Source organism: Miscanthus floridulus, chromosome 17 (assembly GCF_019320115.1).
Source record: "Miscanthus floridulus cultivar M001 chromosome 17, ASM1932011v1, whole genome shotgun sequence".
In the NCBI taxonomy this organism is placed as follows: Eukaryota; Viridiplantae; Streptophyta; class Magnoliopsida; order Poales; family Poaceae; genus Miscanthus; species Miscanthus floridulus.
Window position 1 is genome coordinate 87,728,739 of NC_089596.1, and position 60,948 is coordinate 87,789,686.

Genomic DNA, 60,948 nt, shown 5'->3' on the forward strand with positions numbered 1-60,948 from the left:
GTGGAGTAGAACTGTTTGATCGGCTCTTCATGCCAGTTCTGTTTTATAGCCATCAATTCATGAAGACCAATGTCACGGCATGCTTTCTCAACATATGGCATCACCGGTAAACATTTGATATTTTCCCAATCAATCCATTTGTTGTCAGCACATTTCTTCTTGCTATAAATATTGTTGTATAGATCCATATGCTCATTGGACCAAAAACGCCCATCGCTTGCAGATCTGGCCTGTTCATATAAATTTACAAATTTAACCAATTTCGAAGACTTCTTCCATTTTGATTTTTTGTAGCTCATAGGCATCCTGGCTATAGCCTCAGCTAGTTGGGGCAAACCATCCAGAAGGTCAATTTGAGGACGGTCTTCTTCCTCTAGTTTAGCCGCTTCTTCATCTGTGAGTTGAGCACCTAGAGCAAACCGACTGAGACGGGCCCTCTCCCTTGATGGACTGGGCGAGAGCTGAGCAAGATGCACTTGCTCTGCATGTGCAGGCTCTACAACCTCTTCATCTGTTAGTTGTTCACTAGAGCAAACTGACTAGCAGGCTGGTCCTCAAGCAAAGAATGGATTCTCTTCCTTGAAAGACTGGGCGAGAGCTGATCAAGACGCACCTGCCATGTCTTCTCTGTAGCCCTTTCTGACTGCATGGGCACCTGCTCTGCATGTGCAGGCTCTACAACCTGTGCCTTGTTTAGTATTGTGGCACAGTTGTCACCTGTGAGTTATGCATCTGGAGCACACTGGCTTTCAATTTTCCATCGCGAAACATTGTCTGTCACCTGTGAGTTTTGCATAAGTCTAAACTGATCCATTGTTCTAGCAAGAGAATCATCATCGCGAGCTTTAAAGAAACATTCACGATCCTTTGCGTCTTTGACTAAACCAGACCATGTTGAATTACTGTCAAGGAGAGTCGTTTCATGTCCAAGGATCCACATGCAGTGCCTGTGGAAGAAATAATTATTTAGATGAGTATGTACTGGGATCTTGAATTAACTAAGTATCCAAAGGCTGATCCTTTGCCAACAAAAAAAAATAAAATTTAATTAAGCCAACAAAAAGGAACAAAAGTTAACCTACTTTGCTCTTGTCAAAGCCACATTAGTTCTCTTATCACAATCAAGAAAGCCTATATTCCCACCATTATTGTGTCTAACTATTGAAAGGATTAATATGTCCTTCTCAGCACCTTGACATGAATCAACAGTGCATACTTCAACAGAAAGAAAGTCATGCTTCTCATAACTCTAAACTCTTTCTTGCAAAGAAATTACTTGGGCTGCATATGAAGATACTATACCAACGCTGGTTTTCTTCTTCTGCTTGGTGCATGCTGTAGTGGTTATAGACCAAAGAAACATGGATGGCACTTAAACAGATCAACTTTAATGAAACTTACATGTTCTTTATCAGCTCAAATGTTAGACATACCTTCAGCAAATCTGCCAACAATATTGGCTACCACAGCAGCTTCAACAATATTTTTTGATCCCTGTTTATTGTTTTCTTCGAAACCATCTTCAACATGGATGAATGAATAAGGACCATACACATGGCCATCAAGATAAATATTGTTATAGTCCTTAACGTTGGGACCATCTATAATTTTTCCTTCATAAAACTTTTGATTTGGAAATTTGCTGATGGAAGGGTGCATTCTATATTGAATATTTAGCATGTGCTTTGGGAAATCAAGTCCACTTAATCTCTCAAAGAGGCTTCGCCCAAACCTATTCTCTTTAGCAATCTTACCAGTAAGGAGAAAGTATTAGCAGTCTAGAAATAATCATTGGTAACATAAGGAATCAAGGATACATTCAAATGATCTTATAATACCGTGCTCTTTACCACTGATTGTAGTTGCTTGTCATCCCCAACAAGCACCACATGTTTTATCCCACTAGTTGTAAGAGGGATCAATGATTCACATTCTTTTAAGTATGCTGCCTCATCAATAACTAAGATGTGGAATTTCTGATTTTCCAACCAACTAGACCTATAGGGAGTGCAAAACACAAGTCTTGCATCTTTTGTTTTTGATTTTTTTGAAGAAACAATTTTGCTCTTAAATATTTCTGACAATTTTCCATTATCAGCTTTCTTCTTCATGCGGTCCTCATTCCCAAACAATATTATGTCATCGATTGAGTTTTTGAATTCAGAGGAACTCCTAAATAGAGAAACAAGATGAGAAGCCAATTGCAAGATGGCTGTGTTGGTTGGAGCAAGTACAAGAATTCTGGCCCAGGGCTTCAAACACAGGAGCCTATATAGATTACTGAAAGTGTTTTAGTTTTACCTGTGCCAGGTGGGCCCCAAATTAGCTGTGCAGAATATCTATGAGGACATATTGCTGAAATGCAACTTTTCACTACATCAATCTATGAGCTATTTAGTCCAAAACTATCACAGGCAACATCAAAACTAATTTTGTTATCTGTGCATTGTCTACATTCTCCATCAGCCTGCAGCATAAATTCAAACACTTCAGTGCACAATAGAAGAATACAAAAAGTTATTCCAATTAGAGAGAGAGAGAGAGAGACAGGCTGGTACTCACACAAATATTATTTTTATTCAATATGAGATTGATTAATTTTGAACTGCATTTGAAGCCATTCATCATCACTTGCCAACTACATTCATAAGTACTCAGATTTTCCAAGTGCATAACCTGATAGATTCCTCGCTGACTAGGATTGCCACCATGAGGCAACTTTGATAGAGAGGCACTTATCCAGACTCTCTTTGTGCCATCATCCCACTTAGTATCCTCTGTGGAATTCTTAACCAGTAGGATGGTGCATAAGCCATCATCCTTGAGAATTTGGTCTCTAGATTTTAAATTCTGTAATGAAAGTAACAGGATATCGCTTTTTTTGGAAAATCATCCCCCTTTTTCACACAGAGCCAGATTTTGAACACATTTTCCACACTCCGACCCTCCTTTTCAACAATGAGCCAGATTTCGAGCACATCTTTACTGGAGATAGCCTCCACACATGGGCCACTGGAGATGTTATCCATGGCTCAGCAGATGTTATGCCAAATTTCCTATAGAATTAGCTTATGGAATGCTTTTAAGTAGTCCACCTAGGTTTTGAATTCCGTAGGGATCATCTCCACCTATAACAACATAATAACATTTACAATCTTTTCTCTCTTTTTTTTGCGAAGTAGCAACATTTACAATCAACCATCAATCAGGTACAAAATAGGAATCTTGACTGCTGGGTGGGAGAGGCACATTACCATAAAAGGGAGCGACTTCTGGATCAAGATATCGTGAATCGACCATGATAGCACTTCTTCCTCAAGATTTTCTATAGGTTTGTGCAGCATTTCAAGGGGGGTGGTCGACGCGGTAGGTTGCCGGCGAGCAGGACCATCCCGGTATAAACTGGGCCCTGTGTGAGGTGGCCGGCTTGGTGGAGCTATGGCAACGGGGGACGGCAAAGGGGAGGTGCCTGGCGCCGTAGAGGTTGCAGATTGCCGGTGCGGTGGAAGCTGCTACAACGAGGGAGGGCAAGGCGGAGAGGTTTGGGGCTGGTACTAGTCCGTTTTGGTTCACCGTGCAGAGCTGGTCCGTTTTAGCTCACGGAGCAGAGCTGGTCTGTTTTGGCTCATGGAGCAGAGCTGGTCCGTTTTGGCTCACGGAGCCAATTATAAAGATTAAAAAGGGGTGAATTATTAGGACAGGTTGTGTTTAGAAAATATATGTTACATTAATTACTTAAAAGATAAATTAGACCTACCACGTACATTAAAAATGTTACAATCATAAATACAAAGATCTTTTTATTATTAGTTGTAAATATAACTATCGCATCATATAAAGCACGTCTGTATGTGCGTACGTGTGTCCAACTTTTTTTTTGAGATTGTGTGTCCAACTATTGGATGCATGTGTAGCATTGTGCATGTGTAGTATTGCATCATAGGGAGGTTCGGACGTCCGGGTACGTCTTGTTATTAGGTCGGCGGCCCATAGCCCCACGCTCGCCCGAACTGGGCCGGCCCATGGCCAGTATAAAAAGAGACATGGTCAGTAGAACAGCAACAATTGTTTTAAGAAAAACACATGATAGAACAGTTGTGTATAGCTGATAGGCGTCGACAGACAATTCCATGCACTACGGTAGTAGTAGCTAGCAGCGCTCGCCACCCAGCGGACATGGCCGAGGACATCCATATATGGGCATGTCCGGGCCAGGGAGCCATGGTGGCCATCGGGGATTAGTAACTGTGCCGGCAGGAAGCAATGGGCCAACACCCAGCGCGCGGCATGAAACCCTAAACCTCGGAGAGAAGAACAGAACGGCTACGTACAATGGGTAGATCGACGAAACCCTAAACCTCCTCCACGTCGCGAGGGGAAGTTGCACGCCAAAACACTGCGCCACATGAGGGAAAAGGCGCGAAGGCGAAGGAAACCTCGGATACGCGTGATACTGCTGCGCGTAAATTAAGTTGGAGAGTCAACATTTTTTTCATCTTTCTAAAAACAAAGTAGATAATTCATCTAGCAAAATACAAGTTACAATGTCATCAATCTCTGGGTCAACTTGGAAGCTATGGTAGCGCAGCAGCTCCTTATGGGGGCGTCTTTTCTTCTTGTCTTCGTTGGAAGCTAGAGACACAGCATGATCAAAAGCATTGTTCCACATCCAGTTCCTCGTCTTCTTTTCTAGGGAGGCTGGGTAGATCATGATCTTCTTTTCCTTGTCCTCGACAAAGCACAAGTGTCCTCCCTCGATGGGAACTGGAGACTGGGAGAGGTGGAGATCAAAGCCATGCTTACTCCACGGCATGTCCCTAATCTTGTAGGATATGAAGGCGTCGGATGTTGCGTACTTGATCTGTTCCTCCGTCAACCTAGGCAGGTGCCAGTTTTTGAAACGAACAGCCGTACCTTTGAATTCAACGTCCACGTCCAGCAAGTCTCGCCTGAGCATCGCGAGGCTTGCCACCTTGCGCCACTTTCCTTGGATGATGAAGGGCGCCATGGCCTGCAGTTCCACTACCTTTGAAAGCTTGATGTTGTGCTAGAGCCGCAGCCGTTCCATGTCGCCGACGATCGCGACACCGACAAACACGTGCCCCTCGCCCGCTAGGAACCTCTTGAGGCAGTCAGGGATAGTACCAGCGATGCCCACCTAGAAGAGAAGACACTGATTGCGGACGCATATTTGTAAGAGGGCCATCTTGTCCTCCCTCTAATAACATTCCTCATCTAAACCGACGATGAGGGGCTCCTCGCCGTGGATTTCTCCGAGAAAGCAATCCACTATCCGGGCTCTAGACATGACCATAACCCAGACCTTGTTCTTGCTGACCATGATCGTCCTTTCCTGCATGGAGCCAAAATGGTAGTGGGGAAGGGGGAACGGTAGTGAGATGAACCAGTGCGCAGTGGAGCGAGATGAACCGGTGCGAATGGAGCGAGATGAATTGGTGTGAATGGAGCGGTACGGTGGTGGGTCTAGAGGTTATATAGTAGACCAAGCGGTGGTGTGGCCAAGCGGTATAGTGGTCAGGCGGTGTGAATTTGGGGATGGGATGCGAGGAGTGACAAAGTTATAAACCGTTCGGGCTGCAACGGACGAGAACACATATTTCCCAAGTGCATCGCTTAGTTTCAATCATCATCCCTGATTAACAACATGGGTAATGCTAAGGTACACCTTTTACTTACTAGGAGGTAATACCTCAAATAAATCTGAGCCGTTGATTTGTTTAGCATTTTTAATTAATTAATTGATTAAGTGACCTAGAAAAAGGAAAAAAAATTCTCAAATCCTTCTCATTACGGCATGCATAAGTGGACTTGCATGTCCTTCCTTATCTATGCTCACGGAAATATCCTTCCTTTTTCGTGTTTAGAATCGATTACGGCTATTGACAATATACTTCTTTTTATGAGTTTTTATTTATCAATCTATGTTATATATTTATATTTTAAATCCTTATGTGTATAATTATTTTAAATCCCACCCGATACATGATTAGGATAAAATAATTATATAAGGAAGGACATGCAAGTCCACTTATGCATGCCGTAATGAGAAGGATTTGAGAATTTTTTTTCCTTTTTCTAGGTCACTTAATCAATTAATTAATTAAAAATGCTAAACAAATCAACGGCTCAGATTTATTTGAGGTATTACCTCCTAGTAAGTAAAAGGTGTACCTTAGCATTACCCATGTTGTTAATCAGGGATGATGATTGAAACTAAGCGATGCACTTGGGAAATATGCGTTCTCGTCCATTGCAGCCCGGATGGTTTATAACTTTGTGACTCCTCGCATCCCGTCCCTGAATTCACACCGCCTGGCCACTATACCGCTTGGCCACACCACCGATTGGTCTACTATATAACCTCTAGACCCACCACCGTACCGCTCCATTCGCACCAATTCATCTCGCTCCATTCGCACCGGTTCATCTCGCTCCACTACGCACTGGTTCATCTCACTACTATTCCCCCTTCCCCACTACCATTTTGGCTCCATGCAGGAAAGGACGATCATGGTCGGCAAGAACAAGGTCCGAGTTATGGTCACATCTAGAGCCCGGACGGTGGAGCGCTTTCTCAAAGAAATCCATGGCAAGGAGCCCCTCATTGTCGGTTTAGATGAGGAATGTTATTAGAGGGAGGACAAGATGGCCCTCTTACAAATATACGTCCGTAATCAGTGTCTTCTCTTCCAGGTGGGCATCGCTGGTACCATCCCTGACTGCCTCAAGAGGTTCCTAGCGGGCAAGGGGCACATGTTCGTCGGTGTCGCGATCGTCGGCGACATGGAACGGCTGTGGCTCCAGCACAACATCAAGCTTTCAAAGGCAGTGGAACTGCAGGCCATGGCGCCCTTCATCATCCAAGGAAAGTGGCGCAAGGTGGCAAGCCTCGTGACGCTCGGGCGAGACTTGCTGGACGTGGACATTGAATTCAAAGGTACGGCTGTTCATTTCAAAAACTGGCACCTGCCCAGGCTGACGGAGGAACAGATCAAGTACGCAACATCCGACGCCTTCATATCCCACAAGATATGGGACAAGCTGCAGAGTAAGCATGGCTTTGATCTCCACATCTCCTAGTCTCTAGTTCCCATCGAGGGAGGACACTTGTGCTTTGTCGAGGACAAGGAAAAAAGATCACGACCTGCCCATCCTGCCCAGAAAAGAAGATGAGGAACTGGATGTGGAACAATGCTTTTGATCATGCTGTGTCTCTAGCTTCCAACGAAGACAAGAAGAAAAGACGCCCCCATAAGGAGCTGTTGCGCTACCATGGCTTCCAAGTTGACCCAGAGATTGATGACATTGTAACTTGTATTTTGCTAGATGAATTATCTACTTTGTTTTTAGAAAGATGAAAAAAATGTTGACTCTCCAACTTAATTTACGCGCAGCAGTATCGCGCGTATCCGAGGTTTCCTTCGCCTCCGCGCCTTTTCCCTCGCGTGGTGTAGTGTTTTGGCGCGCAACTTCCCCTCACGACGTGGAGGAGGTTTAGGGTTTCTTCGATCTACCCATTGTACGTAGCTGTTCTGTTCTTCTCTCTGAGGTTTAGGGTTTCATGCCGCGCGCCGGGTGTTGGCCCATTGCTTCCTGCTGGCACAGTTAATAATCACCGATGGCCACAATGGCTCCCTGGCTCGGACGTGCCCATATGTGGAAGTCCTCGGCCGTGTCCGCTGGGTGGGGAGCGCTGCTAGCTACTACTACCGTAGTGCATGGAATTGTCTGTCGACACCTATCAGCTATACACAATTGTTCTATCGTGTGTTTTTCTTAAAACAATTGTTGCTGTTCTACTGACCATGTCTCTTTTTATACTGGCCATGGGCCGGCCCAGTTCGAGCGAGCGTGGGGCTATGGGCCGCCGACCTAATAACAAGACGTACCTAGGCGTCCGAACCTCCCTATGATGCAATACTACACATGCACAATGCTACACATGCATCCAATAGTTGGACACACAATCTCAAAAAAAAAAGTTGGACACACGTACGCACATACAGACGTGTTTTATATGATGTGATAGTTATATTTACAACTAATAATAAAAAGATCTTTGTATTTATGATTGTAACATTTTTAATGTACGTGGTAGGTCTAATTTATCTTTTAAGTAATTAATGTAACATGTATTTTCTAAACACAACCTGTCCTAATAATTCACCCCTTTTTAATCTTTATAATTGGCTCCGTGAGCCAAAACGGACCAGCTCTGCTCCATGAGCCAAAACAGACCAGCTCTGCTCCGTGAGCCAAAACGGACCAGCTCTGCGTGGTGAACCAAAATGGACCAGTACCAGCCCCAAACCTCTCCGCCTTGCCCTCCCCCGTTGCAGCAGCTTCCACCGCGCCGGCAATCTGCAACCTCTACGGCGCCAGGCACCTCCCCTTTGCCGTCCCCCGTTGCCATAGCTCCACCAAGCCAGCCACCTCACACAGGGCCCAGTTTATACCGGGATGGTCCTGCTCGCCGGCAACCTACCGTGTCGACCACCCCCCCTTGAAATGCTGCACAAACCTATACAAAATCTTGAGGAAGAAGTGCTATCATGGTCGATTCACGATATCTTGATCCAAAAGTCGCTCCCTTTTATGGTAATGTGCCTCTCCCACCCAGCAGTCAAGATTCCTATTTTGTACCTGATTGATGGTTGATTGTAAATGTTGCTACTTCGCAAAAAAAAAGAAAGAGAAAAGATTGTAAATGTTGCTATGTTGTTATAGGTGGAGACGATCCCTACGGAATTCAAAACCTAGGTGGACTACTTAAAAGCATTCCATAAGCTAATTCTATAGGAAATTTGGCATAACATCTGCTCAGCCATGGATAACATCTCCAGTGGCCCATGTGTGGAGGCTATCTCCAGTAAAGATGTGCCCGAAATCTGGCTCATTGTTGAAAAGGAGGGTCGGAGTGTGGAAAATGTGTTCAAAATCTAGCTCTGTGTGAAAAAGGGGGATGATTTTCCAAAAAAAAGCAATATCCTGTTACTTTCATTACTGAATTTAAAATCTAGAGACCAAATTCTCAAGGATGATGGCTTATGCACCATCCTACTGGTTAAGAATTCCACAGAGGATACTAAGTGGGACGATGGCACAAAGAGAGTCTGGATAAGTGCCTCTCTATCAAAGTTGCCTCATGGTGGCAATCCTAGTCAGCGAGGAATCTATCAGGTTATGCACTTGGAAAATCTGAGTACTTATGAATGTAGTTGGCAAGTGATGATGAATGGCTTCAAATGCAGTTCAAAATTAATCAATCTCATATTGAATAAAAATAATATTTGTGTGAGTACCAGCCTGTCTCTCTCTCTCTCTAATTGGAATAACTTTTTGTATTCTTCTATTGTGCACTGAAGTGTTTGAATTTATGCTGCAGGCTGATGGAGAATGTAGACAATGCATAGATAACAAAATTAGTTTTGATGCTGCCTATGATAGTTTTGGACTGAATAGCACACAGATTGATGCAGTGAAAAGTTGCATTTCAGCAATATGTCCTCATAGATATTCTGCACAGCTAATTTGGGGCCCACCTGGCATAGGTAAAACTAAAACACTTTCAGTAATTCTATATAGGCTCCTGTGTTTGAAGCCCTAGGCTAGAATTCTTGTATGTGCTCCAACCAACATAGTCATCTTGCAATTGGCTTCTCATCTTGTTTCTCTCTTTGGGAGTTCCTCTGAATCCGAAAACTCAATCGATGACATAATATTGTTTGGGAATGAGGACCGCATGAAGAAGAAAGCTGATAATGGAAAATTGTCAGAAATATTTAAGAGCAAAATTGTTTCTTCAAAAAAACAAAAACAAAAGATGCAAGACTTGTGTTTTGCACTCCCTATAGGTCTAGTTGGTTGGAAAATCAGAAATTCCACATCTTAGTTATTGATGAGGCAGCATACTTAAAAGAATGTGAATCATTGATCCCTCTTGCAACTAGTGGGATAAAACATGTGGTGCTTGTTGGGGATGACAAGCAACTACAATCAGTGGTAAAGAGCATGGTATGTCTTCATTATAACTTATAAGATCATTTGAATGTATCCTTGATTCCTTGTGTTACCAATGATTATTTCTAGACTGCTAATACTTTCTCCTTACTAGTAAGATTGCTAAAGAGAACAGGTTTGGGCGAAGCCTCTTTGAGAGATTAAGTGGACTTGATTTCCCAAAGCACATGCTAAATATTCAATATAGAATGCACCCTTCCATCAGCAAGTTTCCAAATCAAAAGTTTTATGAAGGAAAAATTATAGATGGTCCCAACGTTAAGGACTATAACAATATTTATCTCGATGGCCATATGTATGGTCCTTATTCATTCATCCATGTTGAAGATGGTTTTGAAGAAAACAATAAACAGGGATCAAAAAATATTGTTGAAGCTGCTGTGGTAGCCAATATTGTTGGCAGACTTGCAGAAGGTATGTCTAACATTTGAGCTGATAAAGAACATGTAAGTTTCATTAAAGTTGATCTGTTTAAGTGCCATCCATGTTTCTTTGGTCTATAACCACTACAGCATGCACCAAGCAGAAGAAGAAAACCAGCGTTGGTATAGTATCTTCATATGCAGCCCAAGTAATTTCTTTGCAAGAAAGAGTTCAGAGTTATGAGAAGCATGACTTTCTTTCTATTGAAGTATGCACTATTGATTCATGTCAAGGTGCTGAGAAGGACATATTAATCCTTTCAACAGTTAGACACAATAATGGTGGGAATATAGGCTTTCTTGATTGTGATAAGAAAACTAATGTGGCTTTGACAAGAGCAAAGTAGGTTAACTTTTGTTCCTTTTTGTTGGCTTACTTAAATTTTGTTTTTTTGTTGGCAAAGGATCAGCCTTTGGATACTTAGTTAATTCAAGATCCCAGTACATACTCATCTAAATAATTATTTCTTCCACAGGCATTGCATGTGGATCCTTGGACATAAAACGACTCTCCTTGACAGTAATTCAACATGGTCTGGTTTAGTCAAAGACGTAAAGGATCGTGAATGTTTCTTTAAAGCTCGCGATGATGATTCTCTTGCTAGAACAATGGATCAGTTTAGACTTATGCAAAACTCACAGGTGACAGACAATGTTTCGCGATGGAAAATTGAATGCTAGTGTGCTCCAGATGCACAACTCACAGGTGACAACCATGCCACAATACCAGACAAGGCACAGGTTGTAGAGCCTGCACATGCAGAGCAGGTGCCCGTGCAGTCAGAAAGGGCTGCAGAGAAGACATGGCAGGTGTGTCGTGATCAGCTCTCGCCCAGTCTTTCAAGGAAGAGAATCCATTCTTTGCTTGAGGACCAGCCTGCTAGTCAGTTTGCTCCAGGTGAACAACTAACAGATGAAGAGGTTGTAGAGCCTGCACATGCAGAGCAAGTGCATCTTGCTCAGCTCTCGCCTAGTCCATCAAGGGAGAGGGCCTGTCTTAGTCAGTTTGCTCTAGGTGCTCAACTCACAGATGAAGAAGCGGTTGGACTAGAGGAAGAAGACCATCCTCAAATTGACCTTCTGGATGATTTGCCCCAACTAGCTGAGGCTGTAGCCAGGACGCCTGTGAGCTACAAAAAATCAAAATGGAAGAAGTCTTCGAAATTGGTTAAATTTGTAAATTTATATGAACAGGCCAGATCTGCAAGCGATGGGCATTTTTGGTCCAACGAGCATATGGATCTATACAACAGTATTTATAGCAAGAAGAAATGTGCTGACAACAAATGGATCGATTGGGAAAATATCAAACATTTACCGATGATGCCATATGTTGAGAAAGCATGCCGTGACATTGGTCTTTATGAATTGATGGCTATAAAACAGAACTGGCATGAAGAGCCGATCAAACAGTTCTACTCCACATTGTCCATAAATCAAAGTAGGACCTCACTGACTTGGATGACAGGCATAAATAAGAAGATTACTGTCACAAAGAGATTTTGTCAAAAGGTTCTACGTGTTCTGTCCGAGCACAATATTAAGATTAAGCGCCAATTGACTGATGCACAAGAAAAAGAGCTCATGAGTGCAGATGGTAACCAAGTGAATTCATTAAACCGGATTATTAGAAAGACTATCAATCCCTTGATTGTAGATAAAAGTAAGGTTCATGGATCAAGCAGGGTCCTACTGTATCATATTTTGTTCGGGAACCTTTTGACATAGTAGACATGATGTTCGAGGAGATGGAAAACAATCACAGGCACACATCTAAGAGAATGTCATATGCCCCATACATCATGTTACTAATTAACAGTGCGACTAAGGAGAAATGTGTACCCGAGAGTGGAGGAAATAAATGTGTAGAGCACGAAAAGTACAAAATGGAGTCAAATTCGAATAAAAAACGAAAGAATCGAAGAGCTTCAAAGTCTGAATCGCCTATACCACTGAAAAAGAACAAATCGATGTGTATACCATTGATGATCACTTGATCTATAGAAGCCTTGAGGATGAATGGATGTCTTCCAGAGACCAGAGTGCATATAGGTTCTATGTTCTTTCATTTGCATAAGCTATCCCTTCAGCCATTACTTTTTAAATTACTGATGCATATACCAATTGGACTTTTTCCATTGAGCAGCAATATGTAGAAGAAATGTTGGAAGAGGAAGCTGCTGAAGATGCTTGGAAAATAATTTTTTGCAAAGGATGACGTCGTTGCATAGGCTAAGATTGATAGGTCCCCGGCGCCTCTGGCCGGCCCCCCATCCAGCCCCCCGCCCGACGCCCTGCTAGCCCTCTGCTTGACGCCCCAATCATAGTATTAGGTGTTCTCTGGGCTGCTACTTTTGCTTTGTTTGTAGTGGGTGACACTGAATTACTAATCCCATGTGTAATTACTCTGAAATTTGTGAACTAATGACCTGCGATCTGCGGTTAAAAACTTATCATTTATCAAGTATTATCTATTTCTATGCAAAAATCTGTCATGTTTGTTTCCTTGGTAAGATCCTTGTTTCTCTGAGGCGATTCCCCTTTACTGTGAAACATTCTTGTGTTTCGCGATACCTGGTGCGATCCTTGTTTATTCGCTAAGATTCCCCATTTCTGTGTGGAATCCTACATTTTATCAAATGCACTTCTAAGAATTGTGATCACATTATCTGACAAATATTAAAAGAGACTAGTGTCTAATAATAGCTGTAAAGTAATTGAACCTTTGCATTTTAGCTACACAGCCATTTTCATCAATTCTTCGCAAAATTGATTTCTGCAATTTGTTTGAACATAGTGACATTGGAACATTCTTTGTTCATTTACTATTACTCCAATTAAGATCAGTGAGGCTCAATCTTCTTTTCAGTAAATTTAGTATTTATTAATACCACAGCTAATTTGGCTTTGTCTCCTTAGGTGGCATAGCAGCCCACCGTGGCCCAGCATCCAGCAGCTCACGAGGACTCAAGACAAGAGACCAGAATAACTTGGACTGATGCTACCAGAATAACTTGGACGGAGGCGAGCATGGGGGCGGAGGCCAAGAAAGGCAGCACTGCAGCTAGCCCCCAGCACGGCTGCCGGTAGCAGCATAGCAACTCATGGCAAGCGGCGGCCGGTGGGCGGGGGCAGGGGGCTCCGATTCGCAGCCGCCCAGCCGGGTGCTCGGTGCCGGCCGCAGGGGCAGGGGCAGGGGCAGGGATAGGGGTAGCCGCTAGTCATGACTCTATAGTCTACATACAGCGGGTCTCCATCCTCATTCCTCCACTCTCCATACTCCAATTTGGTCTTGGTTGCAAATATTGGTTTAGAGTTTACTGATTTGCAATGTACAGACCTGCAGCCTGCGGGATCAGGACGGCGATCTGGAGCAGTCCGCATGTCTTCAGATTTGGCAGGTTTGTTCATGTACCCAACTGCAGCTCTTCTTCGCATGAGTTGAGATCAGAAACATGAAACAACTTCAAACACTGATGGTTTCAAATCTATTTCATCAGCATTGTACGAAGTTGGGGAAGCAAATTTGCCTGAAGATGGTACCAAAGAAATTGGTTGGCTTGGGCCTTCACTCCCTACTCTCTGTATTAACCTGTCGTGGGCAAATATGGTAGTATTCTTATATCTAGTTGAAGCAATATGCCAGGTTTCCTTGATGTGTCTATTTTCTTATACAGTTCATCTGACTTGTTTGGGACCTCATGTGAGACTTTTCCGTTTGGATCGTTACCCAGGTACCATTCTTATTTAATATCAGTTAGGGTCTGTTTGGATGTAGAAATTGGAGGTAGTGGAAATGAATTGGATACTAATACCAAATCAGCCTTATATTGGAAATGGCCTACAATACCAAATCTTTTTCCAGGCTCCAATATCTACATCCAAACGGGGTGTTATATGCAATATGTCATGGACTCTGATTTCCTTGGTATCGTTATTGATTATGCAGTCAGTTTGGCTTGTTTGAGGCCTCAAGTGGGATGGACCTGTTTGATGTAAGAAGTCCAATTTTATTTTGCACAATGATATTTACTTTTAGCAAATGCTGAAAATCTTCATTACTTCATTACAGGACCTATCTATTATGCTTCTCCCTCCTGGGGATGACCTCAGTGATGCAAGGTACACGGACAGATTTGACTGTGGTGAGTCATCTGCTAGCTGGATCGGTAAACAAAGTGAGCAGGGCAGGCGACTCTAAATACTTGTCAATGAGATTGAAATGATGCAAGTGTATTTTGAGTTATGTGAGCAGGAACTCTACCAAAAGTCAAAAAAGTGGAGTTCATGTCGGCTGCACCTACAGAAAATGATAGAAAAAATTCATATTGTGCAGGCACGCAAATATTTCTCTTAATTCTATTAAATTGCTTCACTTCTTTGATTCCTATCCTAACTAACTCTTCTACTGCAATGCTTTCTCTCTTGAGCCATTCTATTGGTCATCATGGATCAACAGGTTCTCGCAGGGCTCGATGAGCCTTGCAGCCCACCTGTGCGCCAAGTGCTTTTTTAATGATGGGCTTGTATTGCTTGTGTGGACTAATTTGACATCTTAGAAGTCAGTACTTTCAAGCATCCTTAATCTGATGCTGTAATAAACAAGCATACAGCACATGGATGTTGCTTTGATAATGTGTGCAGCCCACCTGTGCGCCAAGTGCTTTTTAATGATGGGCTTGTATTGCTTGTGCGGATTAATTTGATATCTTACAAGTTAGTGCTTTTTTAATGATGGGCTTGTATTGCTTGTGCAGATTAATTTGATAATGTTCAGCTTTTTATTTCTCTCTTTTGTAGGTTGCTGAACATGGGGAGTGGCTGCATGATGCTTTAGATACTTGGGCTCAAATGTGGGAATTGGACAGACATCAGACTTTGGAGCGTCACCAAGGTGGCCAGAGTTCTGCTAGTACTGAAGTGTCATTGTTTCTGAGTACTTATGTACTGTCAGCTCCTGAAGGAGAAGCTATGGAAGAAGATCCACAAGCTTATACGTGTCATTCCCTGTGGAATGGAAAGCACATACGCTTTGAAGATTCTCAATCTCCTCCTACTTGTCATTCCTGGTGGAATGGAACTCACTTGCGCTTCCATGACGAGCCTATTGAAGAAGCTGAAGAGCCTAAGCCTATTGAAGAAGCTAAACATCCTATGGAAGTAGATCCTCATGCAGATCCTCCTCATGCTCCATACTGGAATGGAATTCACTATCAAGTTTATGGGGGCTTCTAGTAATTGCAACAATGGCGAGTAGTTGACAGTGGCTTGTGGTTGGTTGACGATGGATGGTTGATAACTATTGTCCAACTTGTGCTAGTAGTAGTGAACTTGTGGGCAGTGGCCGCTGGCCACTGGCCAGTACTATTTTATGATTGAGTTCTGCTTGAACAATGCCTTTAGTAATGTTTTCTCTAATGTTATTAGAGAATCAGTATTCTCTATGGTATAAGGTTGTCTTATTCAATCTACCTTGCTTGCATGTGATGACGGCGATATGCTATGTTCGTGTGCTTGATGATTGGCAGATCGCATTTAGTTGTAAAAACACGAATCCTGGTGTAAAAAACACGAATCCAAGTGTAAAAAACACGAATTCGATTCACCAAAAAAGTAATCCGTGTATTTCAAACACGAATATGTGTCACCAAAACAAGGGGAAAGAATAAGAAATGAGCCCAATAGACCACCCATACAGAATAAATGAGCACAACAGACCCATCACCTTCTTCCTAGACCCACTAGGTTGTTGGCCCAACCCACTTGATCACCGCGCTCTCAACTCTAGGCCTCCGCTCCCCATTCCCTATTCCCCAATCCCTAACCCTAATTGCTCAGCAGCGAGCAGCCGCCGGCAGCGCTCGGATCCACCTCACTTTGCTGTCGAGGTACGTCTAATCACCAATGCCACTCGGATACTTGCTGGTGTTAGTTCATGAGTATGTCGTGTACTTATTTTTTGTCTTAACTTGTTAGATTGTCTTGGTTTAGTGATCATTTGTGTCCATTACTTCCTTTTAAATTTTGTCTCTCTGTGTATTTCACTGTATATTACTGACCAGTAATTTGGTAGCCAGTTGTGAAAGAATAGTCCATGAGTTTCAGTTTGAGTTGAGCAAGGTTTCCCAAGCAGCATTTTAGCTACATGGGGAACCACAGCAACGGGCTAATGGGCTTGCTCAGTGTGTTTACTACTAATAAGAGACAGGTTTTAGAGCAGAAATTACTAACTTAACTTCCAGTAGATGCAAATGCCACCCTGATATGTCTTTGCTCAGGAGAAAAATGAAGATTTGTTTCCATCTAGAAGTCTTGCTTAAGCAGTCCTGAGTCTTTTATCTTTTCTTTTCTACTTCCTCTGAATATGCTCCAGCAAATAGCCAGCACCGCCATATCTACATCGCCACTATGTAATGTAGATAAAGCTTTTTCCAACAAGGTATTCCGAAGGAAGCCAACTCTCTTGGATTACCAGTACAGTCTAGTGATAGATTGCTAGTTTGCTTAGTGAGTGGTCAAATGGTTCAAGAGGTCCGCTCGTAGCTTTTTCCAACAAGGTTCTCCTGATGAGATGTTTGACATGCTGCTGTTTGTATGTTTCTATGAATGATTAATCTAGCATGTGATAGTACTTTATTTGTTAGTATATGCCTTAGCTCATGCATGGCTTGACAATTGACCGATATTCATTGTATTAGGAGATGCCCTTTACTAAACAGGTGGGTTGGCTTCACACTTTGTTCTGTAATTCGAACAAACGAGGTATTGAATAAATACTATAAAGCAATAATTTCAGCAAATTTTTAAGATCGTCATGCTTATTACGCCTATGATTTGGAAATTAAAAGTACAGTGAGTGAAAAAGATGATCCCATTGAGTCCATTGGGGACACCGAGGATGCAGATCATGCCAAAACAATCCAACTACTTAAGGAGAAGATTCGAGAGCTGCAACTTAGACTTTTGCAGCAGAACCATGCAACAAGGTTAGTGTTCCTACTATATATTATTGATCAATTTTCTGGTGCATTATGATTTTCTTAACCTATTTATATCAGTTAGTCAGGAATTTCAAATGAAGTGGAGGGCCAGTATGGTTCCATAGAGCCCATGTGGGACACCAAAAAGGAAACAACATTAGTCAACCATGCAGCGATCCTAGATCCTTGCTCCAAGATTGTACTATTCGAACATCATGAAAAGATGACTCAAGAAGCGACACAAAAGCTAAAAGGGAAAGAAGTGCAGAGCCAATATGGTTCCACCAGCAAGGAAACACCATTAGTCAAGCATGCATTGATCCAAGATACTAGCTCCCAGAATGCTGAGTCATCGGATATCCTGACTGTTAAGCAAGAAGTCAAGCATGCAGTGATCCCACATACTTGCTCCTAGAATACTGAGTCATCGGATATCCTGATTGTTAAGCAAGGCACGCTAATCCAGCATCTTGAAGAGAAGGTGAGTGAAATGAAACAGAAGTTGAGAAGGATGGACCAGGTCATACATGAGCTGGACAAAGGATTATTGTTTTCTATGACAGATCCTGTTTTCTTCTGATGATGACGATAGTAAGGCAGCCAACAAAAGCAGCAGCCCACCGAAGCAGGCCAACCGCCATTTGCCTAGGGAAACCAAGTTACCAAACTTTAACCAACAACATGAGGCAACGCCACGAGCACTCTTGAGCTAACGAGGCACGCCCAGAGGATGTGCTCGATGTAACCAACATGTAACAAAAGCAACTTCCCGTGCAATGGGTAGCAGCACGCAAGCACTTGTCAATGTAGTAGGCAGAAGGTGCCCGCACGAATGAAGGGACACTGGCGCTGGGAGTCGGCCGCACATCTGCGGGGGTCTTCCAAGCAGTCACAGGTCTATAACAACTCATGCACCAGTGTAGCCGCAACAGTTAAGCCATCCAAAGCATCTCTACGCACTAGGCACGGTGAGTCTACTTGTGAGGATGGCAACCGAAGGTCCATATAGCGTGAGAGAAAATTGAAACCTATGTGAGGATGGCACACGGCTAGCGAAGGTCCATAGAGCACTAGAGAAAACCAAAACTTATCCAAGGAGGCCACGAGTCATTCCAGCAACACGCTGGCCACCCGAGCCAGCCAGCAGCCTATAGCAGCTTGTCGAAGCAGGCCGCCCGTAGGCTACCGGGCCAGCCACGGAGGCCAGGCATCACCGAAAGTCATCGCAGCGCGGTCACGTAGCGTCCAGCCACTAAAGGCCACACGCTAGCCAGCCATGGCCAGCCAATAGCTAGCCATGGCTAGCTGAAGCTGGCCACGGCCGGCTACCGGCCAGCCACGGAGGTCGTTGGTACGTGACCGACTGTTTGATGGATCCTCATTGAAAAACTTGTGGTTTCCAACCATTTCACCTGAGGTCTCTTATAACCGAACGCCCTCCCACATTATACCTGGGGGGCATCCAGCCCCCCCAGGAGTTTTGGCAGCTTCCTGTATGGTTCCTTCAGGCATTTTGGAGGACGTCAAAAAAGGCATCTGATAAGCATTTTTGGCTGGTTTTTGCTCAAAAACGCAGGTTTTCGCACCAGAGGCGCCCGACAGCCATTGTTCTTCGTGTATGGGACTGAACCTTGGACTTTTTGTGTGGGGCCACTAAGGGTGGGTGCCTTGGGCCCTGTGGGCCACCCCGGTGGGCCTGGGACCCGCGCCCGTTCGAGGCCCATTCTAGCCCATCCATGGCCTGTTTGGGCCCGTTTTTTTGCCGTTTTCACACGTTTTTTGCTTGTTTTCATCGTGCCCTTCACTTAGGCCGACTTGGGCATTTTCATGCGTGATTAACGGATGGCCGAGGTGGGCCACCGGCCCACCTACATTGGCCATGGCCAGCCAAAGTTGGCTACGGCCAGCCTATGCTGGCCTACGCTGGTCGCCGGCCTACCACGGAGGTCGTGGGGTCGGGACCAATTTTTTGGTGTGGCCAATGCAACCAAGTGTCAAATGACTTCCTAATCAACTTAACTATGCTTAGGAGAACCATTTGGAACAATGTTCATATTGACCTACAAACCACATATGATTGACCTACAACTTAACTAAGAAGTGTTTGCATGATTGACCAACCAATTAAAAGGTGCATAGACGCTGTCTGTTGGTGCATGCTTAGCCCATGTGGTGCATAGCCCGTCGTGTGACCGCCATAAAATTCAAACCGCTGTGGTGTATGGCGAGTGAGGGAGGCCGGTAGTCATTCCGACAACACGCTGGGCACCCCAGGACAATGAAATCATTTTAACTTGAGGAAGAGCACCAATTATAAGTCGTTCTTGACTGTTGGGAGAGGCACATTACCATAAAAGGGAGCGACTCCTGGATCAAGATATCGTGAATTGGCCATGATAGCACTTCTTACATCCAGTTCTTTCTCAAAAGCATCAAGATCTTTCAACCAAAGTGATTTTGGCGATGTGTTCTTCAGTTCCTCAACACCATCCACTAATTTTTGTTTCTCAGCATTGAGCTCCTGTATCATCTCTCTAGTCAAGGTACCGATTGACATTGAGAGGAGATAGTCACTAGCCTCCGCTCCTTCAGCTTCAGGACTCTCTTCATTTTCCTCCTCTTCTAAAGCACCTACAGCAGCTGGTTCAGCCCTCTTTTTTCTTTGGGAAAAGATCAAAATTCTTCTGCCGGAGCTCCAAAAATAGATCTGCCCTTTTCCTGTTGTTAACTATAATTTCATTATCAATAACACAGCGGATAAATCTAACTTTGTTTTCAATTTTCTTTAAGTCCAGCTTGATATTTTTCAACAAAGCTTCCTGCACAAATAAATTGGTTACTATGGATTTCAGTTAATGTTGTGAAAAATAAGAAAGTCATCAGATGCACCTTTCTCTTAACATAGAATTCAAGCCTTAATTGAAAGAACTCCTCAAGTACTACAGAAATATCACACTTTTAGTAGTGATTAAATAACAAGAAAATGGGGGTCTATAGCAACACATAATACAAGACATCACTTACTTTGCACAGGAGTGTCATACTTCCGAATTTTACCATCTGAATCAAACAAATGCATGTTTGATGTTCCAATTGTTGTTGTCAGCTTAAACTTCTTCACTAGTCCTTCTTGCTTAGCTATATTCATATTTTCCTCACCTAATTGGAGCTGAATGTAAACGTCTTTGTTATCACCTTGCGCTATGACATCCTGTAAAATAGTTGCAACTGAGCAAAATATGATTGTGCAAACATTATGAATGCAAGCGAAGGTGTCTTCTGTTGTCAACTACCTCTATGAATGATACTTTGTCCTTGTTCTGCTTATCTGAACATAAACCATCAAGAAATTCTTTGTAATCATTAGTCCAACGATGGATTGGCAGTTCAGTAATACTCAGTGTGTTGTCAACAACCTCAATGATTCTAGTGATGGTGTACGTGGAACCAGCTACCTTTGTATTGACTGTCTTCTCTACAGACCCCTATAAGTTTGGGCATAGAAAGTTTGCTTTAGTGACCAATAATTCTAGAGTAGTATTTACAAAACTATGCCTTGGTGCAACTGCAAAAGCCAACTCATAATAATAACCTTGAATCCCCTGTACCATGGATGCATTGGTACAGTAGCCTCTTCATTCAGCAACCGCCTGAGGTTAGCAACGATGTCTCTTGGATTGTAGTTTGAAATATATGTGCTCCATCCAGTTCCAATTCCTTCACTTCCATTGACCAAGACCATGGGAATAATTGGCATATACCTAAGAAAAAGAGGGCCTGTCATTAGCTACACTTTGAATACGTGATTGTGATGAGGACAGATCATGTAAATATGTGATCGCCAACATTACCAGGTGGGTTCAATTGACTGCCCATCCTCATTCAGATAATTAAGTAGAATATCATCATCCTTCGAGAAAATTAAACGTGTGATATGAGACAGCTTGGTGTAGATGTACCTAGGACTCGCAGCATCCTTGCCTCCCTGAAATGATATATAAACATGTAAAATACACATGACAGTAATTGTCACAGTGTTAGGTCATAACAAGCACTGTTATCCCACCTGAGTTCTGGTGCCAAACTGACCACTAGGGTACATAAGGTTGATGTTATTGCTGCCAACAAATTCTGAGCCATTCCAATAATTGTTCTTGCTGAACTCTGCTTGCCATGGTGGTATGCTGAGTGTTAGATCAGATGCACACCCCCACCAAGCCCACCCCCGGAGCCAAGGAAGAAGAAGCACGCCGCTCGGAGTACCAGCAGAGGTGGTGGTGCACCGCCGGTACGAAGAGGAAACCCGAATCGCCACACACCACCGCGCCACCCACGCTGTCTCTCAACAAGGGCTAGGGTTTAGGGTTTGGAACGGAGGAGAAAGAAGCGACGGGTGGAAGAAGGGAGGATATAGGCCATGGATTTTGCGGTGGAAGCAAGCGCGTGGAAGTTTCACTCCTCCCACGTGAGCCCGCCATAGCCACTCGCCACCGCCGCAAAATCGCCCCCAAGAGCACCGTGCGCAGCCGTGCCCAGTTGATACGGTGAAATCTCACGTATGAGTGGAGCCGGGCGGGGGGGATCTATTTGGCCCTGGGAGGACAGGCTAAGGGGGGGTGATGACGCTAAACACCAAAATGGGCTCCAGGGAGCTCAAGGGCTGGCTTGGGCCACCCTTTCAAACACGCCCAAAATTCCTCTTGAATGAGCAAAACAGAATCTTCCTCTGGCCTGGTTTAAGGCCATCAACCATTGAAGGTATTGATCACTGCAGATCCGCCATTGAGAAGAGTATTAGCTCTTTGTTGATGAAATCGCTATACTTGACTTCTTTCTCACGTTGGTCAATGTATGTTCCAGGCTAAAAATTAGTTTGCACATTTAGTGTTGATCCAGCATAAACAAACAATGCCAAACTAGGAAAAGTTGCAAGAGCTAACCTGAAAATTTGTAAGCCATTGTTTCCTATCAGCAATCCATTTCTTGCTGAATGCTAACTCAATATGATTGTCATCTTGGTCATCTAACCAGACAAAATCTTTTTTGTGTTTTTTAATATCTTCAAAGTACTCCTGGCCCTCTTTGGCTATGCTTGTTCCCAATCTATGAACCAATAATGATCCATTTAAATGATTAACAACATAAGAATGTTGTCATCCTTAGCAAATGCCCACAGAATTGAAAAGAAACTTAGAAAAGCAAACACAAGCAACAAATCAGTAAAAGAAAAAAAGGAACTAGAAGGGACAAGCAGACCTTATAGTATTTTATAGTCCATGAACTTGCACTTGCTCCTAAAGTCATTCTCCATTCTTCATACTCTGGTATTTTGTAAAATGATTTCATAGTTTTACCTTTGGTTGCCTGGACAAGTGAATTCCCAGGTGAAAACTAGTATAGGATCAAGAATAAAAGTTGAAAATACATAAAATATGTCCATAATCCCAACTGTTATCTACCTTGATAATTGGAGTGATGAACTCAACCAAGAAAGATTTAACTTTAAGAAGAGACGGCCAGAAGGAGTGGATGAAGTTGATCAACAACCCTTTGATATGGGAACCGTCATGATCCTAAATTTTGGTTGTCAAAGCATGAGCAAACAAAACTTGAGTTTGATTAGTTGATAAACAATTAGAGATGTTGTATGCCAAACCTGATCTGTCATTATCATGAGATGGCCATATCTCAAACCTTTGGCACTTTCATACTGCTTTCCATGCTGCAAACCAAGGATTTGCTTTATGTGCTGAATTTCAGCATTGTCCATTATCTGCTTGTGGTTTGCCTCTCTGAAATTCAACAGTTTTCCCCAAAGGGGAAATACACCAAAGTAATCTCTCCCTACAACAGCTATGCCAGACATCTGCAGGGGCGGATCTCAGCATTTCAGTTCAATAGTTAAACTCATTGTGAATGATCAGATATAACCCACAATTTTTTTTTGTTTAGCTACATCACCAAAACTTCATGTTTGTAGAAAATTAATACAAAATTTTTTATATCAGGTCTGTCATAGTTAGCACTCTTCATATATAGGTTGACACCAAAGGTTGTAATCATCAATCAGGTACAAAATAGGAATCTTGACTGCTGGGAGAGGCACATTACCATAAAAGGGAGCGACTCCTGGATCAAGATATCGTGAATCGACCATGATAGCACTTCTTCCTCAAGATTTTGTTTAGGTTTGTGCAGCATTTCAAGGGTGGGTGGCCGACATGGTAGGTTGCCGGCGAGCAGGACCATCCCAGTATAAACTAGGCCCTATGTGAAGTGGATGGCTCGGTGGAGCTGCGGCAACGCAGGATGGCAAAGGGGAGGTGGCCGGCGCCGTAGAGGTTGCAGATTGCTAGGGCGGTGGAAGCTGCTGCAATGAGGGATGGCAAGGTGGAGAGGTTTGGGGCTAGTATGTGGTATTGGTCTAATTTGGCTCACGGCGTAGAGCTAGTCTGTTTTGGCTCACGGCACAGAGCTGGTCCGTTTTGGCTCACTGGTCCGTTTTGGCTCACGGTGCAGAGCTGGTCCGTAGAGAACCAAATTCGATCCATAAACATTGAATTAGATGGAAAAGAGTGAACCAGACCAACTTCCCTAATTCAAGCAATTGTTCACATACCAACTACGCCAACATTCAGACCAAGTTCAATTGTTCAACACATAACAACTATGCCAACATTCAGACCAAGTTCAACAAGTTGACACCACAGGACAAATAGTATTACAGACCAAGTTCAATTGTTCGACCAACAGGCAGGCAGATGCACCAATAGGCATCAAAAACAGCACAAGCGAAGTATCATAGCTCAACACTTCCAACAGCAACATACTACCCAGAGACTGGGATGATTCTAGTTCAAAGACAGTGCCATCAATGCTAAACGAGTCTGACCAAAGTCTGAAACAACTCAAGCTCCCATCTTGTCCCGCAACTATCGTCCCCGTGATGATTCATTCTTCTGATGAAACACGACGTACTCCAGAACTGACATCATGTAGTCAGTACACCATGACTGCAAAGAGGAATAACAAAGAGAGATTAGACAACATTTCACAGCTAGCAAAAAAAGAATCAAGCCAGAACACACTAACCGTTTCAGTAATCTCCATGGACATACTACCGTTGTAGCTCTCTAGGAAGCTCATTGTAGGTAGTATGAAGTTGGTAGGGGTTCCCGTAACTTCAACAGGTTGAGGTTCCCACTTCACAATATCTAGTTTACCTCTAGGTATGTTAGGGTTCATGCTTTCTTCAACTAATTCCACAATACTGGTTGACCACAATTTCGTGCAAACATCTAGATCAACATTGTTACTCAACACTTCCGTCCTCTCTTCATAATTGTTCACACAAAATATGATGCATTTACCATCATGAAGGATCAAAAGAAACATCTGGAAAAACAAGCATATCGAATTTTTTTATAGATAAGCAATTCAGGGGAATTCAAAATCTAATATACGCAAGTGAAAATCAAAATCTGATGTATGCAAGTGAAATTCAAACTCTTACCAAAAAATTTTGTGGGAAGGGTTTGATTGCAACTCCTCGGCATATCTCTTTAACTTCATCTTTATTCTCCACAAAGAGGGACTGATGTCAAGGCAAAATAAACATCAAATTTTGTTTTTTGAAAATGTATCTTTTAACCCTAGTGTCATTCTATTTCGTACATGTTGCTGTGTTTGACAATGTATCTTTTTACCCTGATGTCACTCTATTCCCGGATGTTATTGTATGCATCTTCTAAATGGAAGTGATAACTTCTAATGGAACTGATGTGCGATGGCTGGGCCAGTGTGCATGGACCAGGGTGCATGGGCCAAAAGGGAGAGGGGGAGGAATGGCGTGGCCTCCTTAATCCTCAAAAGCAAATAAGTTTAGACAGAACATCTGAAAAATTCTGAGCACAGCTACATTTTAGCTAGTGGCTGGCTAATCAAGCGACTGCCACATTTTAGCTCATGTATGACCTGGTCCATCCACGCGAAGATCTCACGAAGAGCTACATGGTTTTGCTCAAGAAAGCACTCAGACGATGCTTGTTCCTGCTCAACAAGACCTAAAGGAACAAGACGAGGCTTCCAGAGCTCAACCATGAAGTGCTCGGGGGCTTGTCGGTGCGAGACCCATGGGATACCCCACAAGGAAGGGAGAGGATCTAGTCTAACTAGGATTCTTCCCATGTAATCTTAGTAGTAGTATTATTCTATAATCCTACTAGGAACTCTCATTGTAAACCGACTAGGATTCTGACCTCCTGACTATATAAAGGAGGGCAAGGTTCCTAGAGACATGACTTTGATGACAACACAACACTTTACAATTAATCCAACGCGAAGGCTAACACCGACTGGACGTAGGGCTATTACTCAATCACAATCGAGGGTCCGAACCAGGATAAATCGACTGTCTCTTGCATTTACCATCGAGTTCTGCATATGCTGAAGCCTAAACAAACTACCCCAGGTACCCCTGTGGCAGGCTATCGGTGGTGAAACATCGACAACCTCCTCTTTGTATAAGCCCTGGTCCCGAACTCTATATAAGGGCAGCCAGGGCACCATTTCCTAATATTCTGAATTCTCTACCATTCCATTCATTCACCATTGTAGTACGGCTCCTAGAGCTTCTCTTCAGGTAGCCCATCGCCTAGCATAGGTCATTCCACTTCTTCCACTATTCTTGCACCCCCCATTGTAAGAACTTCAGAGCATTCAAGCAAGGAACACGCACTCAATCATCTCTGAGACTAGATGTAGGGCTCTGGCCTGAACCAGTATAAATCCTCATGTCTATTGGATGCTACCATCGTCTTTCTAGAGCAACGTGGTCATCATATAAGTTTACTAGTCCGGTTTACAAAACATCGACAGTTGGCGCGCTAGGTAGGGGATAGTCGCGCACTCTCATTTGTTGAGAAGGAAGCTATGGCTCCTCGCACTGCTGGTGGACTCGTTGGTGGAATGGACCACGGTGGCCACATCCACCACAAAAAACTACGAGTTCACGAACATCAAAGGGCTAGCACCCACGACCGCACACGGCAACGACCCTAAACCTCTACCATAGAGATCCGAAACATGTAGCCCGTAGCGGACACACCCTCAAAACTGCCTCTGGAGGCAGCATCCTGGAGTTCACCTACCCATAGGGGCCAATACCCTCGCTCACCACTGGCCACGGCCGCCATCTAGGCCTCCCATTCAAGAAGCCCAAGGTCCATGGCTCTCAACGAACTAGCCTAGGGAATGGCCTCAACTGGCCACATCCTTTTGGGGAACCATGCGGTTAATAGCACCAAAGGGTCGACAGCCGCGTCCGCCCTCAGCTACGACCTAGACCTCTGTCCCATAGGCCTAGATCCCATGGTCCACGGTGGACACAATCTTGGAACTGCCCTCAGGGGTAGCATCTCGGAGTGCACCTACTTGAGGGGCCCAGTACCTCTCTCATTACTGGCCATAGCCGAGACTTCCACCTGGGAAGCCAAATGGCCATGGCTCACAACGATCTCACCTAAGGAATGACCCACGGTGGCCACATCCTTTTTGGGACTACAAGATCGCCCTAAACCAACAGGGCAACACCCGTGATCCGTTCATACCTAGTCTAGGCTTGCCATGCTGGCAAAACTAAAACCTACGATAGAATCATGCCCCGGGTAGCGTCACCTACCAGCGAAACATGATGAACCAGGATGCGCACGAATGGTGAAACTACCCGCCACCACTGTGGCATCACCGTTAGTCGTCGAGTGGCTAACCTGCATCATGCCACGCAAGGTCAAGCCCGTGACCTAGGATCCAATCCAACATAGCAGGCAACCTGTACGACACGGCTCCATAGGCTTGCCACCCGTTGCACGAAGGCATGTGCATCCGAGGAAGCGAGTGAAAGGTCCTAATGGCTACAGGGGGTGAATAGCCTATTAACAAAATTTCTACAACAACACTTAACAAACCGGTTAAATAATTATGAGGCAAAGCAAGTATTGTGCTAGCCTACTAAAAATACAAGCCACCTACCACACTTCTAGTTTCTATAGTTTCTAACCACACAATGGCTATGTCACTACACTAAGTTAATGTGCTCTCAAAGGCTAACTAAAGAGACACACTAACCAAACTAACAAGCTCTCACAACTAGCTACACTAAAGAGCTTGATAACTAGTTTATGGTATGTAAAGAGAGAGAGCAAGATGTTTATACCGCCAAGTCGAGGAATCAACCAATCAATCACAAGAATCAATATCAATGAAGACCAATCACCTCAGAATCAAATGATGACACAATGATTTTTTTACCGATGTTCACTTGCTTACCGGCAAGCTAGTCCTCATTGTGGCGATTCACTCACTTGGAGGTTCATGCGCTAATTGGCATCACACGCCAAACCCTCAATAGGGTGCCACACAACCAACACAAGATGAGGATCACACATGCCACGAGCAATTCACTAGAGTACCTTTTGTCTCTCCGCCGGGGAAAGGTCAAGAACCCCTCACAATCACCACGATCGGAGCAGAAGACAATCACCAATCTCCGCTCGATGATCCTCATTGCTCCAAGCCATCTAGGTGGCATAACCACCAAGAGTAACAAGTGAATCTCATAGTGAAATACGAACACCAAGTGCCTCTAGATGCAAACACTCAAGCAATGCACTTGGATTCACTCTCAATCTCACAAAGATGTTGAATCTATGATGGAGATGAGTGGGAGGACTTTGGCTAAGTACAAAAGGTTGCTATGTCAATGCAAATGGCTAAGAGGGTGAGCTAGAGCCAGCCATGGGCTTAAATAGAAGCCCCATGAAATAGAGCCATTGTACCCCTTCACTGGGCATAACTTGGGGTGACCGAACGCTCCGGTCAAATCAATCAGACGCACCCTGCCAGCGTCCAGTTAACGGATGGCTACCATGTCATCCCTCTCTTCAAATACTAAGCGCCCGATCTCAATGGTCAAGTGATGATCGGACACGTTAGTTTAAACATGACCGAACATAGGACCCTAGCATCCGGTCATTTCCAGTAGGTTCCAGAGGTGGAATTTCACGACCGAACATGTTCGGTCGGTCACGATCGGACGTAGCATCAGCGTCTGATCCTTTCTCCTCTTCTCTATGCTACCACATCAGCAGGACCGAACGCACATAGCCAGTGTCCGGTCATGAAGTGACCCAGCGTCCGATTGAAGACCGACGCCAGCGTCTTCACTGCTTCTACTGACCGGACGCACCGGTCCAGTTGAGGCTAGAGTTCGGTGCACTCTGTGAAACCCTGTCTTTTCTATACAGGGCGCTGGTGGCACCGTCGAACTGTCCGCACTCTATGGGCGGACACTCCATCGGTGAAGTTTCTAACCCTTGCTCAAATGTGCCAACCACCAAGTGTATCACCTTGTGCACTTGTGTTAGCATATTTTCACAAACATTTTCAAGGGTGTTAGCACTCCACTAGATCCAAAATGCATATGCAATGAGTTAGAGCATCTAGTGGCACTTTGATAACTGCATTTCAATACGAGTTTCACCCCTCTTAATAGCATGGCTATCGATCCTAAATGTGATCACACTCTCTAAGTGTCTCGATCACTAAAACAAAATGGCTCCTACCACTTGTACCTTTGCCTTGAGCCTTTTGTTTTTCTTTTACTTCTTTTCCAAGTCCAAGCACTTGATCATCACCATGGCAACGCCATCATCATGTCATGATCTTCATTTGCTTCACCACTAATTAGTGCTACCTATCTCATAATCACTTTGATAAACTAGGTTAGCACTTAGGGTTTCATTAATTTACCAAAACCAAACTAGAGCTTTCAGTAGGCTCCCTTAGCACATCATGCGTCATGATGAGGTGACCGGACTGTGCTATGTTCGAAGCTAGTCCCCATAGCAACAGGTCATGACAGAACCATGTTGGGAATTACAACTGCACACGGAGCTAGAGACACGGCGACAGCAACATCGTCGTGCCAGGAGGACTCAGATGCTAGTATGCACGAGCCCTCCTAGTTAGAAGCTACAACAAGCCAAATGTGAAGAAGCCATCCTCAGGGGCTCATGAGCCCATCGAGGATATCGAGCTAGCAAGGAACGACCTAGGGCTGCCCAAAGGGTCGATCCTCACCAGTTGTGACTGCTCAGAGCGGTGGAGAAGCGACCTCATCGACTTACGGCCTAGGGACCATGACAGCTCTAGAGCAAACAAGCGCTCAGGGGCTTGTAGCACCTTGAGCAGCAACTCCGCCATGAATAGATGCTCGGGGTCTCAACATGCCCCGAGTTACGACAACCAGATCCGCAATAGCTTTCGACACATTGGTCAGTAACATTATCTCTGGCTCCAGCTATTCTACCCAAACACATTCACATACACATGTAGGCCCACCCCTAGCTTCAGAAAACCATGACCAACTCATGGAGCAAAGCCACGAAACAGTGTGCTCAAGCACCCCATCTAGGAGCCACTTAGATCCCTAAGTGACCCACTTCGGCTCGTGCTAGTAGCCGAACACGAATCACCCACGGAGGATGCATGCGAGGACAAATATATATGTCCCATGATGTAGCACTACTTGTCCCCATCACAATGACCCCTTTCCTAAACATCTTTTGATCGCTCCCCGCGCCACGATGAGCTGGTAACCCATGTCCTGACCTCTCGCTCGGGACACCCCGGCCGACCCAACGGACTAGCTCCCAGGCAAGGCCAAGCACCCACGCACGAGCCTGAGAGGAAACGGGAAACCCATTCACTCAGGACTAGGGGAGCGGAAGGAAGGGGCTCATGTCGCTCTCTCGCTTTCTTCTTGCATCATGCTGGATCTATGATCATCCTTCACCGTCCTGTCGTTCCAACGGATCACGCACATTTTAGCCCCACAGGCCAGCCCTTAGGCTAAGATACGCATTTGTAGGCGCAGACCCAGGGGGATGAAGCACATTCCAATTCGAACAGAAAGTAAGTAAAAGAACGGCGTAATGACAAGTGAATATGCCAATCATACTCTAGGTGCAAAGACCCCAAGCACCATCCATCGTCGAATGAGAGATCTGCTTCAAGCTTCTCCATGTGCACCCACGGTAGGATGGAACGGCGAACTATTTCCCAAACTTCTTACCGCAATGAGACGCCTCTCAGACCAAGCCTCCTGAACTAGCTCTAGGGCAAGGTTGGGCACTAACGCGGATAAGGACCAAAACAAAACAAAACACCGCTCTGCCCGGGCAGGTGGAATGGGGAAAATTGAAGCATACGCCCTCTGCTCGCTTTTTCCCTTTGCATCAAACCAGATCGGCAACCTGACCCTGATGCCTCGACCGCAACGTTGGGCCACATAATGTTCAGCTCTATGGGCCAGCCCCTAGACTAGAACATGCACTCGCGCTCACAAGGCTAACATAGAAGGAGCACATTTCAACCTAAACAATAGGAACACAGGCGACAACAGGACAAGGTGGGATCACACGCAAGCAACATTACATGCAAAAGCAGCGAGCACCGCTACGACCGAGTAGCCCTCAGCGCGCGTAACGCTCGAGTAAGTCGGCCCACCCTAAGCCAAAAGCACACAGTCACTCACGGCCGACCCCGCACATTCAAGAAAAGAAGACCGAGCAAACGACCTCGGCAAGAACAAATCCCGCATAATGAGCTCAATGAGGCCTAAGTTAGCAGATGTGACTCATTTGCAGAGCACTTGTGCTTTCCCAAATGACCATGGCAGGTGCATCATCTGGCCAAGCAAAACCATCAAAAAACTCCCCAAGGCCCCAAGAAGCACAACCCACTCGAGAATGTTGGGCGCCTCGGTGCACAATCAAACGGCCTATCAGGCCACCACTCCACCTGGTTCTGTGGTAACCGCTCCCCTAGAGGGAGACTCAGCGGGGAGCCTCAAACACATCACCCCTCTCAATTACGACAGAGCATGACGAGGCGCGTGGGCATAAATCCCCATAGCCCAATAATGGCTCAACGACGAGCCTAGCCGAACAAAATGTTTGGTGAAGGTCGACAATATGGAGATTAGATAGGTTAGGCAAAAACCCTTCATGCCAAGGATCATCGAGACAAGTCATTGAAACAATTGGCACTGGTGATGTTAAAAGAGAAATTGGAAAAAGCAACGTGTGCATCAGAGCCTCAAGGACTCATGCGTTTGCCGATTACAACACTGTCCTAAACACTAGGATCACTGGCTTCTAAAGCCATGACTAAAGACATCTAGTCCAACATGCTATGGGACTAGATGAACCCGAGGTTACAATAATCGTCGGATCCCCTTTCGCTCACGATGGACATCTCATGAAGAGGAGAAACTAGTACAAGGTGTCTCTAGCCTTCAGAGTTGCATTGCGGGCAGGAGAGGACTATCAAAAGAAGTCTCAGGGATGACCACCTCATGGAGCTCCCTCTAACATCTGAGGAAAAGGAGCCCGCCAGAAATCGCCCCGACACTGCTTCTAGTAGAGTAGAGGAGGAGCGCCTAGCGATGAACGCCGGCAAGGTGTGGCAGAACTTCCTCTAACACCCATGGAGGACGAATGCTGGCAAGGTGCAGTGGAGCCCAATCTCTGAAGGTCCTCCCGATGGCGGTGAAGCCACCAAAACAGACCGCAAACCATGACGCCCGACAAAGACAGCCATTCTCTCACTCGGATTGGACATTGGGGAAAACTCAAAAGATAGGGGAGAAGTGGGGATGAGGCGCATTGTCCTTCTCTCCCTTGACTTAAATAGGCGGCATGAAGACAAAGGCAGAGAAGACGGCGATCGATATTCAAGATGGGCGTAAACCCCAAGACGCATTCGCAATCAAGAGGCAGACGGCGCGACGGTTCAGTCCCCTAGGCGACACAAGACCCATCGACGGTCTCAGGAGGTACGCCAAACGCATGTGTTTCCTCCATCATTTACTAACCGCTTTATCGCAACACAGGGGAGGCGGCCAGGTGAAAGTCCGAGCGGCGGATGCCAACACGGTAATGTATCCCGAGTAAGCCTCGTACCTTTTGCCTTCATTATTATCTTTCATTGCATGAGCTCGCATTTTACAGTGCACAACTATTCATGAGAGGGCACCGCCAGGATGCAACATGGCTAGGGGAGGTCGACAGCCCCTAGGTGAAAACTTTAGTTTGGTTTTAGTGAATTAATGAAACCCTAAGTGCTAACCTAGTTCATCTAAGTGATCATGAGATAGGTAGCATTATTCCAAGTGGTGAAGCAACGATGAAGATCATGATGATGGTGATGCCATGGTGATGATCAAGTACTTGGACTTAGAAAAGAAGAAAGAGAAAAACAAAAAGCTCAAGACAAAGATGAAATTGATAAGAGTTTTTTGGTTTAGTGATCGAGACACTTAGCGAGTGTGATCACATTTAGGATTGATAGCCGTACTATTAAGAGGTGTGCAAACTAGATCAAGATTGGCTTCATTTTGTGAGCATTTCTCATTTGTGTCATCCATTGAACCAAAAAAGATAGATGAAGCATTGAAGGATGTTGATTGGGTGAATGTTATGCATGAATAATTAAATAACTTCACAAGAAATCAAGTATGGAAATTAGTAGAGAGACCAAAGGGACACAATGTAATTAGAACCAAATGGGTCTTTAGAAACAAGCAAGATCAAGATGGGATAGTAGTAAGGAATAAAACAAGATTGGTAGCACAAGGGTATACATAAGTTGAAGGTCTTGACTTTGGAGAAATATATGACCCGGTTGCTAGATTGGAAGCAATTAGAATCTTATTAGCCTATGCTCATGCCCACAACATCAAGCTCTACCAAATGGATGTCAAGAGTGCATTTCTCAATGGTTACATCAATGAAGAAGTATATGTTGAGCAACCTCCCGATTTTAAAGATGACAAGAAGCCCGACCATGTGTACAAGTTGAAGAAGGCATTGTATGGCTTGAAGCAAGCACCTAGAGCATGGTATGAGAGATTAAGGGACTTCCTACTCTCTAAAGGGTTCGTGATGGGCAAGGTTGACACCACTCTTTTCACCAAGAAGATTGGCAAAGACTTATTTGTGTTGCAAATATATGTTGATGATATCTGTAAGGAAAATGGACCCTTGGCCCATTTACTTTGGATTTTGGTGTTTGATGACCAACACAACCAAATTGGACTAATGAATTTATAAGTGTTTGTTTTGTAGTCCAATAAGGTGCAAGACGTGACTTGGACGAAGGTGACGTGATGATCCGATGATCAACACCTCAAGCAAGACATTAGAAGCACAAGAAAAGACCTAAGATATCAAGCAAAGTCCAAGCATGAAGATAGGAACCAAGCCGTACGCAAGATCGCGAAAAAACGAGCTCGCAGAGGCGACCGGACGCTGGACCGGACGCTGAAAGCGCGACCGGACGCTGGACCGGTGGCTCGGCAGACAGGCGACCGGACGTGAGGACCGGACGCTGGCGGCAACCGACCGGACGCAGGAACGCAGCGTCCGATCGAAGTACAGAGAGGTTCTAGGCGCGCGAAACTGCGACCGGACGCGTCCGGTGGCAGGCGACCGGACGCTGGCAGCGTCCGATCGGTAGTTCGCTGGCTGCAACGGTCGGGACGACCGGACGCGTCGGTCAGGACGATTCAGCGTCCGGTCAGTAGCAGATTTGCGGGAGTTCGACCCCAACGGCTACTTTCTCAGTGGGGCTTATAAATACAACCCCCAACCGGCCATTTGAGTAGTGTGGAGCTGAGGAAACATACCAAGGGTGTTGATACACCATTTTAGTGATCTCCACTTGCATAGTGCTTAGTGTTCCATCAGGTGATTAGCGTAGGTGCTTTGCGAAGTGCTTAGGTTGATTAGACCACCGCTTATGCGCTTGCTCTAGGTGTATGCCTAGTGTTTAGTGAGGTTTGCATACCTCTTGCCACCCCGTGCTTGCGAGCACAAGAGTTGTACATCGGAGGGGCTTGAAGTCTTGCGAGATCGCACCAACCGCGTTTGTGGTGCGGCCGCCACCGTGTACCTGAAGGGAACAAGGCCCGCGGCGTTTCGGCCGAAAGCTTGATAGTGAAGACGGCGGGGAGCATCCGGGAGAGGCTTGCCGGAAGGCACATCGGAGACCCACTTGCGCGTGGGGAAGGCCCGAGGCTATCCACGGAGTTACCCGACCGGGAGCTTGGCCCTTGCGAGGGATTCCTTGCGAGGGGCTCCAACGAGGACTAGGGGGAAGCTTGCGCGCTTCTCGATACCTCGGTAAAAATACCGGAGTCGTCGACGGGAGTTTGCATATCTCTACCTTGCTCTTTAAGCTTCCGCATTTACTATTGATCATTTTATTATCATTTGCTGGTAGAGATAGCAACACACTAGCAAAACCATAGTTGCACATCTAGATAGATTATCTTTTGCATAGGTTTTGCTAGAGGTAGAAAAAGAGGCCATAGTTTTGAGTTAGAATTTTAAGTTGCCTAATTCACCCCCCCCCCCTCTTAGGCGTCCACGTGTCCTACAAGTGGTATCAGAGCAGGTTGGCTCAATTTGGACCTTTGGCTTAACCGCCGTTGAGCCGACGCTATTTAGAGTGGTTGGGATGGATACCGCTAGGCCTCCGCAATTTGATGGCACTAACTTCCCATACTATAAAGCAAGAATGGCTTGTCATCTTGAGGCGGTTGATTTAGGTGTATGGAGAGTCACTCGTGACGGGATGAAACCCATTAAGAATCCCGAAAAAACCCACAAAGAGTGATGAAAAAGAATTGCATTTTAATGCTAGAGCAAAAAATTGCTTGTTTGAATCCTTTAGCATGAATGTTTTTAACCAAGTATTTACTTTAAATACGGCACATGAAATTTGGTTAAAACTTCCAAGAGCTCCATGACGGCACAGGTAATGTCCATGAGCAAAAACATTGTCTAGCAAAGCAAAACTATGATTCCTTTACTATGAATGATGATGAGCTTGTTCATGATATGTATTCTCGTTTGAATCTAATTATCAATGAGCTCCATTCTATAGGATTATTAAAGCTAGATGATGCGGACATCGTGAGGAAGATCATCTCCGTACTACCACAAAAGAAATATTCAAGCATCATCACCATCCTTCACAATATGGAGGACTTGAGCACCATGACCCCGGGCATTGTCATTGGCAAGATAGTGGCATTTGAAATGTCACGAAAGATGGGTCAAGAAGAAGCCTCTTCATCAAGCAAAGGCAAAGCTCTCGCATGTAGCGAGAAAAAGAAGATGAAGGGCAAGAAAGTTGAGACAAGCTCAAGCTCAAGTTCCTCAAGTGAAGATGAAGATGAGGATGATGATGATGAAGAAGAAGAATCAAGTGATGATCAATCTTCCTCCTCCACCTCCGACCTTGATGAAGAATCAATCAAACTTATCAACAAGGTGGAGAAGATGATCCAAAAGCTCAATGTCAAGGGTGTGCCCATCCAAATCCAAGACCTCGTTTTCACCAATCAAAGAAACGAGCAAAGAAAGAGAGGATGCTATGGATGTGGCGAGGTGGGGCACTTTGTGGAAGTTTGTCCAAACAAGCCCACACCCAAGACAAAGAAGAAGGCAGTGCAAGAACAAAGCCCTCACATCAATAAGGTCATGGGATGATTCTTCAAGTGAAGAAGACCATCACAAGAGGCGAGGGCGCAAGCACTCATCATCTAGCTCTTCACATATGTGCCTTATGGCACGAGGTAACGAAAGCTCTTCCTCTAGTGAGAGTGATAGTGATGATGATATGCCTTCTTATCATGAAATTGTGCAACAAAATCTTAAATATGCTAAAGTTTGCACTAGTCAACAAAAGAAGCTCAAAAATTTAAAAGAAGAGCTAGGTAGTTCACAAGAAGCATACAAGAACTTTGCTTGAACAATATGAGAACTTTGCAAATCTAAATGTTGAACTATCTACTAAAATTGAGCAACTTGAGGCTAGTGCAACAACAAATGAATGCACAATTAGTGATAAGCAACTTGCAAAGAAAAATGAAAAATTGAAAGAAAAGTTAGCTAGCTCACAAAATGATTATCAAAGTTTGCTTGCTAAAATGGAAATCATGTGCAAACATTGTGATGAGCTAACAAATAAAGTTGCTAATCTTGAGGTCGTCAAAAATACCCCCACCAAGGCATCTAAAAGAAATGACATAATTAAAAAGGATGCATCTACCTCTTGCAATGATTTATGTTTAGACTCACCTTTGTGCAACCAAGCTTGTGTTGAGAAAGTGATTGTAGATACATGCACACAAGAGGTTGCAAAGAGAAATGAGCAACTCAAGCAAGAAGTAGCTCGCCTCACCAAGGACTTGACTCAAGTGAAAGGCAAGGCAAAGCAAACCCAACTTCATCAAGATAACACCGTCAAGGGAGTGAAGAAGCTTGATGAAGGACAAATCGTGGTTTGCTACGTGTGCCACAAAGAAGGCCACAAGTCCTATGAAGTGCAAGGTGAAGAATGGGGGAGGAGCAAAGAAGAAGGAGAAAAAGGCAAACAAGCAAGCTCTCCAACACCTACACCAACAAGGTGGACAAGAAGGCCTCCACACCCTATCTCTTGAAGAAGAAGAAAAATGACAAGGTGGTGGCCATCAAGGTGAACAAGCAAGCCAACAATGGGATCAAACGCTTTTGGGTGCCAAAGGAAATCATTTCCAACATGAAGAGCACCAAGAAGGTTTGGATCCCGAAAGGGAAGTAAGAAGTCCGTCAGCAAATGGGGAATTTGGAGACTTGGCAAAGTATGAGTGCATTTCATGGGGTGCATCATGATGGACAAAATCATTGCCAAGTGGGTTAGTGAATACTATGGACCCAAATTCCCCTTCCCATGTTAGGTAACTAGATGTTATTACTTTTAATTGGTACATCTTGCAATTAGATTTTCCTACAATTAGTATCTTTAAGCATCTAGTTACTCTTCATGCCTATGTTTGCATTTACATGTTTAAATCATTTGCCATGCATACAATAGGTATATCTTATGGTAGGATTGCTCGGTTTCATTTTTAACTCTTGGAGCAAACCTACATGGTTTAAAATTGTCTAGAAGCAAGGCACATAGCTTATCTTACAATTGTTTATTAAATATGTGCCAAAGGCCAAATTGTAGATAATCTCTCCTGAATATCTTTTGAAAATGATTCTCACATTCATGAGATGTCATCTTTCAAGTGGTATTTTTTTTAATTCTAAAATCAATGTGCATGATTTCTACAATGTATTCTATATTTGTGTGCACATATTTAGGGGGAGTATTTCTACAACTTGGATGCTTTGAGACTAACACTTTTTAAATGGTATCAACTTCTCAAACCTATCACATGTGTAGTAGTCTCATTGTAAGGAAATTAGAGTCCCCAAAGTTAAGCATCATTCTTCATTTAGTATCATCATGTTAACTTTATTTTGATATATATATGCTTTCTCCATGCATTATATAGATTAAACTCCTTTGTGCAATAATTTGACAATTATGCATATGCTTTGCTTTCTATCATATGTATGCATTTATGTAGGGGGAGCTTAGTCTATATAATGTGAGAGTCAAATTTTGTGATCTATCCAATTCTACATACAAAGGATCACAAAGTTTGACCCTCTCTTGTGCTACTAATGTCTTCCTTTTCGGTGTTTGATGCCAAAGGGGGAGAATTTGGAGGACCAAAGGCATGCATTAAGTTAATGTTTACAAATGGAAATGGTCCAAGAAAGGGAGGATAGTGGATTATGGATTAGTTTAAGTAATGGGGAGAATTAATAAGAAGCAAAACTTTAATCCATAATGCCACATGGGGACATTTGCAAGGGCAAGCTAGGTCTTCAATTGGTATCATAGTCTTTCATGTAGTATCTCTTAGCAACATAAAACCTTGCCCCTTGCATTGCATCCTAGCAAGTAGATAGTTTTTAAATTAAAAATTTTGTTATTTGCTTGCTTTGGTCGTGTTGGCATCAATCACCAAAAAGGGGGAGATTGTAAGGAAAATGGACCCTTGGCCCATTTACTTTGGATTTTGGTGTTTGATGACCAACACAACCAAATTGGACTAATGAATTTATAAGTGTTTGTTTTGTAGTCCAATAAGGTGCAAGACGTGACTTGGACGAAGGCGACGTGATGATCCGATGATCAACACCTCAAGCAAGACATTAGAAGCACAAGAAAAGACCTAAGATATCAAGCAAAGTCCAAGCATGAAGATAGGAACCAAGCCGTACGCAAGATCGCGAAAAAACGAGCTCGCAGAGGCGACCGGACGCTGGACCGGACGCTGAAAGCGCGACCGAACGCTGGACCGGTGGCTCGGCAGACAGGCGACCGGACGTGAGGACCGGACGCTGGTGGCAACCGACCGGACGCAGAAACGCAGCGTCCGATCAAGTACAGAGAGGTTCCAGGCGCGCGAAACTGCGACCGGACGCGTCCGGTGGCAGGCGACCGGACGCTGGCAGCGTCCGATCGGTGGTTCATGGCTGCAACGGTCGGGACGACCGGACGCGTCCGGTCAGGACGATTTAGCGTCCGGTCAGTAGCAGATTTGCGGGAGTTCGACCCCAACGGCTACTTTCTCAGTGGGGCTTATAAATACAACCCCCAACCGGCCATTTGGAGTGTGTGGAGCTGAGGAAACATACCAAGGGTGTTGATACACCATTTTAGTGATCTCCACTTGCATAGTGCTTAGTGTTCCATCAGGTGATTAGCGTAGGTGCTTTGTGAAGTGCTTAGGTTGATTAGACCACCGCTTATGCGCTTGCTCTAGGTGTATGCCTAGTGTTTAGTGAGGTTTGCATACCTCTTGCCACCCCGTGCTTGCGAGCACAAGAGTTGTACATCGGAGGGGCTTGAAGTCTTGCGAGATCGCACCAACCGCATTTGTGGTGCGGCCGACACCGTGTACTGAAGGGAACAAGGCCCGCGGCGTTTCGGCCGAAAGCTTGATAGTGAAGACGGCGGGGAGCATCTAGGAGAGGCTTGCCGGAAGGCACATCGGAGACCCACTTGCGTGTGGGGAAGGCCCGAGGCTATCCACGGAGTTACCCGACCGGGAGCTTGGCCCTTGCAAGGGATTCCTTGCGAGGGGCTCCAACGAGGACTAGGGGGAAGCTTGCGCGCTTCTCGATACCTCGGTAAAAATACCGGAGTCGTCGACGGGAGTTTGCATATCTCTACCTTGCTCTTTAAGCTTCCGCATTTATATTGATCATTTTATTATCATTTATGGTAGAGATAGCAACACACTAGCAAAACCATAGTTGCACATCTAGATAGATTATCTTTTGCATAGGTTTTGCTAGAGGTAGAAAAAGAGGCCATAGTTTTGAGTTAGAATTTTAAGTTGCCTAATTCACCCCCCCCCTCTTAGGCGTCCACGTGTCCTACAATATCATATTTGGATCAACCAATCAAGACTTTTGTGAAGAATTTAGAAAGATGATGGATAATGAGTTTGAAATGTCCATGATTGGAGAGTTAAGTTACTTCCTTGGTCTTCAAATCAAGCAATTGAAGAATGGTACATTCGTGAGTCAAGGCAAGTACATCAAAGACATACTCAAGAAGTTTGGCATGAGTGATGGCAAAGCCATTAGCACGCCAATGGGGACAAATGGCAATTTGGATAGTGATGCAAGTGGCAATATGGTGGATCAAAAATTATATCAGTCTATGATTGGAAGCCTACTTTATGTGACCGTATCAAGGTCGGATGTCATGTTTAGTGTAGGCATATGTGCAAGATTTCAAGCCTCACCAAGAGAAAGTCATTTAAAGGCTACAAAGAGAATATTGAGGTACTTGAAGCATACACAAAATGTTAGTTTGTGATATCCCAAAGGAGTAATTTTTTAGCTAGTTGGTTACTCTAACTCGGATTATGCGGGATGCAAGGTTGAAAGGAAGAGCACCTCGAGCACATGTCAATTGTTGGGAAGATCACTAATTTCATGGTCATCAAAGAAGTAAAATAGTGTTGCATTATCAACCGCCGAAGTTGAATACATATCCGCCGGTAGTTGTTGTGCACAATACATTGGATGAAGGCCACTTTGAGTGACTTTGGAATCAAGTTCAAGAAAGTGCCATTGCTACGTGACAATGAGAGTGCAATCAAGTTAACCAACAATCCGGTTCAATATGCAAGAACAAAGCACATTGATGTCTACCACCATTTCATAAGAGATCACCAACAAAAAGGAGACATTTGTATTGAGAGTGTAGACACTGAAGATCAACTTGCCAATATATTCACCAAGCCATTGGATGAGAAAATGTTTTGCAAGCTAAGGAATAAGTTGAATATATTGGATTTCTCAAATATGTGTTGATGCACCCCTCACTTATATGAAATGCCTCTTCTTCGAGCAATCCAAGGTAAAGGTTAATTGGCATGGCATACATCCTTGCTAAGGACATGTTTAGTGCATCTAGTCATCTATCATATTTAATAGGCTCATTCATGAAAATCAAATGATTTTGATGTTTGTATGGTACCACTATTGCTTCTATGCTTAATTTGGTCTAGTGGTAGTATATGACATGTTTGTGGGCTTATAAACCTAGTGTTTGATCTAGAAAATGAGCTATAAGTGTTTAACTCAACATGCTACAAGATAACCCTTATTTGGAGGTGTGAAGAAGCTTGTCCTTGGATCAAACTAAGTTAAATATCTTTAGCAAATGTTCTAGATTGAACCAAATTTGGAAAAATGGTCCTCACCCCATTGATTGACATTGATAATCTCAACCTATCTACATTTTGAACATTTGTGGTCATTGATGACAAAGGGGGAGAAATAGTGTACAAAGATAGTGAAAAGACAACAAAGGGAGAGAGAAACAAAGACATAAGTGATAGGGGGAGAATTTGACATGGGGGGAGAGATATGACAAAGGAAGGGGATCAATTAAAATTTTAAGCACACAAGTAGGGGGAGCAAGCTCATGAACTTGTATGGTGCATTTGAATGTGCATTTCATATATTTGCTTGTATGACACAAGTTTTAAATTTCAATATCCACGCTTGTGTGGTGTATGCTAGTTATAGGGTTGAATGATGAAATGAAAAACTAGCATGCATAGGTTAAAAAACTAGACTTATGTTCATTTTATGGAAACTAGACCCTTGCTTCTAATATTGATCTCATGGGGTATTCTAGTTTTTGTGTATGTCTAGTTACTAATGGTGCTAAGGATGATATATTGGTGCACTCAGATTGGTATCACGCTTCAAAGGTCTGTCTTTTATACCTTAGCATTATTTGGTAGACATTGTCCCCTATATTTCCTATCTAAGCATATGTGCAAGCTACAATCCAAACTCTTAGCACATATGTAGGGGGAGCAATCGCTACCATATGGGGTTCATGAAACTTGTCCATATCCTTTTACACATGGTAATATGCTTGGGCAAGCAACATGGATTCAATTAAATTTCAATTCATATCTTTGTGTAAGGGTTATCATCAATTACCAAAAAGGGGAAGATTGATGGTGTCATCAATTACACATGGAAAATATGTTTGGTTTTGGTGAATTAATGAAACCCTAAGTGCTAACCTAGTTCATCTAAGTGATCATGAGATAGGTAGCATTATTCCAAGTGGTGAAGCAACGGTGAAGATCATGATGATGGTGATGTCATGGTGATGATCAAGTGCTTGGACTTGGAAAAGAAGAAAGAGAAAAACAAAAAGCTCAAGGCAGATGTGAAATTGATAGGAGTTTTTTTGGTTTAGTGATCGAGACACTTAGCGAGTGTGATCACATTTAGGATCGATAGCCGTACTATTAAGAGGGGTGAAACTCATATCAAAATGCAGTTATCAAAGTGCCACTAGATGCTCTAACTTATTGCATATGCATTTAGGATCTAGTGGAGTGCTAACACCCTTGAAAACATTTGTGAAAATATGCTAACACATGTGCACAAGGTGGTACACTTGATGGTTGGCACATTTGAGCAAGGGTAGTGAAGTTGGTGAAGTGAAGGAGGTGATAGTCCCTGAAAAACAGTGATCGGACGCCGGTCACATGGTGACCGGACTCAGGGGAGCAGCGTTCGGTCATTTATAAAATCAGTGGTGTGATTGGGCTACTCTCGGCCTAAGACCGAATGCAGGTGCCCATACTCTGGCTAAACACTATTCAACGTATGGTCCTGCTGACGTGGCAGCGCACAGAGAAGAGGAGGAGCAGACGCACCAGCATGTCTAGTCATGGTGGACCAGACACATCCGGTCATGATTTTGCCTCTCTAGAACCTTAATGGAAATGACAGGACTCCAGTGATGGAGCGTTCGATCACTTTAAGTAGTACGTCCGATCGCAACTTAACACGTGGCACGAAGCAGAGTAGTCGTTAAGATTGGGCGCTCAGCATTTGAGGCTAATGACATGTGGCGAGCATCGGGCGACCGGACATTGGGGTCCTACGTCCGGTCAACCTGACCGGCGTGTTCGGTCCACCCGTGTTTCACTGGACAGAGGAGCCAATGTCTCTATTCATGGGGGCTCTCTAATTAAGCCCCATGGCCAGCGCAAGCTCACTCTCTTGGCCATTTGCATTGACATAGCAACCTTGTGAGATCAGTCAAAGCCCTCCCACTCATCTCCATCATTGATTCATTAGTGAATCCAAGTGCATTGCTTGAGTATTTGCATCTAGAGGCACTTGGTGTTTGTGTTTTGCTGTAGGATTCGCTTGTTACTCTTGGTGGTTGCCGCCATCTAGATGGCTTGGAGCAGCGAGGATCATCGAGTGGAGGTTGGTGATTGTCTCTGGCTCCGATCGTGGTGATTGTGAGGGGTTCTTGACCTTTCCCCGGTGGAGAGCCAAAAGGTACTCTAGTGGATTGCTCGTGGCTTGTGTGATCCTAATCTTATGTTGTTTGTGTGGCACCCTATTGAGGGTTTGGCATGTGATGCCAATTAGCGCATGAACCTCCAAGTGAGTGAATCGTCACAATGAAGACTAGCTTGCCGGCAAGCAAGTGAACCTCGATAAAAATCATTGTGTCATTATTTTATTTCGAGGTGATTGGTCTTTATTGGTATTCATTCTTATGATTGATTGGTTCATTCCTCAACTCGGCGATATAACCATCTTGCTCTCTCTCTTTACATTCCCACAAACTAGTTGTCAAGCTCTTTAGTGTAGCTAGTCGTGAGAGCTTGTTAGTTTGGTTAGTGTGGCTCTTTAGTTAGCCTTTGAGAGCACACTAACTTAGTGTAGTGACATAGCCATTATGTGGATAGAGACTATAGAAACTAGAATTGTGGCAGGTGCCTTGCATTTTTAGTAGGCTAGCGCAACACTCGCTTTGCCTCATATTTGTCTAACCGGTTTGCTAAGTATTGTTGTAGAAATTTTTAATAGGCTATTCACCCCCCTCTAGCCATTAGGACCTTTCACCAGCTTCACGCGCCGAGCAGGCCTCCACAACCATGACTCTGTGTCATGCTTCGGAAACTCTCTATCAGGTCGGTCCTTAGAAGGGATCAAGGCCACAAAAGGGATAGGGGTAGGGAGGAGATGGGCCCCCATGGCTCTAGTCGGTGGTGCGGAGCCACATGACCAACTCTCCCTATGTCTGAGTTGTCCACTTCAAAGTCTCCTGGGTTGACCCCTCTAGGGGGAGGCATCTTGCCCTCTGGTCACTATGGAGGCAGCTAGGGACCACCAGGATTGACTCCCGATGATTTATGGGACGTCTCGCGTGAGGCACAGTCGAACTCCATGTTGATTGGGGAGGATATTGGGTACCACTCGGATTACCCATAGACCCCGACGATGTGCACCGCTTTGATCATGTGGTTACGGTGGACATGACTCTCCCCACGTGGGGTGAAACCGAACCCACCTGTAACAAGGCAACATGACCTCTCGGGGTCGGCAAGGGCACCAGGGAAAAATGGAGTCAGGTCCCCATGACCCCAAAAAGGGTCAGGGACAAGCCCCGACCAACTCCGCCCTATGACCAAGGTCTCTGACCTAAGGCCGTCTCTAGAGACTCATAAACCATCAGGGGTCCGTGACCTCTCTGGGAGAGATCGACGAAGCAAGAGGCTGGGGTGATGCACAATGTGGAACCCAAAGTAAGATCATGGCTTGGTCACACGGAAGAGACAGAAGGTCCAAGACCTATGAGCCAACGCACAATCGCAAAAAATCCTCACGATCGAGCTAAAGAGAGGTCGGGGAAATGACTCCTCGAAAAAATCCAAAAAGAACACCCTTGCTATTCGGTGACCTCGCGCCAATAGCGCAACTACGAACCCACGCTCAATGTGCACACCTTTCAGCGCTTTCACGATCACTTCGCGATCACAAAAATGTTCGGGGGCTACTGTCGGGTTTATAACCCCGAGGTGTCTCAAGGCACTGATTAGTTAGCAGGCCGCGTGGCCCGCAACACAATGGCTAATGATACCGGCGGTGATAGAGGCATTGGTGATAGGTCAATCTAGTAGTAGTGAGGGTAAGCTGGAGGTCAGGGATGACTTTGGATCGGGTCACCATACAGGGGTGTCGACCGCATCGAGTCTCATCTAGGATCCATCCCAATTTTAGATTGAGGGTTCGCATAACCCTAATCTGGGTTCCCAATCTCCTCAACCACCATCACCACTCACCTCCCACTGTCCCAATCTAGCTCGGTTTGTTGGCCATCTGTGGAAAGGGGCTACTTCCAAATCCTTTGCTAATGTAGTCAAATCCGAGTTTGCCAAAATAGTTCGTGTCAAGATGAGTCTTATGTGAATGAAATGTTGATTCAACAATCACATAAAAAATCATCTAACATGAAGAAATTCATATTCTCCCCAGGGAGGAGGAAGCAAGACCAGGAAGATCTTGGCTTGCAAGATTCAAGGAATATCTGCATTCCTATGAATCTAAATAAAAGGAAAAACAAAGAAAAAAATGGTAGTCCAAGGCCTAATCTGGAACTGTAGAGGCCTTAGGAAAAGGGGGGTCTCTACTTTCTTAAGAAACCTTATTCTTGAATATAAACTCCATTTTGTGGGCTTACAAGACACTATGATTGGGGAATGTGAAGATTCATTATTAAGAAAATTTGATATGAATCAGGATTACCTTTGGTTGTGGAATGCTTTCAAAGGGAAATCTAGTGGTATTTTAGTAGGGGTGTTGATAGAACGTTTTGATGTCGGTTCTTTTAAACAAGGCGAGTTTATGATTCAAATGAACCTTTGGGATAAAGTTTTGAGGTTAAAATGGAATTTGTTGGTAGTTTATGGGTCGGCTCATGATGAGAATAACATGTCCTTCTTAGCCGAATTATCCCATTTCTATGCAAGCAATACTGAACCCATGCTTATAGGAGGTGATTTCAATATCATTATGTACCTAAAATAAAATAATACAATGGATGGAGTGCATAGGCACACTGCTTTATTTAACTCTTTGATTCATATGAATTGAGAGAATTGGTTATGAATGGTGGTCTTTTTACTTGGTCTAACAACCAGGATCCCCTATGTTAAAAAAACTAGATAGAATTTTGATGACACAGGAGTGGGAGGACATCTTTCCTCAAGCAATTGTGAATAAGTTACCTTGGGAGGTTTCTTATCATAATCCATTGATTATTTCTACTGGAAAATGTGACAATCTGCCTCATGTACAATTCAAATTTGATCTTAATTGGCTTAAAAAATATGATTTTTTACTCTTGTTGATAAGATTTGGAATAAGCCTTGCAAAGCTAAGACTACAATTGATAGAATTTAGCAAAAGCTCAAGTTAATTAAACAGTTCTTTAAAGGCTGGGGTTTTAATTTGCAAGGAGAAATGAGGAAAAAAAGAAAAGATTACCAGAGTGAATTGGGTATGTTCGAGTCTATTGAGGAGGAAGTTGGTTTATCTACTGACCAAATTGATAGAAAAACTTGGTTGTTGATTGAAAATTTAAAAAGTTTGGAACAAGAAGAAATATATTGGTGTGAAAGATCACATCAAACTTGGCTTCTTAAAGGTGAAAACAACATGTCATATTTTCACAAATGTGCAAATGGTAGAAAAAGGAAGAATAATATAATAAGTCTGGAATGCGACAGCCAATTAATTGAACGGGATGAAAACCTTTTAAAGCATGCATCTGAATATTACACTGATCTCTTTGGTCCACCAGTTGAATATGAGGTTCAAATGGACCCTAAAATTTGGGAAAATATTCCTAGAGTCTCTTCAAGTGACAATGAATCTTTGTGTAAACCTTTTACTGAAAAAGAAATCAAAGACGCCCTTGATCAGATGAAAAAAAACAAAGCTGCAGGACTAGATAAAATCCCTATTGAGTTTTATCAAAGCTGTTGGAACATTGTGAAGGTAGATATTTTACAATTATTTGATGATTTTTACAATCAGAGAGTTGACACTAGCAGAATTAATTATGGGATCATCACTTTGTTACCAAAGATTAAAGAAGCTTCGAGAATACAACAGTTTAGACCAATCTGTTTATTGAATTGTCTATACAAACTAATTACAAAAACATTGACCCTTAGGCTAGAGTCGTTGGCTGATAAATTGATTCATAATACTCAAACTGCCTTCATGAAAAATAGAAATATAATGTCAGGAATTATGTGTTTACATGAAATCATACATGAAACGAAAAGAAGGAAAGAAATTGGAATAATTCTGAAGCTAGATTTTGAGAAACCGTACGACAAAGTGAACTGGAAATTGCTTTTTGAATTTATGGAAAGAAGGGGTTTTCATAGTAAATGGTGTTATTGGATCAAACAAGTTGTATCTGGCGGTACTATTAGTGTAAAGATGAATAACAAGATTGGTTCTTATATCAAAAGCTTCAAAGGGGTTAGGCAAGGTGATCCATTGTCACCAATTCTATTCAATTTCGTGGCTGGCTGTTTGACTAGAATGGTGCACAAAGCTCAGGAAAGCAATTTAATTACTGGATTGATAAGTCATATCATACATAATGGTGTGGCGATTTTGCAATACGCGGATGATACTATCCTCTTTCTTAAACATGATTTGGAGGGTGCTACTCATATGAAACTCTTACTGTACCTTTTTCAAAATGTTTGCTGGGTTGAAAATTAATTTTAACAAAAGCGAAATTCTTATGATTAATGATGAGGAAAACTGGGGTAATCAATATGCTGAAATTTTTAACTGCCAAGTTGGTCTTTTTCCAATCAAGTATTTGGGGGTGCCGGATAGTCCAAGCAAATTGAAAGTTAGTGACTGGTTGCCATTAGTGGAGAAAGGTAATAAAAGATTGGAAGTCTAGAAGGGTGGAACCCTGTCTATAGCTGGGAGGTCAACCCTCATAAGTGCTAGTTTGAATAACTCCCCAGTTTATCATATGTCGGTTTATCTGCTTCCTAAGTCAACTATCAATAGCTTGGATAAGACTAGAAGAACTTTTTCTGGCAAGGAGGTGGGACAAAGAAGAAATATTATTTGATTAAGTGGGAAACAATTTGTAAAAGTAAAAAGAAAGGTGGTTTAGGGATCAAAGATTTAAGGAAACTAAATATCAGTTTAATGTGCAAATGGTGGTGGAGGTTAGAAAAAGAAGAAGGCTTGTGGCAAGATATTATAAAGTATAAATACTTGAGAACTAAATCGATTCATGAGGTTTGCCATAGATTGAATGATTCTCCGATTTGGTCTGATTTACTCAAAGTAAAGGACATCTATTTACAGGGTAGAGGTAATGTTAGGAACATAGATTCGTACCTCTGTGTAACCCGTAGAGGTGGGAAGGCTCCTCACCTTCTCTGTTTAGCGCATCGGCAAGCGTAGACGCCGATGCTATCGGTGCAGTAGGCGTCCAGCGCCATGGAGACGATCACCAGCGGCCTGGTGAAGATCCAGTGATGTTGTGGTGACCATAGTGGTACTGCCTTGGTCCGGTGGTGGCCCTGTAGAGGTGCGACGGTGGTGGTGGAGCACATCCCGTCACTGGCATCACTCTTTAGGATCGGTTTAGGGTATTCTCTGTAGGTGGGTGGCGGCTCCATTCAACCTCGTTATCCGAGCCCTCATCCCCACCTTCCTTTTATGTGTGCTGTGTGACAGGGGCCCACCAACCGGATTAGGGTTGGGCTCCCCCAATCAGGGAGCAGAGGCAAGGGCCCATTAGGCCGTTGGGCCTATTGGAGGAGATCAACTAACATTCTCCCCCTTGATCTCATTCCATATTTCACTTTCATATCATTTACTTTTGTTCATTCCATTACAGATTAGCTCATAGAGCATGTCTCATCATCACGGTCCATTGCCGATAGACTTAACAGCTACAACTCACTACTCTGTTCTGAAATAGATACTTATCTTTGGGCCTTCTTTTGTCTAGGAATTTTATAGGCTTTCTCTTAAACCCATGCTAGCTATATGTTCTCTGAACACCATGTCCTCTGAACATGTTGGGTGGTAAGCCTTTTGTAAGCGGATCCGCGAGCATCTTTTCTGTACTTATATGCTCAAGACTCATGACTTGATCCTAGACTTTATCTTTCACAACATAATACTCTATGTCAATGTGTTTGGCAGCACCACTTAACTTATGTTGTGAGCATACTGTACTGCCAGATTATAATCGCAGTATAACTTTAAGTGGTCTATAGATGTCGTCAACCACCTTCAAACCGGGTATGAACTTCTTTAGTCAGTTCACCTGCCCGTTGCCTCATAACATGCTACAAACTATCATACATTGTGGACGATGTAGTGACAGTTTGCTTTGAGCTTTTCCATGAAATAGCTCTCCTTTGCGAGATGATAGAAAATCCACGTCTGGATATGCATTCACTCTCGCATAATCAGAATCTGAATATCCCACCATGTGGAGTGAATCAGATCTTCTATATGTCATCATGAGGCCTTTCGTTCCTTACAAATAACGCAAGACTTTCTTTATCAATTTCAGTATTCTATTCCAGAATAGCTCTAGAATCTGTCAAGTAAAAAACCCGGTAACAAATGCTAAGTCAGGGCACGTACATACTTGAGCATGTTGCAAGCTTCCGACAGCTGAAGCATATGGAACCACTTTCACTTTATCGATTGAGCTCATATTGGTTCCTGGGGCATTTAAAATCCTCATATCTGTCGCCCTTGACTATAGGAGCAGGTGAGGGACTACATTTGTGCATACTAAATTTCTTTAAGATCTTTTCCATGTATGCCTTTTGTGACAGTCATTATACCCTTTTTCTTTTATCTCAGTGAATCTCGATCCCTAGAACGAACAAGGCTTCGTCAAGATCTTTCATATCAAGTTTTGAGGACAAAACTTCTTTGAATCCTGTAGTAGACTAACATCACTACTAGCAAGTAAGATAGCATCCACATACAGGACAAGGAAGATAAACTTCCCTTTCTTAAACTTTGCATAGACACAATTGTCCTCTACATTCTCTTTTAAAACCCAAAATTCTTTATTGACTGATCAAACTTCAAGTACCACTGTCTTGAAGCTTGCTTTAATCCATAAATGGATTTCTTTAGGTGGCATCCCATTCGTTCTTTTCCTTCCATGACAAAACCTTTCGGTTGTGCCATGTAAACATTTTCCTCCAAGTCTCCGTTGAGAAATGCCATCTTTACATCCATCTGATGTAATTCTCAATCGTAATGTGCCACTAATGCCATTATGATTCTGAAGAAAACTTTACATGAGACTAGAGAAAAGGTCTCATTGTAATCAATCCCTTCTCTTTGCATAAAGCCTTTTGCCACAAGTCACACTTTATATGTCTCTATATTCCCTTGAGAGTCATGTTTAGTCTTGTAGACCCATTTATAGCCTACTGTTTTGACTCCTTTAGGAATTATTTCCAAATCCCAAACTTTATTGACATTCATCGATTTCATTTCATCTTCCATGGCCTTAAGCCACTTTGATGAATGATCACTTCTCATGGCTTCTTCAAATGAGGTGGGATCATCCTCCATTTGAAATTCCTTAGTGTTATACACTTCATAATCAGCAGAAAGAGCTGCTTTTCTAACTCTTTGAGACCTTCTAGGGGCCTCCACATTTGGCACAACTTTTGTTTGAGACTATTGTTGCTCCCCCTCATGTGTGGCAATAGGTTCTATAGGATCCTGAGGAACAGGTTCCTCATCGTCATTCATTGTTGCCACAGGTGGGATAACAATAGGTGCTGGCACCACAGTATCTAGCACTATCGGTGCAGCTATAGCAGGTAGTGAGAAAATGGCTCATGAATCATTGGAGTGGACGCATACACCCGCTTCACTTCGAGGACAATTTCTCGAGCTACCATGCTCCCCCTCATCTTTTCATCCTCTAGGAAAACAGCGTGTCTCGTTTCCACAAACTTTGTATGTCTCTCTGGATAGTGGAAAATGAAAACCTTTTGACTTTTCTGTGTTGCCAATGAAATAGCACCTTACTATTTTGGGATCTAACTTCCTAATATCTAGGTTAAATACTTTAGCCTCAGCAGGGCTCCCCCACACACACGCAAGTGGTTTAGTGAGGGTACACTTTCTATCCACAACTCATACGGTGTTTTAGGCACCGATTTACTTGGTACTCTTTTGAGAATATGAATGAGGTTTTTAATGCCTCCATCCACAGGCTCAACTGTAAGGTGGAGTAACTTATCATACTGCCCACCATATCCATCAGGGTACGATTGATTCTTTTAGCTACTCTATTCTGCTGAGGTTCACCCGGTATAGAGTACTGGGCTACTATGCCATTCTTTTAGGATATGCCGACCGCAGTACTCCCCCACGGTCAGACCTGACTATCTTAATCTTTAATATCTTGAATTTATCCAGTACATCTTTTCTTTCTTTGATTGGATAAATATAGCCATAATGGGAGTACTCATATGTGAATGTTATGAACAAATCATAACCATCCACACTCTTTACAGGAAAGCTGACCATAGATGTCTGTGTGAATAATCTATAAAATTCCTGCGCTTCGTTTGTCATCTTCCTTAATCTTCTTTACATACTTTTCTTTTATGCATTCCCTGCATTGAACTTAATCTAAGAGCTCTAATGGAGGAAGAATATCATTCTTGAGAATATCATTCTTAACTAGTCTTTCTATTCTCCCCCTCGAAATATGGCCTGAACGACAGTGCCATAATTTCGACAACGCATCGTGAGCTCTCTTATGCCACCATTATCAGAGTAACACTCTGTCACCAGCTACTTTATCAGCTAGGTAGCATATGTCTTTGAAGAGCCAGTGAACTGACTCTGTATTCTATCAAGGTACTCGGTGACCGTGTCACACTCTGGGATTGAGCCCACAATTGCAGGTTCAATCATGTTCTTTATCACAGCCAAATATTTCTTGTTGGTAGTGACACACTTCCTATGTTCAACAGTCATAGGACATCTTTTGGGATTCAAAATCCCTTTCTTTAGTTGCCCAAGTGGCATCATTCTCTTTTGTCTCCCTCACTGGCGCCACAATCTTAGTGAAACACGGTGAGGTGACTACCCAGTCCACCTTAGACAAGATGAAAACCAGGTCAAAACTTTTCTTAACATAAAATTAACACCATTTGCATGCCTTGATTTCAACGTTGGTCAAAATCAAAACACACAACTATTCTTATACACTAATTCTACATCACCGTTGGGCAGAAATAGAATTAATGCATAAATCTTTAACTTTATCAACTTTTCTTGTACACTAATTCTACATCACCGTTGGGCAGAAGTAGAAATAATGCATAAATCATTAATATTATCAACTTTTCTTATACACTAATTCTACATCACCGGTGGGCAGAAGTAGAATCAATGCATAAATCATTAAAATTATGATATTGTTATTAACAACGTTGGTCAGAAAATAACAACATCATAATCATATCAAAACTCTTTTTCTCCAATTAAATACCACATTGGTTCAAAATAACAGGAGAATCAACAATTTCTTTAGCAGCGGAAAAACTTTCTTTTTCTCCAATTAAATATCACGTTGGTACAAATTAACTGGAGAATAAACATTTCTTTGGCTGTGGAAAAACTCTCTTTTCCTTGAATTTTACCCACGGGGAAAATTGCTTTTTCTATTTCCTTTAATCCATTAATCAATTTCTAGGAAATAAACATTTACTGGAAAAACTTTCCTTTTCTCCAGTTAAATATCGCGTCTGTTCAAAATCACTGGAGAATGTACTTACTCAATTTCTTGAATTTTACCCACGGGGAAAAATTACTTTTCTATTTTTTTTTTCTTTTGAGCCATTCATTCATTTTCCAGGAAATAAAAACTTATTTACTGGAAAATGAAAAAACGATTTCTCACTATTCTTTGATTGGGCTGGAACTGCCACAGTGGCTCGGCCCATCATTCTTTCTCACTCTCGCGCGCGTGCGCCGCGCTGACCCAGGCTGCAACCTGGGCCTGGGCCGGCAAAGCAGCCTGTCACTCGCGCCCGCCTGGGCTGAAAGCCGGCCCGATCAACCGGTGCCATTGATTCCAATCGGACGGCCGAGCGGGCGTTTCGGCCGGTCAAAAAACCCAGCGTCGCTCGGCTCCCCGTAACCCTAGCGCCATTCGCCCCCTGCCCTTCTCTCTCTTCGCTCGCCGCTCTCTCCTCTCTCTACCTCAGCGCAGCGACTCGGCTCCCGAGCGAAGCAGCGAGCGAGCAGGCGGTGGAGCGAGGCGGCCATGGCGCCGTCGCCGGCCCCCTCGCCGGCGCGCGTGCTCCCCAACAAGTGAGCGCGCCGCCGTCGAGCGGCCTGGCCGCGGCGCCCTTCTTCTCCCGCGCCGGCGAAGGGTTTTCCCGACGCCCGGCGAGGTTTTTCCGTTCTTTTCCCTTTCTTTTTCCCTTTCGGATTTGATTTATATCTTCTTTCTTTTCTTTTCGCTTGTTCACCCAAAAAGGAGATCTAGGGTTAGGGTTCGGTTGAACCCGATCCGTGTTTTCTTTTTGTTTGATTCGAGATCGAGATGCTAGGGTTCTTCCTCGATACTGATTCCTTCCCCTTCTTCCCCTTTTCCTTTCTCCAATTTGGATTGATCTCTGTTTTCCGAACCGAAGGTGGGGATTAGGGTTAGGGTTCGTGTGCCGACCCCTGTTCTTTTCTTTCCTTCCTTTCTTTTCTTTGATTTCTTCTCTTTTGGATTCAAGATCGAGATGGGGATACTTTCTAGGTACTGTTTCTCTTCCCCGTTGAAGGCTTTTACGGGTTTAGGGTCCGTGAACCCCTTCTGTTTTTAGATCCGAAAGGAAGTGTTCATTTCTTTTCTCTTCTTCTTCCCCGAGCTTTCTACGCGGGTTAGGGTTAGTGAAGCCCTTCTCTGATCCGAATGGATCTTGTTCTTTTCTTCTTCTTCTCTGATCCGAATGGATCTTGTTCTTTTCTTCTTCTTCTCTGATCCGAACACGGATCTCTTATGTTCTTGCCGTGCGCCGGTGTAGAACAGCGGTGCTATCATCTTTTCCCCCCGCGCGGTGGCGGTGGTTTTTCTTTCTTCTTTTACCCGGTTAGGGTTAGGGATACAGAGGCAATCAGGCTCTGATACCATTGTTAGGAACGTAGATTCGTACCTCTGTGTAACCCGTAGAGGTGGGAAGACTCCTCACCTTCTCTGTTCAGCGCATCGGCAAGCGTAGACGCCGATGCCGTCGACGCAGTAGGCGTCCAGCGCCGTGGAGACGATCACCAGCGGCCCGGTGAAGATCCAGTGACGCTGTGGTGACCGTAGTGGTACTGCCTTGGTCCGGTGGTGGCCCTGTAGAGGTGCGACGGCGGTGGTGGAGCACATCCCGTCACTGACAGCACTCTTTAGGATCGGTTTAGGGTATTCTCTGTAGGTGGGTGGCGGCTCCGTTCAACCTTGTTATCCGAGCCCCTCATCCCCACCTTCCTTTTATGTGTGCTGTGTGACAGGGGCCCACCAACCGGATTAGGGTTGGGCTCCCCCGATCAGGGAGCAGAAGCAAGGACCCATGGAGGAGATCAACTAACAGGTATATCCATTGGGAATGGGAATTTAACTAGGTTTTGGCTTGATCCCTGGATATATAAGGAGCCTCTACATGTATCTGCTCTGGTGTTGTTTGAACTGTGTGAAAACAAAAACATCACTGTTGCGCAGTTTTTTGGTGGGATGTCAGTTACTTTTAGGCGATGGCTGTTTGAGGAACTGAGAACTAGCTGGAACAATATTCTGCATGACACTTCGAGCTTCATGTTATCTGATAGAAATGATACGGTTCTATGGAGAATAGGTAAGAAAGGAAGATTCACTGTTAAATCAGTGTATGATGCTTTGACCAGCTCTACCACTGGTTTGTATCACAAACGAATTTGGAAAGGGAAAATCCCAGAGAAGATTAAAATCTTTTTATGGCTTTTAGCAAACGATGCTATTTTGACTAGAGAAAATCTAAGAAAGAGGAAGTGGCGAGGTGATCCCAGGGCCTGTTTAGTTCCACTTCATTTTGTCAAATTTTTCAAGATACCCCGTCACATCGAATCTTTGGATACATGCATGAAGCATTAAATATAAATAAAAAATAAAACTAATTACACAGTTTAGACGAAATCCACGAGACGAATCTTTTAAGCCTAATTAGACTATGATTGGACACTAATTGCCAAATAACAACGAAAAGCGCTACAGTTGCATTTTGCAAAATATTTCGGATCTAAACTGGGCCCCAGTTGTGTGTTCTGTGATTCAATTCATCAATTGAGATTGTTTCTCATCTTTTTTTTCAATGTCCTGTTGCTAAGATTATATGGGTTGTAGTTGCCAAATGCTTTGGCGCTTCTAATGTTCCTATGAATCTCGAGCAGTGTTGGTTATGGTGTGAGAAGTGGTTCCTGTTTGGCAAGAAATTTCATCCTTGGGGGGTGGCAGCTATTTGCTGGGCTATTTGGAAATGCAGAAACAAAGTTGCATTTGAAGGGGAAAGTGTTAAAAACCCTATTGGAAATAATATGTCATGCTTATGCGCTCATGGTTTATTGGTCAGGTTTATTTGCAGAATTGGACAGATCAGCTGGTGGAGGGCGCAAACACTATGCTCAGAGTCGCCAAGGAAATTCTTGCGGCTCAAACCACAATACAGGTGAATCAGTTGCTCCTTGAAGATGGTGAACGATCTGATCAAGCTGATGATTCTGCTTAACTCCCATGCGCTGTGCGGGCACCAAGAGCGTGGAGAGTGCTTGTTCAGAAGACAGAACCCGAGATGGTTCCTGGCTGTGGTGTGGCCTTTTTGGATGAATAGACACTGTTAGTTAGCAGTTTAGTCTTGTTTTGGTTCAGTAGAAAAACTTGTTATTTTCACTGTGGTTTCTGGTCGAATGGTTCCTGGTGGTTGTTAGGTGGCTGTTTCTTTTGAGCCGTGCTTAGCCGTTCTGGTGGTAGTCTGCTACTCCTGGAAATTCTTTTCAGTCTTCTGTCTGACTGTCTGTAATCTTCGGAATGCTGTGTATTTCCGTTATCTCTAATGGAAATGGGTTTGCCCGCGTGGAAAAAAAATTATAACTTAGCTATAGATTTATTTAGGTGAGTTTGTTAAAAAATATTTTAACTAACTCACCTAAATAAATCTATAACTAAGTTATACATGATCCAATGAGTATGAAATTTTTACTATGGTTTAAGTATACAATAATTAGCCCGCCATAAAAATTTCACCACAATTAGACCATAGAAACTGCAGCTATGAATTAATTACGGAAAAGCATGGATCTAAAGCTACAACAAAAAAAAATTACTAAAGCATACTATATTATATCTTCACTGCGTAGATCTACTCATGTGGAGTCCAATAAAATTGGATTTTTCATTTTATAATTTTCTGTGATTTACTATGATTTTTCAAAGATTCAGCCGAAATAAATAAATAAGAAAAAGACAAAACCGCATTTGAAAACCGTTTATAACCGGCCAGGGAGATAAAACGAACGGTTTTAAAAGTTCAGGGAGGTGGTTTACCCAGTTTTAGAGTTCACGGAGAAAAAACAGACTTTCGTAAAAGTTAAGGGAGATAATGTAGACTTTTTCCTCCCATTCAGCTACGATACGAAGTTATCGGCATCGGGCCGGGCCGACACAGGCTTCAAATGGCTCGGAAAGGCCTAAACCCAAAGATTTTGTTATTATCATTACCAGGCCCAGGTCAGTCCAACAAGAAACCCTAAAGCTCCTTTTCTTTTTTAAAAAACATATATGCAAGTACAAGATTTTTTTCCGAAAAAAGAAAAAACTGCTACGTTAATCGAACACCTAATCCACAGCTTAGAACAAGCAGGTACTGACATCTAGATCCACAGGTATAGACAAGGAGCTCTTAAATTTCTCTCGGTTTCAGAAGATCAGGTGGGATTACACACTTCTCTGTCACACTGTCGCTGTCGAGCTTTTTGACAAATCCAGGCAGCTCGTGATCGCACGACGTTATAAAGCTTGTATGGTGAACATCGACATCACGGGCATCCATCATTTTCTTTACCTGTCCTGGTTAACTACGCCTCAGCTTTATCCAAGAGATACATTTGAGTTGCTAACTGATTTGCTGATGTCATCATTTTCCTTTTTTTTTCTTGGTGTCTCCACATCACAGAACGAACGGATATCGGCACCCATCAAATGCATGACTACAACAATTTCAGGCCACACAAACACAAACATTCAGATTTGCACGAAGCATGCATGGTCCTCCCTTTCCTTCTCGCAAATACCTCAGGCAACAAGAACTAATTGTAACACCCTAAAATTTGAATTAGAGCTAAAATGAATTAATTTGAAATTTATATGCTCATGAAAACATAGGAAAATAAAAAATTTCATTAATTTAAAATTTATCATAAGATAGAAACGTGTTTGTTGCATTCATGCCGGTCGCACCTTGTGTTTCTATGTGCAAATTGTGTGTGTGTTTTATACGTTTAGGAGACGAATATCTATCTCTAGGAATTTTTCAGCTTCTTTCTGGAATTTAATTACTACCTCCTTCACTTTAATCTTTATGTTCCAAGTTTCCAACAATATTTTTATGAGCTCCAAATACTTTATTTGGGTTCATCATGTTCCAAAGTGTCTCCGGGATTTTTTTCCTAATTTTCGGAGGTCTCGGAGTATTTTTTGTGGCTTAAATATCAATTCTGGATTTTTCTACAATTATTTTATTTACGAAATTAATTAATTCCAAAAATAATAAATCTCTTATTTTTTTCCAACGCTCAAAGTCCATGTGCAATAATCCTAGTAAATCTCAAAGGTCCATGCATTTATTTACTAATGGGCTTTAATGTTTATTTAGGCCCATTAGTACAGGCGGGTGGTGCAACGTCAATTAGTACCATATCGCTAGTTGACGTGGATGTGGGGAGTTTTTCTTCCTATATATATCTACCAACCCCTTAGGCAAAGCACACCAAAACTACCATAAGGGGAGCCCCTAGTTTGGGAAATCCCTCATATAGTAAATTAGATTTTTCTCCTCTTTTTCTTGCCATCGCCGTCGTCGCCACCGCGCTGCCCAGCCCAGTCATCCTCTCCTCGACAACAAGTAAGGCCGCCTGCCATGTTCCTGCCGATCTCCAACGTGGCTGCATCCGATCGAGTCTTTGTCCCCTGCAATCTGCTATTTGCTGATCAACAATCACAAGGTACATCTCCTCGTTCTCTACATCTTAGTATCCTTGTTTGTAGCAATCCGTAGTCATATGACCGTTTCCTCTTTGTTTTTCTTTTTTTTCTAGTCAATTTTCTCGGGAGGAACTCCATGGACGACGAGGCTTTCTTCGGTTTTCCGACCAACTCTTATGCAGCGACGTCCCCTGTTGAAAGCTCTAGTTTGGTTTTGGTTAATTGATAAAACCCTAAGCGCTAACCTAGTTTATCAAAGTGATTATGAGATAGGTAGCACTACTCCAAGTGATGAAGCAATAGCGAAGATCATGACAATGGTGATGGCATGGTGATGATCAAATGCTTGAACTTGAAAAGAAGAAAGAGAAAAACAAAAGGCTCAAGGTAAAGGTATAAATAGTAGGAGCCATTTTATTTCGGTGATCAAGACACTTAGCGAGTGTGATCACATTTAGGTTAGATAGACGTACTATTAAGAGAGGTGAAACTCGTATTGAAATGCGGTTATCAAAGCGCCACTAGATGCTCTAACTCATTGCATATGCATTTAGGATCTAGTGGAGTGCTAACACCCTTAAAAGTATTTGTGAAAATATGCTAACATATGTGCACAAGGTGATACACTTGGTGGTCGGTATATTTGAGCAAGGGTTAGATACTTCACCGGTGGAGTGTCCGCCCATAGAGTGCGGACAGTCCGACGGTGCCACCGGCGCCCTATACAGAAAAGACAGGGGTTCACAAAGTGACCGGACGCTGGTGGCGCAGTGACCGGACGCTGGGTTCAGAGTCCGATCTTGATCTTGTGACCGGACGCTGGCATGAAGAGTGACCGGACGCTGGCTAGGTGCGTCCGGTCAGTACTGATGTATGCTGACATGAGGCGCACAGAGGAAACGTTGAGTGATCGGACGTCAGGTGAGTCCGGTCAAGCATGACCGGACGTGTCTGGTCGTGGATTTCCGTGAATGGATGCTTACTGAAAACGACCGGACGCTGGGGGTCCAGCGTCCGGTCACTTTGCAGCAGTGTGTCCGGTCATCACTTGATCGTTGAGATCAGGCGATCGGCGTTTGAAGCCGATGACACGTGGCAAGCATCGGGCGACCGGACGCTGGGGTTCTGCGTCCGGTCGAACTGACCGGAGCGTCCGGTCACCCCGAGTTGTGTCCAGTAAAGGGGTACAACGGCTCTATTTCGTGGAAGCTTTTATTTAAGCCCCATGGCCGGCTCAAGCTCACTCTCTTGGCCATTTGCATTGACATAGCAACCTTGTGAGCTTAGCCAAAGCCCTCACATTCATCTCCACCATTGTTTCATCATCATTGTGAGATTAGGAGAGAATCCAAGTGCATTGCTTGAGTGATTGCATCTAGTGGCACTTGACATTCGTGTTTCGCTGCAGGATTCACTTGTTACTCTTGGTGGTTGCCGCCACCTAGACGGCTTGGAGTAGCGAGGATCGTTGAGCGGAGGTTGGTGATTGTCTCCGGCTCCGATCGTGGTGATTGTGAGGGGTCTTGTGCCTTCCCCGACGAAGAGCCGAAAGGTAACTCTAGTGGATTGCTCGTGTCATTGAGTTACCTCACTTGTGGGTAGGTTCTTGTGGTGTTCAATTATGTGGACGAGGTTCGTGCAACACCTCTTAGCCGTCGAACCACCAAGTGTTGGTCGACACAACGGGGACTAGCGTGCCGGCAAGCACATGAACCTCGGGAGGAAAAATTGGTTGTCTCTTGCCCTTTGGTATTCTCCCGATGATTGATTTAATATTCATCTTGTGATTGGTTTACTCCTCTACACGACGATATAATCACCCTACTCACTCATTTATATTCTTGCAAACTAGTTGTGACAAGCTCTTTACTGTAATTAGAATTGAGAGCTTGCTTTGTTATTTTAAGTTCATCTAGTGGAGCTCTTTAGAGTAGCAAGATTGAGAGCTCTTAGTGAGTAGTAACATTGCAAGTTGTGTGCCTAGTAATTATTGCAACTAGAATTGTTGGATAGGTGGCTTGCAACCCTTGTAGAGCTAGAGCAAGTTTGTATTTCGCTATTTGTCATACTAATCAAATTGCTCTAGTTAATTTATAGTTTTTAAATATGCTATTCACCCCCTCTAGCCATATTAGGACATTTCACCTGTGTCCCTCAGCTATCGCGTCCTAGCTCCATGCCGCCGACGATCTACCGTTGGAGTGTTCTCTGTCCACGTGAAGCTCATCTCCAGCGCCGCTGGAAGATCCAGTCCACAAGTCTTGACTCACTCACCTGCGAACCGAGCTATATCTGTGCTGTAATCTTGCCAGTCGTTGTTGCTCAGGACCAGCACCAACGTTGTTGCTTACATCACTAGCAAACTCCTGATGGCCGATTAATAAAAGGTCAGCATCACCTCATTGTCCATTATTTTAGTGATCAAATATTGTGTTGATGTCATGCAGTGGCGGAGCCACGTTGGGGCCATAGTGGGCTCTGGCCCCCCCTTGCCTCTGTGAATTTCTAAAGAAGTCCATATAATATCCAGCCCCAATTGTCCAGCACAGCAAATCAGTAGGCAGCAGAACCCAACGCTCGGAACCCGTAAGCCCCAATTCTCTGCGAGACCGTCATATCCGGCTGCGTCCGCGAGCGTCGAGTCGCCGAGTCTGTGCCTCAGCCAGTGACCGGCGAGGCCTGGACGGCCGGCCGTCAACCAGCAGCTAGCGTCAGCTCCGTCTCCCACATAGCAGTCTTCTACTCCTCTGCATCTGCCCTTTGCTGCTCTACGTACAGGCTTACAGCCATACATGTATGCAGTATGTTTGATTTCTTATTGATTGTCCTTTTTTTTTCTAGACTAAAATCGATAGGATATATAAACTATAAGT

At 43.8% G+C, this 60,948-nt stretch overlaps 1 protein-coding gene and 1 pseudogene across 1 annotated transcript; one reads left to right on the plus strand and one right to left on the minus strand.

Annotated features, from left to right (window-relative positions):
- Nucleotides 1-6,666: 6,666 nt before the first annotated feature.
- Nucleotides 6,667-7,101, plus strand: LOC136515923 (3'-5' exonuclease-like). The gene has a single exon (XM_066509373.1). The coding sequence runs from the start codon at nucleotides 6,667-6,669 to the stop codon at nucleotides 7,099-7,101; it is 435 nt and encodes a 144-aa protein (XP_066365470.1).
- A 12,653-nt stretch (nucleotides 7,102-19,754) lies between these two features.
- Nucleotides 19,755-54,232, minus strand: LOC136515924 (DNA topoisomerase 2-like; annotated as a pseudogene).
- Nucleotides 54,233-60,948: the final 6,716 nt, after the last annotated feature.

What these genes read in the sequence shown, in the direction of transcription:
- LOC136515923 (XM_066509373.1), top strand. Translation starts at nt 6,667, where the DNA reads ATGGCCCTCTTACAAATATACGTCCGTAATCAGTGTCTTCTCTTCCAG.